This window comes from Chelon labrosus, assembly GCF_963514085.1.
Source record: "Chelon labrosus genome assembly, chromosome: 22".
Classification (NCBI taxonomy): Eukaryota; Metazoa; Chordata; class Actinopteri; order Mugiliformes; family Mugilidae; genus Chelon; species Chelon labrosus.
The window spans coordinates 22,002,757-22,072,743 of record NC_140355.1 but is presented as its reverse complement, the minus strand read 5'-3'; the positions used below and the strand labels follow the sequence as shown (position 1 = coordinate 22,072,743).

At 42.7% G+C, this 69,987-nt stretch overlaps 6 protein-coding genes across 9 annotated transcripts in view; 2 read left to right on the top strand and 4 right to left on the bottom strand.

The window, feature by feature from the left end:
• The window catches only part of LOC311508016 (ubiquitin-conjugating enzyme E2 L3-like), a 4,514-nt gene extending 4,481 nt beyond the window's left edge, over positions 1 to 33 (top strand). The window contains exon 4 of the mRNA XM_084572625.1: positions 1 to 33. This exon is cut by the window's left edge and continues 778 nt beyond it. The gene's annotated coding sequence lies outside the window, so the exon portion shown is untranslated.
• A 799-nt stretch (positions 34 to 832) lies between these two features.
• ckmt2a (creatine kinase, mitochondrial 2a (sarcomeric)) lies at positions 833 to 6,753 on the bottom strand. Its single transcript, XM_084572396.1, has 8 exons — positions 6,533 to 6,753; positions 6,340 to 6,435; positions 6,045 to 6,266; positions 4,585 to 4,670; positions 4,247 to 4,370; positions 3,574 to 3,708; positions 1,700 to 1,825; positions 833 to 1,618 (listed from the first exon to the last, which is right to left on the bottom strand). Exons 1-8 carry the CDS (start codon positions 6,692 to 6,694, stop codon positions 1,502 to 1,504), a joined length of 1,068 nt encoding a protein of 355 aa, XP_084428522.1. The 5' UTR covers positions 6,695 to 6,753; the 3' UTR covers positions 833 to 1,501.
• Positions 6,754 to 11,274: 4,521 nt separating this feature from the next.
• Positions 11,275 to 43,506, bottom strand: rasgrf2a (Ras protein-specific guanine nucleotide-releasing factor 2a). The gene is made up of 28 exons (XM_084571986.1): positions 42,544 to 43,506; positions 33,492 to 33,598; positions 31,252 to 31,399; positions 28,513 to 28,602; positions 28,184 to 28,437; positions 27,435 to 27,514; positions 26,942 to 27,135; positions 26,751 to 26,860; positions 26,102 to 26,220; positions 25,862 to 26,025; positions 24,875 to 24,941; positions 24,667 to 24,803; positions 24,493 to 24,575; positions 24,118 to 24,366; positions 23,887 to 23,979; positions 23,290 to 23,798; positions 20,321 to 20,446; positions 20,145 to 20,234; positions 19,784 to 19,890; positions 17,584 to 17,696; positions 17,322 to 17,382; positions 16,338 to 16,441; positions 15,656 to 15,740; positions 14,758 to 14,955; positions 14,579 to 14,658; positions 14,383 to 14,500; positions 13,341 to 13,409; positions 11,275 to 13,252 (listed from the first exon to the last, which is right to left on the bottom strand). Exons 1-28 carry the CDS (start codon positions 42,820 to 42,822, stop codon positions 13,157 to 13,159), a joined length of 3,930 nt encoding a protein of 1,309 aa, XP_084428112.1. The 5' UTR covers positions 42,823 to 43,506; the 3' UTR covers positions 11,275 to 13,156.
• A 9,157-nt stretch (positions 43,507 to 52,663) lies between these two features.
• ankrd34ba (ankyrin repeat domain 34Ba) lies at positions 52,664 to 54,321 on the top strand (the record flags this gene model as incomplete). The annotated part of the gene is made up of 1 exon (XM_084571808.1): positions 52,664 to 54,321. One exon carries the CDS (start codon positions 52,664 to 52,666, stop codon positions 54,251 to 54,253), a length of 1,590 nt encoding a protein of 529 aa, XP_084427934.1. The 3' UTR covers positions 54,254 to 54,321.
• A 1,141-nt stretch (positions 54,322 to 55,462) lies between these two features.
• Positions 55,463 to 64,374, bottom strand: oclna (occludin a). The gene is made up of 9 exons (XM_084572395.1): positions 64,323 to 64,374; positions 63,790 to 63,876; positions 62,423 to 63,089; positions 62,165 to 62,332; positions 59,022 to 59,149; positions 58,427 to 58,609; positions 57,546 to 57,717; positions 56,477 to 56,518; positions 55,463 to 56,122 (listed from the first exon to the last, which is right to left on the bottom strand). The coding sequence occupies exons 2-9, from the start codon at positions 63,840 to 63,842 to the stop codon at positions 56,024 to 56,026; spliced, it is 1,512 nt and encodes a 503-aa protein (XP_084428521.1). The 5' UTR covers positions 63,843 to 63,876; positions 64,323 to 64,374; the 3' UTR covers positions 55,463 to 56,023.
• A 930-nt stretch (positions 64,375 to 65,304) lies between these two features.
• The window catches only part of marveld2a (MARVEL domain containing 2a), a 9,356-nt gene continuing 4,673 nt past the window's right edge, over positions 65,305 to 69,987 (bottom strand). For all 4 annotated transcript variants that reach the window (XM_084572229.1, XM_084572228.1, XM_084572230.1 and 1 more), the window contains 6 exons: positions 69,791 to 69,987; positions 68,806 to 68,841; positions 68,548 to 68,711; positions 68,107 to 68,278; positions 67,277 to 67,327; positions 65,305 to 66,698 (listed from right to left, as the gene is read on the bottom strand). The exon at positions 69,791 to 69,987 is cut by the window's right edge and continues 24 nt beyond it. In XM_084572229.1, the coding sequence (XP_084428355.1) occupies positions 66,579 to 66,698; positions 67,277 to 67,327; positions 68,107 to 68,278; positions 68,548 to 68,711; positions 68,806 to 68,841; positions 69,791 to 69,987 (740 nt within the window). In that variant the 3' untranslated portion in view covers positions 65,305 to 66,578. The remainder of the gene's footprint in view (positions 66,699 to 67,276; positions 67,328 to 68,106; positions 68,279 to 68,547; positions 68,712 to 68,805; positions 68,842 to 69,790) is intronic.

The window sequence follows — 69,987 nt, the reverse complement described above, 5'->3', positions numbered from 1 at the left end:
ATCCCTTATAATTAAAAAAAATCTTCCACCTCTTTTAGCCTCCAGAACTCCAGTACTGTCACTTTATCTCCTCTAGCCCGCCTCCGGAGGCAAGACGGCTTCAAAACTGAGAATATACGAAGCCCAGAGAGGTTGTGGCGTTGCTGGGATCTGCAGTTAAACCATTATTAAAGATGACGCCATCAAAAGTAACTGGAATTCGTCACCTGGAAGCCTCGTCAGAAGTTTCCCGGTGGAACAACAAGTTCTTTGTGTCGATGGCGTTGGCTTCACAGCAAACTGTCCATCTGACGCACTGATCTGTATCGTGACAAGAAGAGAAACACGACTTGACGATGTGATCAGTCCAGAACATTTCCAGAAAGTTTCTTCTGCCCCAGAAAAGGAAGAGCAAGAGGAGATGGTCATTAGAAACCAGAAAGATTAGAGCCAAGAGTGACTGTGGGAATCAAACCGAAGAAGAAGAACCAAGAAACTCAAGGAATGGACGAATGTGGTACAGACTTGGAGAAACTCAAGCTCTTTGGGTTAGGATTCAGCTGTGCACCTACACCTGAAAGACAAATGACACTCCTTTAGAGGACAGCAATGTCCGCATTGGACAGATGGTTTGAAAGAAGAGTAAAGACACGTCTTGATACTGAACTCTTTGGACATTAATGGACAAAACAGATTCCTCTTGATTCCAGGTGAATATCAGGTCGTTGACAGACTCTAGTCACATGAGCTTCAGGTGGACACCACCCACAGATGTTCCTGATTAAACCCCAACCCCCCCACCCTCACCAGTCTATTAGAACTGAAGACTTGGATGATACGTCTTCAAGAAACCCAACCAGTCCAGTTGTCCTCGTTTCAGCTTCACTCTTAACATCCTGAGAAATGTGTCATCTCTCAGTCGGGACATGATGGACTATTGAAGACGTTTTATCCAAGTCTTCAATAATAATAGACTGGTAGATGATGTAGGAACATGTGTGGGTGGTGTCACCTGAAACTCTGACCAGATACTCACCTGTGGTTGGAGGAAACCGTTGTGATCCTGTTTGTTAACCCAATGAATGGACACACCTTTTTGTTTTAGCCAGAGAAAAAAAAACTGCCAATGACTCCTTCAAAATAAAAGCTTTCCAAGCGACAAACTCATCAAGCTGACTGGAGACGAAGGTGTCCGTCTTCCCAGCGTTGATTCTTGGTTGGACGTTCTTGTCATCTCCAGCCAGATACGTTAAAGTAAAACCAGAGAGTCGTGATGTTTTGATATTGGTTTTATTCATTGAAGTCATGGTTACAGTTAACTTGAGGTAGAAGTTTCCCCTAACTTCAAACGATGTCTAGGATTATTTTGTCCTAAAAGATCTGCACCCCTTTGTGGGAGGAGTCGAGAGTCGACCTCCCCCTGGGTGTAGGATGTGGACGGACGTCGCTCTGAGGTTCTCCAGACTCAGTTTGAGCGGCGAGCCGGCGGCTGACCTCCTGCCAACGCTGACGAGTCAAACTTTCACTTCCTGAACTGAGAGATGGGAGCCGGGACCTTGATGTCCTGGCCCTTCTCGAGCCTCTTCTCGCACTCGATCAGGTAGTTGACGCCATCGACCAGGAGCTGCACCAGCTCCACCTAAAACATCGTAAATGTAATTTATTTAGCACATAAATGGAAACACAAGAATTCTATATTTTTAAACTGCTGGATCCTCACCTCAGATTTGCCCAGACGGTCGTTGTTGGAAATGTCGAAGGTGTCTCCGGTGGCGGCCGTGTCGACGCCCCCGGTGCCGCGCTTCTGCAGCCGCAGGTTGTCGAGGATTTTGGGGAAACGTGCGTCCTGCGTGTTAAACATTCAAAAAAATAAATAAATAAAAGTTTAATGAAACAAAACCACTCTTCTCCAGGAGATAGAATAGAAAACTTAATACACGTTTATTTGCAAAAGAGTTGGACGATGTTAGGTGTGATGTCATCTTCAGTTGTACTCTTGTGCTGCACTAGTTGGGACTATTTTCAGCAGCGGATTAATGCACATCTATAATGAGTGGGTTCACTATTTTGCAGCTCTGATCGATGGAGGCATTAACCCCACCAAGACATGGGCCACATGCAGCCCAACTTGATCTTAAAGGGGTCGGACCAGAAACGTAACAGCAAAATTATAATAAAACATTTTTAGGAACAACTTGAAATGTCTTTAGAAAAATAAGTGCAATTTCAGCACATCGCTGCCATCTAGTGTTTAACTCTGAGGTCTACAGTATAAGTGGCCTTTTTACCGTAACAGTTTACCTTCCCTTGTTTGGTGTCATTCTTTTCAGCACAACCTCACATGTGTGACTTTACAGTTATTTTTCCATTTTGACATACTGTATTAACACATTGGACCTAAAACCACTAAAAACATAAAATCTGAGCAGGAAAAACTGAAAACAACAAAAAATGTTTAACGAACCATTTTTTTTATAACTTAGAATGCAAATCTAAACTGTAAATTTCAAAAGCTTATGTAAAAATTTAGCAAACAACAAAGTTATTTACAACTATGTACATTAAAATGCAGGAAATGCATCAGGCATTTTTTGTGCAACCATTTACAAAACTCTCAGGCGTCACAATAAGTCATGTCTAAAGATCAGAAATCTCTCAAATCTCAAAACTCTCTCTCTATATATATATAGCATCACTCCCACAACTCTTCCTTAGCAACCATTGCCATATAATTCTCTGATTGGTTGATGTGATGCATTTTTCCATCAACAGGAAAGAGGTTGTCTTGATGACAATATTCAGGAAAAAGCATGACGTAAATTATTGATAATAAGTCTAATCTTACTCGGCCTATCAACACAATTTAAAAACTGGTATATAGTTTGAAGTTAGCACTTTCCACACAAGTTGAAACGTAGACTCACCAAGTTGGTCATGTGATTTGAAGGGTTAAGGTTCATTTAAAGTACCGCGGGACATAGACGACATAACCTACGTACGTAGCCTACGCCGGTACCAGTGGTTTCTACTTGTACCTCGTCAGTCTGTCTCGCCCTGTCACAACACTAATCGGCACTGTGTCTTTTTTGCCAGTCGGGTTAATTTTAGTTTCTATTTCTAAGGATTCTAAGGAGGTTTCTACTAAGTCGTACAAACGGTTGTATCTCTGAACCTCCTCAGTTAACCTTTCCTTCTTGTGTTCCATCTTTATTGATCCAAAACAATCAATTAGAAAATTGCGGAGATGGAGAAGCAGAAACACGCTACTACCAAGAGGACTAATCACAGCTCTTGTGGTCTACGTAGTTCTGCGTCAACTTAATGCAAAATTCTCAGTGTCGTCTTACGTCCACAACTCTGACTAAAACAGTGCAATTCCAAGTGGACAGATCAGGAATAGCTGTTACTTATATGGAAATCATGCAGTTAAATGTCATATCTATGTCATATTTGCATTTTGCAAAAACACCACCGGCATTCATGTGCTGCACATTGCGAGGTGGGGCCTCCATGGATGAGACTATCCCGAAAACAACAAGACAATCGGTGCTATTCACTCCCAACGGTCGTAATGTTACGGCTGATCCTTGTCACCTTGCTGAGTTTGGGCAGGCGGACGTGCACCCCGGCCCTCAGACCGGTGCCCAGGTTGGAGGGGCAGGTGAGGATGTAGCCCAGACGCTCGTTCCACATGAACTCCCAGCCTCGCTCCTGGATCAGATGCTCCACCTGCAGACAGGAAAAACCTCAACGGTCAAATATTATGACACGTACGGGACATGAGGAAGATGTAGTAGTAGTAGTAGTAAAGAAATACATGAAATACTGATGATATCTAACATTTAAACTGCACTTCCTGCACTGTGTTTGTGGCCTTTGCAAAACAATTCAAAACATGTTCTCGTTGTTTAAACCTTTCCTGTCACGCTATCCTTTTTTCCACATATTTGCAGAGCTGATTCAAAGTTTTTGAGCCCTTCAGATTTTAAATAAGATAATGCTTTAAATAAATAAATAAAAACGTGGACTTTTTAATGAGAGAGAGAGACTTTCCATCTTGTTCCAAAATCTGGATCATGTCTCCAAGTCAACAAGCAGCTGTTCATGGTTCTGAAACAGCAGTAGGTAGAGATCCATTGATATTCTACTGACCACATGATGGCGCTGCTTATTTACAGACACACAAACTGAGATCAGATCTCAAGTGCTGGCTGGGGACGCATGTGGAGACACCAGGTGTGGACAGCAGGAACCTAAAGGTCCGTACCTGTTTGAGTCCTCTGCAGAATCTCTCAAACACTCTCTTCATGTTGCCGCCCTTCTCCATGGAGATGACCCTGGTGTGGTCCTCCTCGTTCACCCAGATCAGGAAGGTCTTCTCGTTGTTGTGCCTGAGGAGGAGAACCAGCAAACACATCTAAACGAAGAGCTCTCACAAACACAAAGGAGTTTATGAGCTGGACATGCACCCATCTAACAGACTATTCTCTCCAAATGGAGACTAGACATTTCCTGTTGTTTGCAGACGATGGAAAGTCTTTAATTTTTCCATTGAAATGTGAAATAATGGTCACACAGCAGCAGACATGCAGGAGTAGACCATACCAGATGCCCCTGGCGTCTGGCCAGTCTCTGGCCATAAAGGCACAAGTCAACAGTGGAGAGACGGGCTTGTCAAACAGGAAGTGGTCCTACAGGTGGAAGGGTGAAGGGAGGGCGAAGGAGGAAACAGAGGCAGAAGGACGTCACATTAACACAGTGCAGAGGAAAGGAAGCAGGGTGTGGTGGGAACATGTTTGTTCCCTCAGAGGTGGACATTTCCTTTCTCTCTGGGGGTGGAGGGAGGAGTTCACTGAACGAGGCTGGCCTTACCAGATCCCCCTGGAGTCGGGCCAGTCCCGGGCCATGAAGGCCGAGGTGAGCAACGGAGACACGGGTTTGTCAAACAGGAAGTGATCCTTAATGTGACGCAGCGTGAAATTATCAGAGCAGAAAACATCAGCGTCTACGTGTCAGGATCATCTGTCCTGATGTTACACTTCTTTTAGTTTAACACTTGATCCTACATCTCCCATAATGCAACTCATTAGCCTTTCTTGTTAGTCTCCATGTAGCCAAAGCTAATTTATTTATTTTCCCCTTTTTATCTTAGAATTAAAACATTTTCAATGATCTAGTATGGTATTAATTATTTTTAAATTATTCTGAGTATTATTTATCTGCAGAATAAATAAAACTAGCTTTAATAGCTAATTAGCTTAAGCATTTTTGTGTTTAATAACAAACCAATTACCACTAACATAATAGTAACGAAGGGGGAAAAAATACTAAAGAAAGAAAACTATCACAGCTAAAAGCTAAATAGCCTAGCCTAGCTTAGCAGAGAAGAAATAGCTACTGCTTTGCTAACGAAATATTTGATTTAATTGGTTTTATTATTATAACCAATTATTATTGGTTATTGAAATATTTTAAATTAATAGCTAATTAGCTTAAGCTATGTTAAGAACGAGCTAAATTTAAACTGTTTATATTCATTTATTTATATTTTTAAAAATATTTTTAATTAAATAAAGAATTTATTAACCATGAAAAAATAATATAATAATACAATAATAATTGCTAAATTTTGTGTAAATGATTAATGGTAAAGTTGAAGGAGGACAAATTTTTAGTTTTATAATTTATATATCTGTGAGCTACCACTGCTAAAAGCTAAATAGCCTAGCTTAGCAGATAGAACTAGCTACTGAAATTAAAACAGTTGATATTAATTTATTTAGATTTTTAACAATATTTTGAATTAAATAAGAATTTATTAACCATGAAAAATAAAATAATAATACAAGAAAAACTGCTAAATTTTGAGTAAAAGATTAATGGTAAAGTTGAAGGAGGAAGAAATGTTATTTATCTGTGAGACCGTTTTCATAGGAGACCTAAAAAATAAAATTTTATAAATATAAACGACTAATAATTAATGACTAATGCCATCTTAATCAAGAACCCAACGTATAAAGCAGAATAAAATCTAAATTAAAGAGAGGAAGTGTTTCCTGACTCACGTCAATCAGCTGCTGCTGCTCCTTCTCCGTCATGTCTCCCAGGCCGTAGTAGCGTCCGGCCAGGTCTCCCTTCAGGCCGGCCAGGGCCGTCACCACCACCCGCTCCACCTCGCGGCGCTCGGCCCTCGAACAGGCCGGGGGGAGGCTCAGGCCTCGGATGCTGCGACCGGTTCTGACACGGGACGACAGGACGTAATTCCCATCGAAGATGCCGTTGGTTATCTGCAAGTGGAGGGAAACGAGGAGGGATTAACATGTGATGGAACGATGGATGAAACTGTGGTGCTGGTACAACCTTTGAGGAATCCAGGTCGGTGGGGTGTGTCATGGTACTGGGGTCGTAGCCGTTGTGCCTGTCCTTGATGACGGGGTCAAAGAGTTCAGCAAACACCTGGAGGACACGAGCAAAGTCACAGGTTTGATTTCAGAGCAGAGTTCAGGCTGCACTCGACCACAAAATCAAGCTTCTTGGGTTTGACTTGTGTTACCTCGTAGCTTTCCTCATCACCGGCCACACAGCCCACTGTCTTGATGAAGGGGTGTCCCGGGTTGTCCACGCCGGTCTGGATGCACTGATCCAGGGTCCAGTTGTTGGGGGTGAGCTTGTCCCTCAGTTTGGCGTAGATGGCTGGAGTCAGACACGACGCCATGCAGTTGTTGTGTTTCCTCAGGTCAGGGAAGTCGGCGCTTCAGGACGAATCAGACAGATTTAAGGTTTAGAAGAGCACTGGTTATCTATGATTTCCTTAAGCATTAAATGTTCAGCTATTTTCTTTATTTGCCTTTAAGCCCAGCCCAAGACAAGAGTCACGCTCTGATTTTAGAGACTTTAAAGCTGCAGTCATTTAATCTATTGCCACTAGGGGGCAGTACACCAAGCACTGTAAACATTAGTGGTATAACGATGAACAAAATTCGGTTTTAGACAACATTTCTGTCCCTTGTTTTCAGGCATTGTGTTTAGTTAATAATTAGCAGGGCCTGTTATTCCTACACAGAGTGAGCGCCACCTGGTGGCAGGTCTGTTTTTCCATGCGGAGTGTGCAAAACAATACCAAAAAAATAAACATGTAATGTGAGTTGGTTTAATACAATCAGATTTGGGTCATGTCAGTTTCTAGCAAAAGGTAAAAGAGACTAAAATCCTGATCCTTTGACATCAGATTATTCCAAATTCTAATGAACTCTCTCTCTGGTAATAAAACAGGACGTCCATCATGTCAGCACAACTTTCACACTGGCCCCTGTTCAAACGAATATATTTGCACCGCTTGTATATGCTGTATATTTAGAGAGTGAGAGTGAGTCAAAGGTAACATAGATGAAACTTGAGAGCGTCACTGATCCTGCAGGACGCCGCTGACGCCGACCTCTGCCACTCCTTCACCCTCTCTGAAAGCCTCACAAGCTGACTCCTCAAGGTGCTTTAATGTTCATGCTTTAATTTAGACACGTGAAAAAGCCCTTGAATGTCAGTCTGGAGTCATGCTTCTAAAATGTGCAGGTGGTAATGAAGTGAACGTCTCCTCAAGGTCAAACCATGGTCACACCTGCGTATTTCTACACAGTGATCCTTCTTCCTGGTGTTACCTGGGAGGATAGAGCTTCTTCTTCATCTCTGCAGCCAGAGAGCCGTTCTCGCTCAACATGAAGCCGGTCGCCATCGTCCCTGCGCCCAGGCTGGCCAACAACACAGCCGTGTTGCGGCCGGAGATCAGACGTCTGAAAGAGCTCGCCATCGCTCCGCTAGCTGGGTAACTCTGTGGTATCTCAGTAGCAAAAGAACTAGAGATAAAAAATAAAGGGAAAGTTTTGGTCCATGACATGTGACAAACACATAGAATAGACATGTATCAAGTACAGGAGCGTAGCATTAGCTCCAACTGAGCAGGACAGTCACACAAATTAGCTAAATGACCTTTATATATAACATTAATTATTATCTCTGCACAAAACCTTGATCAAAAGCTTCTACAATATATATTTTGAACTAATGAGACAATTTAATAAATATATCTTTAATTATTAATGGTTTAAAGGAAGGTTGATCAAATAAAGTCATGTATTTCTGCTACAGCTAGTGGTGGCTAGGCTAGTTAGCTTTTAGCTCCACTTGTTTACTTGTTGGTACTAGCTTTAGCCAAGGCTAGTTCACTAGCTAGCTGTTATTAGATTTATTTTTTCCACAACATCCAATATTTCTTCATACAGTATGGTAATAAATGTGTTGAAATCTATAGTTTTTTCATAGATCTGTTCACCTTGGGCTAGGCTAGTTAGCTTTTAGCTCCACTCATTTACCTGTTTTTGTTGACATTTAATTGAAATAGTTAGATTCAGCCAGTCTTAATTACAAAAATGTTTGCAATATGACTTTTTTTTAAATACAAGAAGAAGGAAAATGTGGTGGACTTAGCTTTAGCCGAGGCTAGCTGTTTTTAGCTGTTTTTTTTTTTTCTCACAACATCTAATATTTCTCCATACGGTATGGTAATATATGTGAAAGATGATGTGAACTGTTTTAATTTGTCAAAATCTTTTATAGTTTTTTCATAGCTCTGTTCACCTGGGCCAGGCCAGTTAGCTATTAGCTTCACTGGCTATGTTGTTATTTTAATTGAAATAGTTTAATATGCTGCACTATTTGTGTTGTAAAATAAGCTAAATTTAAAAAAATAAAAAATAAAATGTGGTGTCATTAGCTTTAGCTGAGGCTAGCTCACAAGCTAGTTGTAATTTTTACTGGACCTTTTTCCACAAAATTAAATATTTCTATGGGTTATACAGTATGGTAAAATGTCAGTATATTTTTTGTAGCTTGGCTAGGCTAGGCTAGGCTAGTTTGCGTCTAGCTTTTCTAGCATATCTGGTGTTGCTTTTAGGAAATAAGCTTTAGCCAGTGCTAGCTTACTAGTTAGCTTTAACTAGCAACACTATTAAATGTCAAAAAGTATATTTCACATTGCTGCAGTTCCAAGAATTTGGTTCTCGTTGAGTTTTTGGTTCTAAAAGCTTTTAATTTCTGGGTTAGCTGAACCAGAACTGATCTAAAACCTGCTGCTTCACGACCCCCCCTCCTCACCACCCCCCCAATCCTCCCACCCATGACCCATGCAGGTTTAGTTGAATACAGTAACGAGCTTAGAGCAGGAGGGGCTGTAGCAGATGCTCTTAGCCTCTTAGCGTCCTCAGGCTCCAGAAAGGCTGCGTTCAAGTGACAACCACCCAAAGAACTCAGAGTCCAGCAGAATAGTGAGATCTGATCTAATGAAAGGGCGTAGCATGTGTCGAGGGAAGAGGTTAATCAGTCGGCGTCACCACAACTGGTATCTGAGGAAGGCTGGGACACGGGTGGGGGTGGGGGGTGGGGGGTGGGGGGGGTCACATGATTTTTATCCATTGCGTTGATCCCGCTCAGTGTTCAGGTTAAAGACTGTGTGCTCTCTGTGGGTCAGTGCTGAGGTTATTTATAGACCCGGGTGGAGGGTGCCAGCCAGGACTCGGTGCCAAAGACCCGAAACATGTCTGGCTCATATTCAGAGCCCGTCACAAGACCCGGAGTGGGTCAGAGAGGAGGAAGAACAGGTCAGGACGGGACAGGACGGGGACAGGTCAAATGATATTAAGATAAAACTCAGGACCACCGTTAAGGATCAACAGGTAGAAAGAAATCTGGAAGAGCATGTGATGGTTGGGATAAAATGACTAAATATTGTATATTTAATCTTTTATACCCTAATTTAATATTATTTTATATTATCATATCCCATAGTTTATCATCTTTATATATCGCATATATACTTTTTACACATTTCTACCTCACTATACTTTTTCTTTCCACCTTTTCAGTGACTGTAATTCCTCCTTTCTCTGCGTTAAGATGCTGCTGGATACTGATTTTCCCACAGGATCTATCTATCTATCTATCTATCTATCTATCTATCTGTCTATCTATCTATCTATCTGTCTATCTATCTGTCTGTCTGTCTATCTGTCCGTCCTGAGATCAGTCTCTGACCAGTGTGACCTTTTAAATCAGACTCGTCCTCTCCAGAGGACACAGTAGAGTTACCACTGTCTCCTCAGGAATTTAAATTAAAACATCTTTTAGCAGTTTTCGTCCTACAATCACCTTAATATCGTCCCATCCTGACGCTATCCTCCATCCTCTTTGCTTTTTAGACTCTTCTTTAAAACATGCACTCAGATATTCAGATGTAAACCCGGTCATGTTAACTCTAAAAGTCTAAATCCTGCAGAAGTCGACGTCTAAAAGTCTTTTCTATGACCTGATGGAGGAAGAAGAAGAAGAAGAAGAGAGAGGGTACAGTACCTGCAGAAGAGCTGCTGTCTTCTTACTGAAGGTCTCTAGTTAAAGAAGCTTTTCAGTTTCTTCTCTCTGGGGGGGGGGGGGGGGGGGGGCTCCACCCCCTCATGTGGGATTAAAAGGTGGAGGCCAATCAAAAGTTCAGAGACGCAGCGTCGTGAGCCAATGGAGCTACAGAGAGCTCCCGCTGAGCCATGATGACCACCCAGGGTCCGGTATCAGAGTCCGGTTTGACCTTGATATTTTCACATGATCCCCCCCACCACACCCCCACCCACCACCAACACCACCCTGACCCTGACCACTGTGCACTCTGCAGCAAAACTAAAAGACAAATAAAACGAGGGAAAGGTTGAAGTGTTTCCTCAGGTGAAACATTTCTACGGTGCTGAGGATTTAAACCTGACTTCCATTAAACACCGTGCGACTACATTAGACGGATTTAATTCCTCTGGTGTCGATGACTTGAGAGCTGATGAAGCTTTACCAGCACCAGTCGTTTGAAGGACGTCAGTAAGCGGCAAATACAAGTTTAAAGTTCCACCTTTAACCAGGACTAGACGCGTCTACTTCTACAAACGGATCAGTCTTGACATTAAAGCCACTCAGACGGTCTTTAAGGTTCACCTGTAGACCACATCCTCCAGTTTCCGGTGGTCCTTTCAGGTCCTACTCATGTTCCTCTTTAAACCCCCACTAGTCTATTAGAAGTGAAGAAACGTCTCCTAGAAAACCTCAAACAAGTCCAGTCCTCTTGGTTTTTAGCTTGTTTTGGATAAACTATGATCTATGACTGGTTTCTGCGTTAAAAAACACGTCTCGGCGTCCTGTAGAAACAACAAAAAGATCTGCAGCTAAATAAATATCCAGTTAAATTCTTCCTCCTTTTATTTCCAGTCCTGGAGTCATGTACATATCTGCACAGTTCACAGAGAAGTTCATGGAAAAAAAAAAAAGAAGAAGTGGAATTCATTCGTGTACAGCAGTGTAAGAACGTGAGGGCTTTTAAATATTAATGCATAAAAGACAAAAGCGACCTCAGTAACAGTCGCCTACCAGGATCGTCTAGAGGACAGTCATGCTATGAAGCACATGGTGACTAAGATATAAACAGACTGACAGGAGCTATAACGAGTCTGGTTCTGGAGCAGGTAAAGAAACTTTTAGACTAATTCTCATAAAATAAAAAGATCAGAAACGTTTGTACAAAATTATTTTAAAAAACAAACTGCAGAGGTTTGATTGTCAAAGGAGGAAACTACGTCTTTAAGCTACGAGGATTTTAGCTGCAACGTGAAAACGTAATGGAGGAGAAAGATTTCGACAGTCGGTAAGTTTGAAGGTGGTTTAAAGTTTGTGGTGAGGTTTACTGTGTGGCAGCTGGTTCTGGATCTGTTCCTGTGTTTACATGGACTCGTCCAATAATCAGAATATAAATCTCCTGGTGGATGAGGAGCAGGGGTTCTGGTGGTAATCTCTGGTAATCAGGTGAGAGACAGAAACATGGAGGTAGAAAAACAAGATGAACCAAGATGGAATCTTCTTCTTCTACTCCATCTAGCATGGACAGAAACTTCCTCTTCTTCTCCCAGCTAATAGTAGCTAATCTTAACCTCCCAGCTAATAGTAGCTCTTCCTAGCTTGTTAGCCTGACAGCTAATAGCAGGTTTTCCCAGCTTCCTAGCCTCCCAGCTAATAGTAGCTCCGCATAGTTTCCTCTCCTTCCAGCTAATAGTAGCTCGTCTTAGCTTCCTCTCCTTCCAGCTAATAGTAGCTTTTCCTAGCTTCCTCTCCTCCCAGCTGATAGTAGCTCGTCTTAGCTTCCTAGCCTCCCAGCTAATAGTAGCTTTTCCTAGCTTCCTCTCCTCCCAGCTGATAGTAGCTCGCCTTAGCTTCCTAGCTTCCCAGCTAATAGTAGCGCTTCCTAGCCTCCCAGCTAATAGTAGCTACGCATGGTTTCCTCTCCTCCCAACTAACAGTAGCTCATCCTAGCTTCCTACCCTCCCAGATGACAGTAGCTCTTCCTAGCTTCCTCTCTTCCAAGCTAATATCATAGCTCATCCTAGCTTCCTAGCCTTCCAACTAATAGTAGCTCTTCACAGCTTCCTAGCCTCCCAGCTGATAGTAGCTCATCTTAGCTTCCTAGCTTCCCAGCTAATAGTAGCTCTGCGTGGCTTCCTCTCCTCCCAGCTAACAGTAGCTCTTCCTAGCTTCCTCTCTTCCAAGCTAATATCAACATGATGCCAACACATCAGCACGCGGGTATACTAACGGCGGTGTATCTCGCTACGGCGTTGACTCAGGGGGGAATAAACCAAACTTAGGTTTACAGATGTTGTCCTTAGGTAAAGGGCTATAAGTTGGGAAGAACTTTAGCGACAAAAGCTAAAGCTAATGTTTGCTAATCAACAACAATATAATAGTTGTTACTTTACTCTGGAAGAAAACATGGAGGTCCGATTGAGGAGTTTGCTTTTAGATCTTAAATCATCTGCCACACAGCAAACCTGAGGCCAAGAAGAAGGGGTCAACGGGTCAACTAAACAACGCTCATAAAGAAATCAACGTAAAACTCATCTGACCGTGTTCTTGTGTAAAACTACCGAGGCAGATTGTTCATAGCAGCAACTGGTGACTTTCTAGTGCCGTGTTTAGTAGCTAACACTTGGATCGTATGGCAAAGAGTCTCTTCAACACAATATGTACACTGCACATATTCGTACAAGGCACATTTTACTCCTGAGTTCCCCACAAACGTAAAACGACCGTAACAACCACGTCTGAATCAGGCCGGCGGCACTCGGGGTTCGATCTTCAGTGAGAGCTCGTACAGCGTGTCCTCGTCCATCACCAATGTCTTATCCAGCAGGAACTGAGTCACCTGGGAGGAAGACGAACACAGAGGAGGTTACTTCATGTTTGGTGTTTAATTAAATGGTGGTGTTAAAGGATTTACTTGTTGGACACACCTTGGGCTGGTGCTCTATCCTGTAAGGTGTTTGCTGAAACTGACGGATCTCCCTGATGATGTGAGAAATCTGAGAGACGAGAGACAGACGGGATTTAATTTAACTTGATCTTCTGCAATAATTAAAAAACCTCTGATCTGCAGCCAGAAAAATGTCCTTACATAACTTTATGTGGCACAAAGTTGTTCTGGAGTTGGGAACTGATTATACTCCAGCTAAGATCTCCCAGGACAATCACATCGTTTGGGCACTTTATGCATTAATATTTAAAACCCCTCAAACTCAGCTGCCTAGCTTCCTAGCCTCCCTGCTAATAGTAGCTCTTCCTAACTTCCCAGCTAATAGTAGCTCTTCCTAGCTTCCCAGCTAATAGTAGCTCTTCCTAGCTTCCTAGCCTCCCAGCTAATAGTAGCTCATCTTAGCTTCCTAAGCTCCCAGCTAATAGTAGCACTTACTCTCCTCCCAGCTAACAGTAGCTCTTCCTAGCCTTCCAGCTGATAGTAGCCCTTCACAACTCCCCTAGCCTCCTAATAGTAGCTCTTCCTATCTTCCTAGCCTCCCAGCTAATAGTAGCTTTTCCTAGCATCATAGCCTCCCAGATAATTTCATAGGTCATCCTAGCTTCCTAGCCTCCCAGCTGATAGTAGCTCTTCCTAGCTTCCTCTCCTTCAAGCTAACGGTAGCACTTCCCAGCCTCCCAGCTAATAGTAGCTCTCCCTAGCCTCCCAGCTAATAGTAGCTCCTCATAGCTTCCTCTCCTCCCAGCTAATAGTAGCACTTCCTAGCTAATAGTAGCTCTTCCTGTTTCGTGAATCCAGTCTACTGCCACCTGCTGCTTTGAAGAGTTATTTCCTCTCAGGTGTAGAACATATGTACCAGCTGGTTCTTGGCTCTAGTCTTCGTGGTACGTTCAAGTGCAACATTAGAAATCTTTTGTTTCTGACAGAATGTCTACATTTGAGTCCCTCATCTGTTCCAGCGATAATGACTGAACTGAATCATTGAAAACAAACACAGCGACTCCAGAAGTTGAATCTCTTACCATCCTCATCTTGGAGAAGTTGACCAGCCCCTCCTCGGTGAAGTTGGGTCTTCCCTCCTCGATGAAGGCCAGGTCAGTGAGGTACATGCCCAGGTACGGGACACATGGAGGGTTACAGCTGCACACACAGGACACACATTAGACACTGTTTACACATTCATCTACACATTCATCGCTCTTCTTTGCTGGTGTTTACTTTTTCAGCGTCTCTCTGAGATTCTTGAACCTCCCCTCTGACGACACGATCTTCTGCAGCCGGTCCATCAGAGCCTTCGTCTAAGAAAAACAAAAACAGAAAGGCTCCTATCATGTTGTGCAACAACAGAGGAAGTATTAATAATTCAAACTGCTCTTTTAAGGAGAGAGCTCTTTAACCTGTTTGCAGACTTTGGCCCAGGTCTTCTTCAGCCTGAAGACGGCGCTGCGGTTGAGAGCCGAGGTGATCTCCAGCACTCCGTTGTAGTTGTTGAGGCAGCGGCAGATGTCGGCCACGGCCAGCCACTTCTCTATGGAGCTGGCCCTGGAGCCCACGTCGGTGTGGGTCATGATCTGGGACGCCACCAGGTTACTCATCTGTGGAGGGATGGAAGGTGTGAGTTAAAGAATAGCTGGATGGAGGCACTGCTTTCTAGACCTCAGATCTACATCCGTCCTGAGTGATCTGATCACAAGTGTACAGAAGGTTTGTTGTGTCTACGAGGACAGTCTCAAGAGCATGGAGAGCTGGACAGGTACGTAGGACGTCCTCAACCCATCAGCAGGACCAGTATCTGATCCTTGGGAGGAGGAGGGAGGAGGAGGAGCACTGGTAGAGCCCTATATGACCTCCAGCAGGAGCCTGGTGTGAATGTCTCTGACCAAACTATCAGATTTCATGAGGGTAGCCTGAGGGCCCAACGTCTGCTAGTGGGTCTACAGGACATCAGCCATGAGCTCAGCGATGCCCTGGTCCAGATCTGGGAGGAGATCTGTCTCATTAGGATCCCCGATGTTGTCAGGCTACATAGCACTTAAAATGGACTAGCCTAGATTTTCAGGGTGTCTTTGAACGCAACCCTTTGTATTTAATTTTGATTTCCATCAAACGATGTTGCATCCTTTAGTTTCTAACACACTACCCAGTCCTTATGAGTCCGTGAGTGCTACCGTTTTTTTTGGCCATCTACTGTGAACCCAATAAATTTGAAGATATTTTATTTATAATATTTTTAGTTTCCATTATTCCAGGAGCTGCTATACTGGTCTACACCTCTGCTCAGGAATAAAAACTCACATCGTTGAAGTGCTGACTGGTCTTCATGATGTACGGAGTCCTCTCACATTTGTCCACCTTCATCCAGCCCTGACCCAGGAACTCCCTGCAGGACGAGAACTACAGTCAGACATGGGCCTACATGTACACCGATCAGCCATAACATTATGACCTAATATCGTGCTGGTCGCCCATCAGAGAATGGACATGGGCCTTCTGAGGGTGTCCTGTGGTGTCTGATCAACAGAATGTTGTTAGTGGGGGGGTCTTTGAGGGGAGGGTCCTCTGTAGATCATCCCACAGATGCTTGATCAGTTTGGGATCTAGTGAATTTGGAGGCCAGGTCAACACCTTGTGCTGTTCTTCATGTTTTGTTTTTTTTTAGTTGTTCCTAAAGTGTTTTTGTGTGTGTGTCTGTGTCAGGCTGCATCCTGCTGGGGATGGCTGCTGCCATCAAGGAGTGTCATTGCTATGGGGTGGGGGTGTCTGGTCTGGTCTAGGTGGGTGCTACATGTCTAAGTAACATCCACACCAATGAATGCCAGGTCCAGAAGTTTCCCTGCAGAACATTGAACTGTCACAAGATGGTTTAAATGTTATTCACTTCTCCTGTGAGTGGTCATAATGTTGTGGCAGATCAGTTTATGTAAAGGCTGATCAGATTATTTATTCGTGCTGGTCTGAGGTCAGTCTTGATTCTCACTCGTAGGGAATGCTCCTGAACACTATGTGATCCAGGAGTGTGATCTGTTCTGCCAGCTCCATGGCCGAGAGAGACTCGAAGCACTCTGCCTTCGGACTCTCCACCTTAAAAACACACAAACGCACCAAATGATTATGATGCGGATTTTTTTTTTTTTTATTTAAAAGCTGCAGAGAGCTACACACCACACAAACACAGAGAAAATCTACATACAGTAGCTGGGAGTCCGACCGTTTTAAGAAGGGATGTAACGGATGTCACTACAATAAGTCGTTCTGGGGGGGGGGGTCATTGTTCACTCTTACCGCGATGAAGTGTAGGAGGGGACAGCTTTTCTGTTCCACAATCAGAAGATCAGTTATTTCAGTTTTTGAAACGGTTCGATTTATATGTTAATCTTCAGTTACTACAGTAAAAGGTAAATTATAAAGAGTCTGTACATCCCTGTTCAAACAGCATCTATGTTCAAATTTACATCGGATGCAAGAAAAAAAATGACTCAAAGAGAGCCCAATCAATCACACGAAAATGAAATATTATACTTGTTTATTCAGGAAAGTGAACCAATATTACATATCAGAGAGGTGCACCTCTAGGAAGTTCATTTCGTGTTTCCAATCAACGTAATGAGACTCAAAATTAGTTTTAAACAAAGTTTTGAGTCATTATTATGCAGAAATGTCAAAGTGTGTGCACCCCTGAAGTAATACTAATAATTTGATTAATGTTTTTGAAAATTCAGATTGTACTCCAAGTTACAGAAAGAGTCCTCAGCCAGGTTTGCAAAAGACCTCTGTGACACCTTATCCATCCAGATTATATGTATTGTCCTCACATTGGATCGAAAATTGGCTTTTTTATTAAATTTAATTAAGGTTATTTTTGTTCCGATATTCAAATTAGTTTAATTCTTTTTCATAAAAACTAAAATAAATGTGCTGGTTTAACAGGGATGTGTTGACTTGTGTGTGAAGCAGCACTGACCATCTGTAAGATGTCCTCTATCCTCAGCTGGGCGTCGTCTTGTTCGTCTTGAGAAATGGCACTGGACCGAAGAAGAAGAAGAAGAAGAAGAAGGCGAAGAAGAAGAAGAAGAAGAGTTAAAACTATATGAATAAACCAAACATCTTATTATTACATCAAATCTGTGTGAAGAGACGGAATACTCAAAGTTGTCTTCTTCTTCTTCCCCCAACTAAATTATAAATAAATGTCTGATATCATTAAGATGCGGCCATGAATGAACCTTAGTATGTTGGTCGTAGCTTTCCTCTCTTGTGGCAGCAGATCTGGATCTCGTAGAACTTCTTCCAGGAGGCCGACCACGCCCATCTTCAGCTCGCTGTTCATGTCAAAGTCCTGACGGGAAAATAAAACGCGTTTTAACACGTTTGACTGAGTGAACAGCATAGAGGTGTTTGTTTTTATTTACTATGTGATTAAAATGAGACTAATAAGAAACATGTAAATGTCGCCCTCTAGAGGGCAATACACTGTAACTGTTTAAAAATATAAATAATGAAAACAGGTCCATTTAACTGATAATCATTAACTTTTCATTGGTTTTCCCTTCATGGTTTCATTTAGTTACTCACTTCTTACAAAAAGATTCATTATGAGCAAATAAAATGTTAAATAATTAAAAAAAACAACAAGCTGAAACAAGGATTTCTTGAAGACGTTTCAGTCTTCATTTGTAAAAGACTGGCAAGGAGTCGGGGTTTGAATAGAAACATCTTGAAAGTTACTTGAATTCTGTAACTACACATGATATTATAAAAACTCAATTTAGAATATTTTGTCTTCAACAACAACAAAAGTACAGTATTAATAGATCTATAGTTCTTACAAGTGTTTATTTACAGTACAAGACCTTCTCTTTGTTAAAAGACAGAATGCAACAAATTACTTTTTCATTTTAACACAACTTTAAACATCAAGAACATCATTCAGAAGGATCAAAAATAGCTTCTTGATTTTCTTCTTCAGTAAGAATGTGATGATGATCATCATGAGAAGATGGTCTTGATCTTAATCTACGAGAAGGTTCTAAGATCCTCTTGACTTTGTCATTTTAACAACTTTAAATATCAAGATCTTTCAAAAGGATCCAATGTTCTCCAAGATGCTGATCATGCCTTAAAAATCAAGAAGATAAAGACAATATTCTTAATCTTCTTGACAACATCATGAGAAGATGATGTTCGTGAGAAGATATTCCTGATGTTCTTAAATATCATGATCAAGATGATCAAGATGATCTTCTTGAAGGTCACTAGAGAACATTTCAGATCTTCCTGATAACCTTTTCAATTTAACAACTTTAAATATCAAGAAGATCTCTCAGACCTTCTGAAAGATCTTCTTTTTAAATATCAAGAAGGTGCAGAAGATCTTAAAACGTTCTCTGGTGACTCACCATCAAGAAGATCTTATTGAAAACCAAGAACATGTTCCTGATCTTCTTCCTCAACATAAAGAAGATGGTGATGATTGTTATGAGAAGATGACGTTCTCTACTTATCTCAATCTTCAAGAATTTTAAGGTCTTGATCTTCTTGAATGTCAAGTAGATGATCAAGATGATCTTCTTGAAGATCACTGCAGAAGGTTTTAAGATCTCCCAGATCTTCTTCTTGACTTTTACATTTTAACAACATTAAATATCAAGAAGATTATTATCATGAGAAGATGATGTTCTTGTACTTCAATGTACATCAGTGGAGATGGTCTTTAGATCTTCTTGATTGTTTTATTTTATTGTTCTTATTGGTACGTGTATATTTGGTTCTGGAGACTAAACCAGTACATTGTTAAATCTGCAGCTGTTATTTAAACGATGGTGAAGTCGTAGGATGGTTTTGTTTCCTGAATAAACACTCTCAAATTAAATACCATGTGTCGTAGCTGTAGACCTGATACTGTAACAGTAAAATGTTTTACTGGTGCACAAAATATGTCAACAGTAGTTTGCAGCTTTTATCATATCAGACTTTAATGACGGCCAGAGCATGAAACCAAAACCGTCAGATGAACGGTGAGAAATTCCTTTTTGAAGCTCGTTGTTGAAACTCGTCACCCGAACAACAGGAGTTCACTTTTCAGACGACAGCATCCAGCGACTAAAATAGCACCTTATATAATCTTAAATGAAACACGTAGTCCTGTCAGCGTCCCTGGGGAGGGGGCTGACCTTTCTGCAGGATTCCTGGGTGGAAGAAAAGCCACGAGTGACAGCAGCGAAAACTTCCTCATCGTTCTAGTGACGTGTTGCAGGAAAATTTCCACACAGATGTTTAGAAGATCAGATCTGGGACGACAGGGTTTATGGCTGGAGGTTTAATTTCTTAATTTGGGCCACCTCAGGACTAGACGTGAACATCTCCTTGGATCTGTCGGTGAATTTGTTTATTGCCTGAAAGGCGTCATGTTCCTCAGAGACTCACCTGAGAGTGTTTAGAAACCCAGTGTCGTAGCACGTTGAGGACTCTGTTGGTAGCAGCTCTGCGGATGATGAACTCTTTGTCACAGGTTTTCTCAGAATTGCTAAAACCTAGAAGTAGGAAATAAAACAAGATTAGAAAGGGTGACAGCTTTAAGATGAATATATCAAGATGTAGTTTAATGGAAATCTAACAGGAATCACTGCGTTACAGAGTCCAGACTGGTCGTGTTTTCCCAGAACATTATGTCGCTGTGAAGCTGACCTGTCTCTAGCTACTACCTTCATCTATCTTTATTGAACAGCAACTTTATTGCCATTTAACAGACAACAAAGCTTCCTCTCTTGGTTGTGCATCTGCTCACCCTGGGAGCTGCTATGTCCAGCGGCAGCGGTGGCAATCGCGAACGCAGACGCTGGCGACATGGTGCAGCGAGAGTTCTCCCCTGGTGTGACTGTAACGAGGAACCAGAGATATTAAAACATATAAACCAGGCTCTGGCTCTGGCTCTGTCGTGTGTTAATCTGGGTGTGGTTCTACCTCCTGACTGTCGGTAGCGGAGATGCCTCGGCGTGGAAGGCGAGCGGCAGGGAGACATGTCGCCCGGCTCGCTGCTGGACGGCGACTCGGGAATAAACTTGTCCAGAGACACTGACTCCAGGACGGCTGTTAGGGAATAGAAGTCACGACTCAGACATGTGAATGGGTGACATTTTGTGTCCCAGTCCCTTCCACCTGATGAACCCAGTACCAGATTTGGTAGAATAACCAGAGAACATAGAAAACATGCAGCCAAACTTTGAATTTCACCATCAACAATGTCAGAATTTCTCAAACGTAATAACAACTGACAACAAATACAATTTATATTGTTTTTATTTCCTTTTTCTGGTCCTTTTGAACCTACAGAGACGATTCTCAAGCAACTACCCACCACACGGTGACTTACCTGAGAACCCGAGCCCTGTGCCTTAAATTTCATACGTTGTCTTTTTTTTTTGCTAGTGGGCTAATGGTGGTACTCCAGATAATAAATACAATATAGCCATCTTGAACTGAAAGTTAGCTTTACAATAATACATAACATGCCTTGGTGACTAGTTTCCCTGGGGAGTTAAACGCAGGGGGAAATATGGGTATTTTTATGGATTCTATAATGAGCACAATTGTAGAATGTGATGATGCCTGCTATAGAGAGAATCAGTAGTATATTGTAACTCGATTCATATTCAATAGGTAAAACCCAATTTGGTCCATTCCATCCATAAAGATGTTGGCATTTCCTCCACCTGGTGGTTGTGCATGCATGAGTCTCTGAAGCATGTTACATATCAGTGTAAAGGTCTCATTTACCACAAGGTGGCCATATCGTGTTTATTTTATGTTGTGCCACCGTACGCCCACTAAATAGAGGCTGAGGATCACGTATAATTTGAGGCACAAGACTCAGATTCTGTCAAGCAAGTCACCACGTGGTGCATAGTTGATGGAGAATTGCTTGGATAGGCTCAAAAGGACCACAAATGGTAATAAAAACAATATCAGCTGGATTTGCTGACAACTGTTTTGGGATTTGGTGAAATATTGAGATATAATAAGAAATTCTGATAAGCTGATTGTGAAATTTGAAGTCTGGCTGTGTGTTTTTTCTGTTAGCTGAGGCTAGCTGGTTAGCTCCAGCTATGTGATGCTTTGTATCAGTGGAAAAAGTAGCTGCTCTAGTTTCAAATGACACCCAGCATGGCATTTATTCAAACATTTTTTTTTGAATAAAATACTGTTGGACAGTTATTTTCATACATTTAAATCTATCAGAGACATAATAAAAATAAAAATAAAAACACCACAAACTACTGTAAGACCTACTAGAAGAGTGATGCCAGGTTTTAACAGGATAGAATTGTAAGTCAATGTTGTGTCTACACATCTGGTAAAATAACAATGAATCAGTCAATTTTCATGTTAAACCTGGCAATAATCTAAAAGAAATCTAGAGATTTACAAACAGAAAGTTCCACCATGTGAAATAAAGAACAAATATTTCAGATTTTGAAGTCATCAGTGAAGCAGACGTTGATCATATTAACCTCTGAAGCCCCAGGGTGCTGGGAGATGAAGCTCGCCTGAAAAGACACAATAAATCAGGAATAGCTCTAAAACTATGATGATATGCACGAACCCTGGTCTCCACGGATAGGTGAGACTTCAGAGAACGGATTCCCATGCTTCACAGTAATAAATGCTTTTGTACTTTGATATATTTGTTCCAACCAGTGACAGGAGCACCTGCTTTGTGCGGCTCATGCCCATATTTTTAACATAAATCTTATTTTTAATCATAAAACGATCTAAAAAGAGTCTGGATTGAAAACGTCAGAAATTACTGTTTTTTTTTCGTTTGTGTGAATATTTGAACTCCTCGGTCGTAAGCTGCTATTTTGGGAGCTTTTGAAGGGCTCTCCATTTCACCCATTCGCTGCCATTTTCCTCTTAGGAGGCACTCAGGCTGCCACATAAGAGGCTCTATTCATCTCTTCATTTTCTTCCTCTCCAGCTTGTTGTCAAGAGCTTTTCTGACCTCATGATCTACAGCTGTGTTCGTAGAGAACACGCTGGCAGCTGTGGCCAGATGTTGATTGAGGAGCACAGTTATTCCTCTGCTGGGCGACGGTGACCCATTTATGTCTTTTCAGTTTGTTTTGGTTGGCAGGACTCAATCAAAGATGTCTCAGAGTGTAGTATTAGCAATAAATAAAGACATTTCTTTAGTAAAGGGAGCAAATGTGACAGGTACGGTACCAGTGACCTTCTCATTTGTTGGTTTTTCTTTATTTTTTATATGGTAGATTAATTCTGGAGACAGTAGTAGCTCTTCCTAGCTTCCGAGTTATTAATAGCTGGTCCTAGCTTCCTAGCCTTGCAACTAATAGTGGCGATTCCAACACTCTCCAGCTAATATTAGCTCTTTCTACGACGTCATAGATTCCTACCTCCCAGCTAATAGTAGCTGTTCCTAGCCTTGCAACTAATAGTAGCTGGTCCTAGCTTCCTAGCCTCCCAGCTAATAGTAGCATTTCCTAGGTTCCTAGTCTCTCAGGTAATACTAGCTCTTCCTAGCCTCCCAGCTAATTGTAGTACTTCCTAGCTTCCCAGCTAATGGTAGTGCCTCCTAGCTTTCCAGCTAGTAGTAGCTGATCCTTGCTTCTAAGCCTCCCAACTAATAATAGCTGGTTCCAGCCTTGCAACTAATAGCAGCTGGTCCTAGCTTCCTAGCCTCACAGCTAGTAATACCTGGGTCACAGCTTCCTAGACTCCCAACTAATAGCAGCGCTTCCTAACCTTGCAACTGATAGTAGCTGGTTTTGGATTCCTAGCCTCCCAGCTGATAGTAGCTGACTGGTATTTTTAAATCTTTTAGTTTCATAACGGTTCGGTCGGCTCGTGTGCCCACACATGTTCAGACGTTCACGTGGGAGTGAAGCATCTGATTCTGAGTTCCAGATACTCACCCCTGCGGATGCTGCGTCTCAGCTTCCCACAGAAGGCATCGAGACGAGGCAGCTCTCCGCTGACGTCCTCCCCTGCAGCCGGACTCAGCTCAGGGGAGCTGGGGCCGCGGCTGAGGTCCAATGGGGCCTTGGTGCAGATGGGGGGCGGCGAGGACATCCCGGAGGTCTGGGGGAGGCTGGGAGAGCGCGTGGCGGTGGGCGGAGGGGAGGAGAATCCAGAAGGGGGCCTGGTTGCACCGGGAGGTGGAGAGGAGATGGAGGGGCAGTGAGTGGAGGTGGGGGAGTTGGCAGCAGAGGAGGACGGGGTGGTGGACAGGTCCAAGGCGCCAGCTTTAGCACTGACCGGGGAGCTGAGGGAGAGCTTGCGGCAGTGGACGGGGGAGGAGGTGCGAGAGGGGATGGTGAGGGGAGGAGGAGAGGAAAACTTGCGACACAGCCGAGGAGATTTGTTGTTCAAAGGGTCCGTTCCCCACGAGGACTGGTTGGTGGCGAAGAAGAGCTCCAGAGACCTAAGAGAGAGGAGACGAGTTTATCTGAAGCTCTCACTGAAGAATCAGGAATCAGGAATGAATCACCAGTGACGCTTCACTGATTTACTTGGACTGGTCCAGAGCAAGCTGTGTGATCTTCAGAGTGTAGTCAGGACAGAGGGACATGACGGACAGACGGTCACATGAATGCTGCTCGATCCTGGGGCAGTGACAGGAAGGAGGGAGGGGGACGACAACAGAACAGAGAGCACGGGAAATGGAAAGATGGAGTGAATGATCAGATGGCAGTGATGTGGGGAGAGGAGGAAGACTACGAGCATCGTCTGGTGACACGGACCTGACCGGTATGGAGGTGAAGGGCTTCCTGTAGATGTCGGCCAGCTTGTCGATGACGACGGCGGCCGTGGTGAAGATCCTGTAGGTGTGGAGGAAGGTGTTGAGGAAGTCGATGGAGAGGAAGCGCAGGTCCGTCAGACGCTCCAGGAGGCGCTCAACGCTGGCGTATCGGATCTGAGGGACCTTGCAGGAGTTGAGCGTCTTGCTGAAGCAAATGTCGACGTCGTCTTTGTGCAGCCGGGCGTCGGATCTTCAGCAGAAAAACCAATGCAGTAATTATCCAATAGGAGGCTCCTACCTATTTGCTAAGTTAAATCCAGGTGGAGACTTTTTTTTTTAGCCAGGCAGTGTATTTAACATTCATTAGTTGACTTACTTGATCATGTGCGGCACAGAAACTTTGGAGTTCTCCTCAAACACGCTGGTCATCAGGCCGTTACATCGGATATTATCGATGCACTAAAGCAGGAAGCAGAGAGAAAAGAATGAGTCCTGGTCCCAGGTGGATCGTTTAAAAACAAACACCGGTCGTGTACCTTTGACCCCTCACCTGGCTGATGTCGCTGGTCCAGGCAGCCTTTTCCTGGCGGGAAGGAGCCAGGAGGACGACAGAGAAGCTCTGACCGTCGGGAGGCTCCACCACGACCTTAAACTCCAGATGGTTGAAGCCTTGACCTGCAGCGTTATCTGAGAGCAAAGCATTGGTACGTTAACTCAACGTGGATGGAACCGAGGCTTTTACAGTGAAAGATACTCACAGTCCTCATCGTTGGCGTCTAGCTCCTCAATCAGAGTGCACTCGATCAGAGACAACGCTCCTCCTTGCTGTTGATGGAGGAAACAAAAAAATCTGTTGTTTACGTCACAAAGGAAGAAAAAGGATCCTTCTTTGAGAAAATGTTGTTAATTGAAGCAGCAGGTAGAAAACCTGAGCTTTGGTTTTTAAAGCCACTGATACCATCTCACCACTTATTAATTATGACGACCAGCTTCATATTCAGGTTTCATCAGAGTAAACTTACTACCTCATGAGGAATCCTGAGGAGTTCACTGGCCACTTTATTAGGTACACTAGTGAATACATTCTAATATAACAGACCTGCTCCTTTCTTTTCTGACGATGTTTTAAACATCAACTGAACATTAGAGCAGCCAGGAATTAGTGCAAGATTATTCAATTAGAATAAAATGACGTGATCAGATATATACGTTTACATCAAAACATCTGTCACTGTAGGACTATAGGAAGGAAGAAGAAAAAGCAGATGATGAAGAAAGAAAAAGAAGAAGACTGAGGAGGAGGAGGAGGAGGAAAGGGAGAAGAAGAAGACTGAGGTGGAGGAGGAGGAAAGGGAGAAGAAGAAGACTGAGGAGGAGGAGGAGGAGGAGGAGGAGGAGGAGGAGGAAGAAGAGAAGTAGAAGACACAGATGAAGAAGAGGAAGAAGAAGAAGAAAGAGGAAGAAGAATGAAGGAAAGAAGAAGAAAGGAAGGAGAGAAGAAGAAGAAACAGAAGAAGAAGAAACATGAGGAGCAGGAGGACATCTTCTACAAACTCCTCCAATCAGTCGTCTTTGTTTCAGCTTTGTTTTCTGGATAAACTGTGACCTGAACGACTGAGAACCTTCTTCTCTCTTAGTCCAGACTTTTAAGAGTCTGGTGATTTAATGAAACCAGAATAAACTCCTGAAACCTTCACGTCATGGTTGAATGAGTCAGCGAATCGTTGTGGACAGGTGAGTCTGACCTTGAGCAGGTGAAGCTTCCCTCCAGATGTTCGGGTACAGATGAGGAAGTGTTTGGTGAACAGGAAGCACTGCCTCTCTCCTTCCTTCCTCAGGGACAGGGAGCCCAGGCGGACCTTACTGAGCATGCCCCGTTCACTGCTGGACGGCAATTGGATGAGAGAGCCTGGGGGGGAGGGGGAGTAAAGTCAGGAGGTGATGGAGTAGAGTGAAGCTCAGTGATTCGATGGCAGGACGCTCACCTTGTCTGACGAAGGTCTGACTGGTGTCCAGCAGGATGTCACAGCCCTCAACGATGGTCCTCTCGATGGCCAGGTTCTTCCTGATGTTCTCGGTGTCGCTCACTTCATCGTGCATCATCCTAAAGACACCATCAGTCATCAGGATCAAACCAACACCGTCGCCTCAGACTATGATTTACTGTTTCCACTACAAGGAAGAACTCAAACTGTTTAATAGAGGATGTGTTTCTGTTCTCAGGTGAGCGTCTGGCTACGTTTACATGGATCAACATGATCAATGAGTCTGAACAGAGGTGAACCGTTTCCATGGAGACCGATTAAAACGATGAGACATGTGTGAGTTTATATCAAAACATCAATTAACTGTAGGAGCTTATTGATGAAGATATTCTGATGATGAGGAGCATCACATCTACTGGAAATAGAACAGAAGAAGAAGAAGAAGAAGGAGGAGGAGGAGAAGAAGGAAGACGTGGTGAAGGAGAAGAAGAACAAGAAGAAGACACATGAGGAGGAGAAGAAAGAAGAAGGAAGAGTAAAAGGAGAAACGTGAGGAGGAGGAGATGAAGGTTAAGGAGGAAGAAGGGAAGAAAGAGGAGGGAGGAGAAGAAGAATATCCATGAGTAGAAGACAACGGATTCAGACTTACTTCGACAGCTCCTCCAGTTTGGATTTGGCAAACTCCAGACTCTTGCGCTCGATGTGTTCATGAGGAGTGTGCGCCAGCAGCTCGTGGAGAGTGATGATGTATCGAGGAATCTAAAATATAATATCAAACGCAGACGATCAACGCGACGCGACGGGATCATGCCACGCCTTGTAGATGTATGTGTTCAGTACCTGGAACATGGGATAAGTGAGGAACGTCTCCAACATGCGTCCCTCGCAGGCGGCGTTGGACTCGTACTGTTTCAGCAGTTTGTCGAAGTCTCTGTTCTGTTTACAGTTGGCTAAAACCTGTAGGCTGTACTGGTGGTTACGCACAAACTCCTGGTAGATGTTCAGCATGGGCAGCAGGATGTCAAACAGGTCGGCTGGGCGGGACAGAGAATGAAATCAGATAATAACACACAGAGGACCAAAGCACCACATCCCGGTCAGCGGTCATAATGTTATGGCTGATCAGTTTATGTTTTTAAATCATATGCAACTTCTAAAAGTGTAAACAGTTCGTCTGTCCACTGGTTCGAATCTGAAACACTCACTAATTTCTGAGAATCTAAAACCAGCAAATATTTGACATTTCATTTAATTGATTTTTAAGTTGCAGCTCTTTGTAGAAGCCGCCGTCGGCCTGGAAGGTGGTGAATCTAAAATCTTGGGTAACACTCACCCAGAACCAGAGTGGGCCAGTTTGCGATCCGAGCATTCAGACCTTGGTGGAAGATCTCGTGCAGGAACATGATGGTCTCACTGGAGACAGAGAACCAGACTCAGTTCACTCTGAATCAGTTTTATTGGACAGCTTATAGGCAGTCTGTTGGGAGGCTAGGACGCTAGGAAAAGCTTCTATTAGCTGGGAGGCTAGGAAGGGCTACTACTAGCTGGAACCGCAAGGAAGAGCTACTATTAGCTGGGAGGCTAGGAGGCTAAGAAGAGCTACTATTAGCTGGGAGGCTAGGAGGCTAAGAAGAGCTACTATTAGCTGGAACAGCTAGGAAGAGCTACTATTAGCTGGGAGGCTAGGAGGCTAAGAAGAGCTACTATTAGCTGGAACAGCTAGGAAGAGCTACTATTTGCTGGAAGGCTAGGAAGAGCTACTGTTAGCTGGAAGGCTAGGAAGAGCTACTACTAGCTGGAACAGCAAGGAAGAGCTACTATTAGATGTTGATGCTAGGAATAGCTACTATTAGCTGGGAGGCAAGGTAGAGTTTCTATTAGCTGGGAATCTATGAAGATCAAATGAGCTACTATTGGCTGGGAGGTTAGGAAGATAGAAGGAGCTACTATTAGCTGAAAGGCCTAGAAAGTTAGGAAGAGCTACCAGTAAACAGTGTGTCATGGCTTCACCATTTAAACTCTTCCTTGCAACGACAACCTGGAGGTTAAATTCAGCTTTTACACCAAATAAAACCTGTGCACCTGTTGAGGAAGATGCTGCTGACGTCGTCGTGGCTGATGGGAGGCTTCTTGGAGCTGGCGGCCATGCGGAGCGGCCGGAGGAAGCAGTTGACCAGGATGGAGAGCTGGTGGACGTACTCCGTCTCGGCCTCCACCATGTTGAACACGATCTGGTTCCTCTTCCTCATGCTCTCAGCGTGAGGGGAGCAGATGTAGTCCTGGACAATGATCTTCCACTTCCTCCGGCACAGCCAGCCACGCATGAAGCTCTGCACCTGCACAGCCACAACAACACTGGGCGTTCACTTGGTTCTACACATTATAATCATCATGAGATTACAACAGTTTACCTTTTTGATCTTTTTAATGTCTGGGTCTTCCTCTTCTTGGTTGTTCTGGTAAGGCTGCATCCGCTCCTTGGTTTTGTTCAACACCACCATCTGACACAACAACAACAACATGAGTCAGCATATACATTGTTAAAAGTCAGAATTTTCTACATTTCTGCATAAAAACAAACTCAAAACACCAGCAGGTTTTCCCACAAGTCCTGAAAGTAGACAAAGAGAACCCAATCAAACAAGTGAAACTGAAATACTAGACTTGTGTCTGTGTTTATTCAGGAAAATGAGCCAATATTACATATCAGTGAGGTGCTCCTCTAGGATTAAATCAGGGTCCATGTGTTCAGAAGTGTTTCCATCAATGTAATGAGACCTGGTTTAGTTTCAATAAATCAGGGATTTGTCTCAGTCTGATCTTCACAACACATGTTTGTGGACAAAGGGGCTTTCTGAGGAGCTCAGAGAAAGAGTTGTTGTTGCTCATCAGGCTGGAAAAGGTTCCAGAACCATCTCTAAAGAGTTTGGAACCCACAAATAATCCACAGTCAGACAGATTGAAGACGACTGTTCCCCTCCACAGGAGTGGTCCACCAACAAAGATTACTCCATAATAGTCTGAGAGGTCCCAGAGGAACCCAGGGGAACTTCTAAGCAGCTAAAGGCCTCTCTCTCATTGGCTGATGTTAATGTTGATGAATCCACTGAACAACCATGGTGTGATGGACAAAGACACTGCTCTCCAAGAAGAACATTTCTAAACATCATGTGGACAAGACAGAAGACTATTGGGACAATGTTTAGTGGACAGATGAGACCAAAGCAGAATAGTTTGGTTTAAATGAGATGAAACAACACTGCATCATTCCAGCATCAGAACCTCATCCCTCCATCAAACATGGGGGTGCTAATGTCCTGGTTTGGGCCTGTTCTGCTGCATCTGGACCAGGACGGCTTGTCCTCATTGATGGACCAATTAATTCTGAATTCTACCAGTGAACTCTAAAAGAAAATGTCAGGACATCTGTCCATGAGCTGAATGTGAAGAGAAACTGGGTCATGCAGCAAGACAACGGGAACCAAGAACACAAGTGGTTCTACAAAAGAACGGTTAAAGAAGAACAAGATGAATGTTTAGGAACGGCTAGAGATGCACCGATTTATCGGCTGGTGACTGGAATCGGCCGATTTTCACGTGATCGGCCATGACCGGAGACCGGCCGGTCAGTCTGACATATGCCGATTTTTTGCCGGTCAAATGCACTCGGGCGCCGCATGATTTACATCGCGCAACATCAGCATCACACGCAGGCCAGCTGACAGTCTTGCCTGGGCCCGGGACGAGATAATCTTAGATACCCCCCCGCGCTCCACTGTGACCTTCTCTCTCTTCTCTCACCGGTAGCCTGACTCTGTCCCTCCGCTCCGAGACAGCGGGCCCCTCCCGCATCACTCTCTCTGTCACCTGACTGCAGCCGGATCTCTCTCCTCTCTGTCTCATCCTCTCTGACGGAGCTACCAAACTCAACTGTTTCTGTCAAAGATAACGTGTTGTGTCGGGCTTTTATACAAGCTAATGGACGTTAACATTAGAGCTAGCCTGTTAGCTTACGTTACAAGGCTGGTAAACGTTGGCTGCGCTGTTTCTAACCTACGTTCACTTTACTAGTCCCAGCTTCACCGTCACCACCTTTTTTTAAATATTTGTTAAGAAAATCTTTAAGGCCTCTATTTTCTTCTCTTCTTCTCTTTTCTATATATTTATATATTATTTTATTGCCATTACCTGTTTTCCCTGTTTTCATACAGAAGTTTAGTTTGCTAAATATATCACATTTCTTTAGTTGGATATTGGATATGAAAAGAAAGAAATGGTTCTTCGGTTGGTTCGTAATTTATATAGTTCTATTTTTATAGTGATAGCAATTATCTGTTCAAAAAATGTTCTATTAAAGAAAAGATAATATTAATATTCTATTAAAGAAGAGAAAATAAATCTTTGTGTGTGTCGTAAAGTGGTTAGAAAAAATGAAATCGGAATCGGCTAAAATCGGTATTGGCAGGTCAAACTCAATGAAAAATCGGAAATCGGAATCGGCCGGGAAAATTGTAATCGGTGCATCTTTAGGAACGGCCAAGTCAAAGTCCTGACCTTAATCCAATAGAAATGTTGTGGAAGGACCTGAAGCAAGCAGTTGATGTGAGGAAACCCACCAACATCTCAGAACTGAAGTGGTTCTGTTCTGAGGAATGGGCTAAAATTCCTCCAAGCTGCTGTAGACCACTGATCAGCAGTTACTGGGAACCGGATACTGAAAACAAGGGTTTACTTACTTTTACAACTCACAGATATGAGCAGATGATTAAGTTTCCTGAATAAACAAACAGACAAGTATAATGTTTCTGTTTCATGCGTTTCATTGGGTTCTCTTTGTCTACTTTCAGGACTTGGGTGAAAATCTGCTGATGTTCTGAGGCATTTTTATGCAGAAATGTAGAAACTACTGAAGGGAGCACATACTTTTAAGCGCACAGGATAAAATATTCATGACCACTTTAGAGGTTCAGAAAAACAAATACCTCGTTGCATGATAAAAAAGTAATGGGTCCCAGAATCAGTGCCGTGCTGTAATTTAAGTGTTTTCTCGTTGTGCCGGATGAATTTGCATGCTTTCATCTGCATGTGCTGCATCTGAGCGCCTGTGCACGACAGCATGCGCACGCAGATGTGGGTTCACTCATGCATACCTCAGCTTTAAGCCTCTCGATCTCCGTGTCCTGGTCCTCCAGCTGAGTGCGGAGCTGATTGGCCGCGATCTTCTCCGTCTCCATGATCTGGACCAGGTGGATGTACTTCTGCATCAGGATCTCGCGCTCGATGACGATGTCCGAGTAGCTGCAGAGGGAAGACAGAGAGGGACGAGAGGCTTTAGGGCGATGCCACTTTGAAAAACCAAAAACTAAAGATGGTGCGTGTTCTGCAGCAACGTGTCCATTGTGCACAAATGAACCAAAAAGCCGTCGTTTTTCTGCCAACGTTAAAAATAGGCAGGACGGCCCCAGAGAGAAACAGAGGTCGAGATCAAGTCTGTGATGTAACCAGCGTGGCGATACGGCACCAGAGTGACCTAAATGTGAAGCGCTGCGAGCAGAGAGACCAACAAACACACACCGACACACAATAAAATTAAATAAGACGCGTTAGATGTGTTAAAATGTGCTCAAAGAGTCTCTTACTTAACAGCCATCATAAGTCATGATGAGTATAGAAGCTGTATGTTGAGTTTCCTGAAACTAGAAATGAATTCAGTGCATTAGTGAGGATTAGTAAGGTTGTTCTGGAGTCTCTCTGTTGGGAACTGATTCTGCTAGTGCAAAGATCTGACGTGCGGCCAATCAGCTCGTTTGGGGCGGGGCTTAATGTGGTGATGTACAGTAGAGTAACGGTACATATCATCTGAGATACGTGGCATTGAATTAGTTGGCAACAAAAATAAATGGCTCTGATTGATTGGAGGACTATTATCCAGTTGCTTGAGGAGGTTGTATCAGTTGAAATAATTATTAATATTTACGCCTGGAGTCGTTTAACGTGGAGCTAATCAAAGCTAGAGACTAGTAATTAACTGTGACCGCGGCTAATTAGCCTGGAAGCCAGATGAGCTTACCCACCGACAAATTTTTGTCTCTCCGTTGGGAACTGATTCTGCTCCTGCAAAGATCTGATGCGCCAATAGAGAGCCGAAGTCCCGCCCCCTCTACTTCCGGGTTATGGGACCTATCTTTCGAAAAAATATGAACGGCAGTCTATGGCGAAAGATAAATTATTTTCTGGTCCCGATGGACTTGTGCCTTGGATTATACATATGTTGTTTTTCAGAATAAAAAATGATTTTACATGCCAAGAATGTCACAGTTTGTCGCAAGATAGTTCAGTAAAACGCTATGGAAAATACGTAATTAAACGAACTACAAGTCCCGCATGCTGGCGCGTACAGAACCGACCAAAATCCCTTCGTGTAACTACAGCTCTCGACATGACCCGATTTATAATGATTTTCACCTCGTTTGATGCTTCTGCCTTCGTCCTGGAAGAAGACAGTAAAGCTCAACAAGGAGACAGCCATAGTTCTCTAGGGATCTCTAGAGAGATGTAGTTCACTAAGCGATCTCATACAAAACCTAATGTTTTTCAGCTTATTTACGTCAAATAATTTATCTCTTGACGTGAAAAATTATCTTTTAAATCCACACACATCATATGTGAAATTCATGCCACAATTCGATCGGGACCAGAAAATAATTATGATCTCGCCATAGACTGCCGTTCATATTTTTTCGAAAGATAGGTCCCATAACCCGGAAGTAGAGGGGCGGGATTTCGGCTCTCTATTAGATCGCTCGGGGGCGGGGCTTTTTGTTGTGACGGACAGAGTAGCGTGGAACTACGTCTGAGCACCGTGGAGTTGAATTTGTTCACAACAAAAATGTATCTGATTGGTTTAAAACACGATTAAATCCCGATGTCGTATCACAAGACTCGTATTCTGAAAATGACAACTATTAATCTTCTGTCCATCGTCACACTAAGCCCCGCCCTCCAAACGATCTGATTGGCCCGGCAGATCTTTGCAGGAGCAGAATCAGTTCCCAACGAGACTCCAGATCAACTTCCCACCACAAAAGTGCTTCCTGATTTCACAAACTAAGGTGAGGGCCGATGTCATAATAAATAAAATTTATGTAGGTAATAGCATTCATGCATTTAATTTGGAACTTTATCGGAAAAATGGTAAAAATAGTTGCAGACATAATATTTTCCTATGAAATGTAATAAATCTCAAGTATATCCAACATCACATCTGAAGCAAATGGTTAAACCGATGTATGATTATATCGTAGAAGTGAACATCAGTGAAGCAGAGCTGTAGATGTCAACACAAGTAACGTAAGTCTAGTGTGATCTTGTTGTTGGTCTCTTTTCGTACCTGGCCTGCTGGATGACCTCCACCCACTCGTTGCAGTCCGACTCTTCCTCCGTCCTCAGCTCCAGAGGTTTCTGTCCATCGTGGCCAAAGATGATCAGGAAGTAGTGCTGCACAAAAGAAAAGAAAGCAGACAAAAATAAATAATAACACTGTTGACATCAGGTCAGAGCGTTGGGATTTTATTTTTTATTGTATCCTTGCAGTCGCCCGGAGCGATGTTTCTTGCAGGAAGCTTTTCATTTTTAGCTGCAGCCCCACGGACCACCGTCTAGACTCTGCTCATAAAATAGCACAAAGAAATAAAAGAGAAGACGTGATGAGGAGATTTAAAAATGTGTATCAGGTGTAAATGTCTCTTCATAAAGCACATACCACTACAAACACAATTGTGTGTGATTTATTTAGCACTCATGCATTTTAAATACATTTGTTACGTATGTTATGTATAAATACAGAGATCTGAGACGAGCGCCGTCTCAACAGTTTGACTTATTTATCAGAGGAAACACAGGGTGGGAGTTTAAACTTAAAAACTTATTCAGCCGGATAGAAAACAGTTGCTTATTCACACATCTGGAGCTCAGTAGATGAATGCATGTCCAGTATTTATTCTCTCTGAGCTCACGAGTTAGTCACTTCCTCATTGTTTGGTGTAGACAAAGAGAGAGTTTTGAAGCTCAGTGTGGCGTCTCTGGCAGCCGCCATCTTGGTCTGGCTCCACCCAACTCCCAGCTAATTGTGTGGAGCGTGAATGGAGCTGAGGCTAAAGACAGCTAGCAACCTGTAGGGACACCCACCTGTCACTCAAGTTAGCCATGGCTTTAATTATTTATAGCTTTAAAGGGGAACTACCGTTTTTTACAACCTGGACCTTATTTCTGGCATAACATACGATCATTTACTCACCCATATAACTTTGGTGTTATTTTAGTCTTTTGGAGGATATTTAGATCCAGCGGAGCGCCACGTATATCTATATAGTGGGAGTGAATGGGGCACCGAAACACAGCCTCTAAATAACACATTATCTGCCGCGAAACTCGTTCATCTCACCAATATTTAGTTATGATACGACAGTGCTATTCCCTGTTGAGTCCAGAGTTACCTGTTATCATCATCCGGGGCAGATTGACCTACTAACCTCTGACCTGGATGATGTCATCTCTGAGCGTCGCTTGTTTACCTGTAATTTGCTACTGCTAGTTTTTTGCAACATGGCTGAATATTTTCCCGATTCTGTGGTTGTGGACGACGACTTTGTTTATGATGGACGTCCTTACCGCTTTGAGCCAGAGTATACACATGAGGAGTTTGTTGAAAGGAGGATGAGGAGGCAGAGAGAGGAACAGCTGGACAAAGAACAACAAACCGCTGCACGTCTGCGAATAGATAACAGGTAACTCCGGACTCAACGGGGAATAGCACTAGCGTATCATAACAAAATATTGGTGAAATGAACGAGTTTCGCGGCAGATAATGCGTTATTTAGAGGCTGCGTTTCGGTGCCCCAGTCACTCCCACTATATGGATATACGCGACGCTCCGCTGGATCTAAATATCATCCGCATGACTCCAAATGACACCAAAGTTATATGGGTGAGTAAACAATCGTATTTTATGCCAGAAATAAGGTCCAGGTTGTGAAAAACGGTAATTCCCCTTTAAGCATTATAAAACAAGGCAAAACAAATATAAATACAATAAAAATTTTCCCACTACATTTGTCACGCAGAAAAATAATCAAAATATATTTTTGTACCAGACTGTAAACAATATTTCTGCTGTAAAGTTAAATATTTTAACCTAGAGCTCTATGGGGATTGAATCACTTTTTGGATCCAGCATCTAGTAGTCTGAGTCTAATGACTGGTGTCTCTAATTGCTTATTAATAAGAGATGTTTCTTTGCTCTCAGTGAATGAGAAGAGACTTCACAGCTTGTTCTAAAATCTATATCATCTCCCCAAGTCAAGTCAGATTTGGAGCATGACTGTTATATTAGAATGCATTCACTGGTGTACCCAATAAAGTGGCCAGTGAGTGTGTTTTATAGTTTGCGGTGGCGGCTGCAGAGAGGACGCTGGCCTGTATAGTAATGATGTAACGATAAGCGGGTGAGGGATACTAGCTAGCGTGCGGCGGCTACGACCCAGAGAGGCTTAAGGGCTTGTTTGTGTGTGTCGGGGGGGAGGGAGGGGGATTGGGGAGGGAGGGTTTACATAACCACCGAGGCTTGTACAGCTCCTTGCATTGCTAATGCGGCTTCCCCGGCCATGAGTCTGCTTTAAGCTCCGGGATAACAATGAGTGAGACAGACAGAGGGAGGGAGGGGGGAGGACGGGGGAGGGAGGGGGAGGGAGCTCTGAGCTGGCCTCCTCTCAGCATCACTACGACCAGTCACAGGAATCAGTTCATCAGTTCAGACACAAATCTAAAAGCTCATAGTGTCAGCTTGATCTCAGCCTGCAGCCATCAGCTCAGTTTGTTATAAAACGGCTCCACTTGTTTTAATTCTCAACGTATTTAAAATAATAATGAATAATGAAATATTATCGTGAATGGAGGAATTAGTTTTTAGAGACCAAAACTGTTTTTGTACCAGTCTATAAATGTGTTTAGTTCTGATGACATTTTAAAACATGGACGTCTATCTAGTTCGGTCGGTTTACACTTTAGACATAAATGAATAAATAAACACACAAATCAACCTCTGGTCCATTAATAGATTAAAATTAAACAAGAAACCAGTGGTTATTTGATTCAGAGAAGACTAGTTTTTGTAGAAGAAGAGGAAGAAGCAGGAGGGGAAGGAGGAGGAGGATGAAGAATAAAGAAGAAGAAGGAAGATTCGGGATGAAAAAGGAGGAGGATGAAGGAAGAAGAAGAAGAAGAAAGAAGAATGAGGAAGAAAAATGAGAAGGAGTGGAGGAGGAAGGAGGAGAAGGAGGAGGAAGAAGAGGAGAACAAGAACAAGGGGAAGAAGAAGATGAGGAGAAGAAGGAGAAGAAAATGGGGAGAAGAAGAGTAGGAAGAAGAAAGAAGAAGGAAGAATGAGGAAGAAAGGAGAAGTAGTTCTGTAGTTTCCATGCACGTGAATAATAAACTTTAAAAAATGTTACTGAATTATGATTTTATACAGTTTTATACAGCAGAACTCATACTCAACACCATAGACTATAAAGATGAAAGGTGGAACAACTCCTCTAAAGTGGAGCCAAAGCAAGTAGAGCTCCCCCTGGTGTCTGGCTGCAGTATAGGTCATAAGCTCCACCCCCTCCATGTTAGTGGGCGGGGCTTGGGACAAACTAAAACACTAAAATAAACATTACATTTTTTTTTCAAGGATGGTTTTCGGCATTTTAGGTAGTTAATATAATGTTGATGAATGTTCAAGTGTCAAGTTTCATTTCAGTTAGTTATTTGACGCTATAGAAACAGGATGTGACGTAATGGCGACTACCAGTTGCCATGCCAACCGCACCATAAAGTTCCCCGTAGTACCGTGAGATTTGTAAAAAAAAAAAAAAATTAATAAGTCCAGTGTATAATCCAGCATCTCCTTCTAACAAGTGGAGGTAGAGCAGAGTGTAGTATCAATTAATCTAAAACGTGAGTGAGTCTGGAGGAAGTGTGGGCGGGGCATCAATATCACGGCTCCACGTGGCTCCGCCCTCAGACCGTACTGATCAGACTCTGGATCCAAACTCACAAGATGGCGCCGCCCGTATCCCCGGGAAAATAGAGTCAGTTTGACCAATGAGAGGAAGTGGAGACATGGTGTCCATATTTATATACAGTCTATGCTCCACACAAAATCATTTGCTAAATCTTCAAGTTTCGAGTCAATACGTTAATTATAAAAAAATTATAATTTCTTGCATTAATTTCCCTCAACAACTCCCGACCATTTTAAATCACTTTGAATGCATTTTCACAATTGTACAACTCTTACATAACCAGTAAGATGTGCAGGATTTAAAACATCCACACTGCTCTCTACATCTAAACCATCGCTGCCAACGTACAGCTCCGGGGGAATGAGCTGTTTGGTCTCAGAGTACAGTAAAAAGGTACGCCACAAATAGCACAGGTACCAGCAGTGTGTAGTGTAGTGTGCATGCGAGCTGAAGTTGTGTTGACTTCCAGACTGCAGCCGTAAGGACGGGCGAGGATGCTATTCTTAGTGGAGCACGGCAGCGTCCCAGAGCAGAGTGGGGCTGCGTGTCAGATACAAACAAACAGCCGGGGCCACGTTTAACTCTTTATATCCTCCGCTTTGTACGAGTTAAATGAAGCGGCTGGACGTCAAAACAGCCATCAACCCTCGTCACCGTGGAAATGCATCAGTCAAAGCAATGCATGGGTGAGTAGCTTAAAGTGGGAAGCGACATTAGCATAGAGCAGCGGTGGGCGAGGGGAAGAAAATAATCAACGTACTCCGGGAACATTCAAAGGTTTGGGGAAGTTTTTTTATTTATCTATAGAGCATTTTAGCTTCTTTGAGCTCAGTGTTTTGTTTTGTTTGTTTTGGATCCAGCCTAAAGACAGCTAGCCACCTGTGAGGACAACCACCTGTCACTCAAAGCAGTCACGCCCCTTAATTATTCATAACCTTAATTCTATCTATAAATAAACAGGTGTGCTACAGAGAAATCACCTGTGAAAATCTTTATTTCTGCTGTTAAGTTGAACATTTTAACGTGGAGCTCCACGGGGACTGACTCACATTTAGAGGCAGCCTCTAGTGGACATTAGTGGAACGGCAGTTTTTTTCCTTGTTGGGTTTATTTTTCAGACGTTACATCTTAATATATGGACATAGTTTCCAAGCTCGCTTATATAAAGATGGACGTCACCAGTGTGTTTCCTGAAGAGCGGTATTGAAGCTCAGTGTAGCGTCTACGGCCGTCGCCATCTTGGCCTGACTCCACCTAACTCCCAGCTCATACAAAACACAATATTAGGAGGTCATAATGTTATGGCTGATCGGTACAGCGGAGCATTAAGTATATAGCGTCTACATTTCTGCATAGAAACGACTCAAAACATCGGCGGATTTAAAATGTCCCGACAGTAAACAAAGAGAACCCAATCAAACACATGAAACAACAATAAAAAGAGACAATATTACATATCTGCAAGGAGCAACAAGTAAGAAGAGCAGCTTTGCTTAATCGGAAATGTCATAATTATGTCTCAGATAATTAAACATCTTCCACTGCCTCATCAACACACATTACCTAAACTTTAAAACCAATCATTTAACAGATAACAAGCTTCCTGCACGGTTTATTCGTCACCATGTGAGCTACAAAATCCAGATCTGTTGCTCTTTAAAAAAAAATAACACAACAATCCTCCAATTAGTTAGCTTAGCTTTTAGCCTGGCTTACACGTTTCCACTTCACCAGGCTGTAATCAGAGCAGCAGCAGGTTTTATTCCGACTCACTGCTGTCCATATTTATTTGCCCGTTCACTTCCTCTTACGCTAATGCAATTAAAGGAGGATGTCACAAACAAACACCTTCACTTGGTAAAAGCGTTCTTCATGTCGTGTCTCGTGCACAGACGTCCACAGAGAACACAGCAGAACATTTGTCCTCTAACCAACACATACACACAACTGATGTTTTCTCCAAACAAGAACTCAAGGATTCAGTCTGAGGTAGAAACACAGCAAGCAAGCTGCTGTCGTCTGGGCGGAAACACTGACTGTATGTAAAGATGGACAAACGTCTCCCTGTGGAGGATTTGTGAGGGACTGACTCACTAGTGGAGCTAGCATCTAGTGGTCGTTAGAGGAACTGCAGCTTTTATCAGAAAGAGGTTTTGAAGCTCCGACCGTCACCATCTTGACCAACTCCACCTAGCTAAATTTGAAGTGGAGGTGGAGCATGAATGGTTAAAGACAGCTAGCGACCTGTGAGGACACTCGCCTGCCACTCAAACAGGCCACGCCCCTAAATTATACATAACTTTAATCCTTGCTATAAATAAACGGGTAAAACATTCTCTCGTAAACATGTTCATTTCTGCTGTAAAGTTGGACATTTTAACATGCAAGACTACGGGGATTGAGTCACTTTCGGTGCTAGCATCTAGTGGTCGTTAGAGGAACTGCAGCTTTTATCAGAAAAAGGTTTTGAAGCTCCGACCGTGGCCATCTTGACCAACTCCACCTAGCTAAATTTAAAAAAAAATGCTAAAAGAGGTGGAGCGTGAGTGGAGCCAAGGTTAAAGACAGCTAGCGACCTGTGAGGACACCCGCCTGTCACTCAAACAGGCCACGCCCCTTAATTATACATAACTTTAATCCTTGCTATAAAAAAATAGGCAAGTTATATTAAAAACTCTCGTAAACATGTTTATTTCTGCTGTAAAGATGGACATTTTAACATGAAAGACTATGGCGATTGACTTTTGGTGCTAGCGTCTAGTGGACGTTAGAGGAACTGTTGTTTTTTTCTTCTTTCTGAGGTTTCAGTATAATATATGGACATATTATGAAAAATTTTGTATATAAAGAGTTTTGAAGCTCATATGTGGCGTATCTGACCGTTGCCATCTTTGCCTGACTCCAACTCCTAGCTTATTCAAAAACAGTATTGGAGGTGGAGCTGAGGAAGAAGCCACGCCCTTAATTATACATAACTTAAAGACTTGATGTAATTTGAACGGGTGAGTTATATAAAATAGGTCTATGGGGATTGACTCATCTTTGCAGTCAGTATCTAGTGGCCGTTAGAAGAACTGCAGTTTTTGTCTCCTTACACACTGGCTTCATTTCATCTGCCTCAGAGGTTGATTACCGCAGCTCATGATGAAGCCTGCAGACAAAACTCAGAGATGATAAAAGTCCACCAACTCCTCAACATTTAAAAACAAAAAAATATATATATACTGACGTTTTTATTTGCCGATATTGCTCCTAAAAAAAGACGCTGGGAATGAGCAGCAGAAACGATGCCGTGACACAGATGGCTTTGTTGGTTTACAGTTGACTTCTGTGCAAATTAGTTTAGTCCTGAAAAGAAATAAACTGTCCCCGACGAACATCAGTCAAGCTGATGAATACGAACAGGCTGTATAAATAATGACGCTACCGGAGGCTCTGTGAAGAGAGTGGACATGAAAAGAGACGAGTTTTCTATTGTAGCCGAGAGCTTTGATCTTCTCTGAGGCTTTGTCTGACTTTAATGTTGCTCCATGAAAAAAATTAATTAAATAAGAGCAGAGCGACCAGGCGGCGATCAAACAATGACCGCTTGTGTCGTGAATCTTGTTACTTTGAGTCTGGATCTGCTTGGACGGCTGCACCTCCAGACGTAAAGAACACAGAAAATTAATCTAGAAAATACTCTGGTCGTAAACAGGTGAGTAAAAAGTGTCATTCAAGTCATTTTTTAAGTTCAATAAACTGTTTCAGGTACTTAAATAACTGAACACGAGTGGAACTTAACTGAAAAGTCTCAACTTTGAGGTGACGACCAATGTGAGCAAACAAAGAGTTCCACAAGTGTTTTACCTGAAGGAAACGCCGACCATGACTTTGGTTCCTACCTCCAAGTTACTGGATAGTTGTGAAGAGTGAACCCAGACAGCATTTAAGTGATTCCTAACTATAAGACATGCTTCAAAAATGAATTTTGATCACTGGAAAACGTTCAAAACACGTCTCAGACTACTTGTAAATGAGTGGAGACACAAAAAGAGCAACAAAAAGATGGAAGGTGGCAAAAATCTTTGGAGACGTGAATAAGGTGAAGTTGAACTAATCTCAATTTTGACACAACAACCAATGGGACCAACTGATCCAGCTGATTGATGTATCACAGTTCCACGAATGTTCACCTGAAGGAAACAGCGTCCACCACTTTGGTTCCTACCACCAAGTTCACAGTGATGATAGCGGGTTTGGAGTGTCGGGTGAACCCAGATGGAGCTGTAGCGTTATTTATGGTATTTTCTTTTAAAATAATGAGCACTGAAGTCATTTTAATTCATAAAACATGTGTCAAGCACCGAAAAACATTAAAAAGTGTCTCAAACTACCTCTGAAGGGGCACGCAGGGATGTAGCGGCAACAAAGAGATGGAAGGTCATAATAAACTTTTAGAGATGAGAAGTGGGTGAACTAATCTCAACCTCAAACATCTACCTGAAGGAAACATGGTCCACGACTTTGGTTCCTACCACCAAATCCACCATGATGACAAGCAGCAGCACTGACGGTGTTTTCTAGCTCGGTCCGTGCGCTAGCAACGTTTTTATGCTCTGCTCGTTTCACTGGGAAATATACAAGACTGTTACCTAGGCAACCAGAGCCTGGGACGTCCACTAGAGACCAACTCTGTGCTTCAAAAGAGACGAGAAGACGAGAGAGAAACGCTTTGTGTGTGTATTTTCTTTGTGTTCTCGATAAGTTAAATAGAAAAAAAATGTCACTTTTAGTCGACTTTCCAAAACTAAAAAATCAAACATTCAGGACCGCTTCCCGTCAGGACTGACTGGTCACTGTGTTGACGAGACAAAGGAGAAACGATGTGACCCGAAAACTGTGTAAATGTGAGCTCATGTTTTCAGCGTGGTCAGTCTAAACTGTGTCCTCCAGTATCATTTACCGAGTCTTATTAATCGACCAGCTATGAGGCGGGTGAATGAAGCTCGGCTGCTCAGTCCACTCAGGTTTTCCCTGAAGCTGTGGGAGCAGTGAGGAGTAAACAGTAGCTGCAGCCTCCTGTGGCTCTAATGCCAGACTGTCACACTGCAGGGAGTTCAGCTCTTTCACTGCCTCTAACTGAGAGGAGGGAACAGAACGAGGGTTAACACCTGTCCTGAGTGATCTGATCAGAGTGTCCAGGTTAAACAGGTCCAGGTGTGAACACAGTCCACATGTGGAGGTGGTCTGGGACACATGTGACCTCCTTCTCTAGTCTGAACGCACATTGAGTTCTTTACATCCAAGGTGAAAACATGAAACTCCCTGATTTGACAGAAGGGAACGAGCTGAACAGTGAGTGATCTTCCTGCTCCCCGGTGTGTCTGGACTCACCTGCTGTTTCTCCGGGGGCTCCTTGCTGATGGCGGAGACTTTGGGCGCCGGTGCGCGCTCGCACGTGCATCCCTCCAGCAGGTATATCCCGGAGGGCCTCGCGCTCTGGTCGTTCTCGAAGTAGAAGAGCACGTTCTGGTAGAGCGCGAAGTACTTCTCGGTCCAGCGGCTGTTCTCCGCGGTCTTCTTGCTCAGGAAGCCGCGCTTGGTGCCCTCTTTACGCGCGACCACCGACAGATACAGCGCGTGGCCCTCGTTGTACCGCACGCTCTTCTGCATTTTCTGCTCGTTATTTCTCTCAGGTGCCAACTTCAAGCCCGAGGCATCACATCACCCCGCATCCCCCGACTCGACACGCAGTGGTTATTTTTAGCGGACGGATACCAAAGAGAAAGCGGCTAATGTCTCCGTCTGCAGGGGAAGGTAATCCAGGCTTACCATGGTAGGAAAAGTTGGAGCGTCCGCGCATCACTCAGCAGCCCTGCCTTCACGTGTCCATGTCAAACTTTAGCGTGGAGAAGTTACCTGGGGAGCGTTTTGTTGTTTCAAAAATAAATAAAAATAAAAACATAAAAATTGAAAACGTAAGTCGAACCGTGAGAAATAGAAATAGACGCAGGGAACAGACGGTGCAAACGGAATCACGACGGAGATCAGCGGTAATCGGCTTTGACACCAACTTAAAGAGACAGGTCTCTGCTGCTGCTGCTGCCCCGCCGCGCGCTGCTACTGCCTCTGCCCTGCGCGCGCCACGAACCAGGTACGCCCCGAGAGCGCAGGTGCGTGAGAGGGAGTTTAAAAAGAGAAGGGCATCTTTTAAAATAACAATAATGAAATAAAAATAATGATGTTTTGATGATGGCTGCATCCCACTTAGCTCCAGCTGCTGTCAGTCAAAACATAGCACATTGCCACTGCTGTAGTTTAAATAGTCGATAAGTGGGGGGAGGGCTTAGGGAGGTCTCATACTCTCTTTGAAAACACACTGCCACTGTTGTGGTTTAAAGGTTATTGTGTCCAGTGGGGGCCCTTAAAGGAGGTCCCCTACTGTTGCTGAAAACTTGCCACTGCTGTAGTTTATAGTTTATTGTCATGTAGGGGCCTCTTATGGAGGTTTCCTACTGTGACTGGAAATTTGGCATATTGCCGCTGCTGTAGTTTGTTGTCAGCTAGGGGCCCCTTAAGTGAGGTCTCCTAGCCTTGTTGAAAACATATTGCCACTGCTATAGTTCAAAGTTTATAGTCAGGTAAGGGGCTCCTTAAAGGAGGTCTCCTACTGTCGTTTAAAACACATGCTGTAGTTTATAGTTTGTTGTCATGTGGGTGCCCCTTAAATGAAGTCTCCTATTGTAGTTCATAGTTTGTTATTAGGTGGGCCCCCCTTAGGGAGGTCTCCTATCCTCGTTGAAAACATATTGCCACTGCTATAGTTTAGAGTCTGTTGTCAGGTCGGGGCGCCTTATGAGGTCTCCTACTCTGATTGGAAATGTAGCATATTGCCACCGCTGTAGTTTGTTGTGAGCTAGGGGCCCCTTAAGTGAGGTCTCCTACCCTCATTGAAAACATATTACCACTGCTATAGTTCAAAGTTTGTGGTCGGGTAAGGGGCTCCTTAAAGGAGGTCTCTACTGTCGTTGAAAACACATTGCCACTGCTGTAGTTTACAGTTTGTTGTCAGATGGGGCCCCTTACAGAAGTGTCCTACTGAAAACTTAGCACATTGCCACTGCTATATTTTGTTTGTCATCAGGTAAGGGGCTCCTTAAATCAGGTCTCCTATTGCCGTTGGAAGTTTAGCATATTGTCACTACTGTAGTTTGTTGTCAGCTGGGGGGGTGGGGGGTGGGGGGGGCTTAAATGAGCTGTGGAAGTGAGATGTTGAAAATTCATTGCCACTGCTGTAGTTTAAAATTATCTGACAGGTGGGGGCTCCTCAGGGTGGTCTCCTCCTGACAGTGAAAACATATTGCCACTCCTTTAGTTTAACGTTTATCATCAGGTTGAGGCCCTGAACGCACCACGCTCTGTAACTTTCTAAAGATGGCGTCGGGTTGTGTTGGTGCAGGACGTGTGTGTTATTCTAACAAAATCAATAATTAAATATTTGTAAATGACGCATCGATAACATCTGACTGAGACTCAAACGTTAAATTAAATCTTAAGGATGTTTATCAGGCGCTGCTGATGGTGTGAGTCTGTGTTTGAGTCTCAACACATCAGTGAGACGGACAAAAGCAGAAGTTTCTATTTTTTGAGGCGGTGTTATGCATCACAAGATGTTTGTTTTGAAACTCTCATCCAGCCTGAAAGCACAAACAGATGTTGTACCGCTTTACTAGGCCGTGTGTGTGTGTGTGTGTGTGTGTGTGTGGAGACAGATGTTATATGTGTGGGTGTGGGTGTGTATATTTTTGTGCTAAGCTGCCACAGACTTTGCCTTCCACTTGTGTTCAGATAATTTACTGAACATGATTCAAATGATTTAACTTTGTGGTTCGTGGTTACAACAAACAAACATGTTTGATGTTCAAGTGCTAACATCAGTGAGGCATGAGGCAACGGTCGGCGCCTGGAAGCCACCAAGGTTGACAGCTAGCAAGCTAACAACCAATTAACTTCATGATGGAAATGTATAGCTTCCTAGCCTCCCAGCTAACAGTAGAAAACAACTAGCTGTTGAAACAAGTGTTTGAAAAGATGAACCAAGCTGGAATCCATGTGGACAGGAACGTTGGAGACGTGGAGACATCTTGGTCGTCTTCTAAGACTCTACACATTCAGGACTGGAGGAGGACATGGAGGAGGACATACTACTACTAACTAGAAAATAAGAAGGACCGAAAATGAGGAGGACAGGAAGGAAGAAGAATAAGAAGAAGAGAAGGAGGGGGCAGACAGACAGACAGACAGACAGACAGACAGATAGATAGATATTAATTGGGTACTGAATCAACTATATTTCCCCAAACATCCTAGAATACTTTTAATAAAACATGTCCTCTACAGTGAGGCAGGGGTCAGACTGTGAGATGCTGACATCTAGTGGTGGACTCATGGACTGCACCGTAAATTCTACAGTGTTTCTATGGCTACAGCAAAGTGATGAAAACCCTGCAGCACGGTGTGGACAATTACTGCAACAGTTGTGTTAGTAATAGTCTGTGCAGAGGACACAAAGAAAAATATTGTCAAAGATAAAAATCATGCCGCTCGACTTGTCGACGTGTTTAAACCGTTTCAAGTTGTCTCCGGCAGCTTAAAGGATAATTCTGATTCATCTTACATCATGATGTTTCTCTAAAGGGTCAAGTCAGCTGTGCACTCTGCAGCTCTGTTGTAGAGATTCAAGGAAACCAAGAGTCGGCTGTGATCCTCTCCTTATTTATCTTCATCTGAACATTAAAACATTTCCACAACAACATGATGAGCTAGAATAAATAATACTGATCAGCTGATTCAGGAGAGGACAGCTCTGAACAAGGGTTTGTAGCTCTGCCTAGCTTCCTAGCCTCCCAGCTAATAGTAGCTCTTCCTAGTTTCCTAGCTTCCCAGCTAGCTCTTCCTAGCTTCCCAGCTAATATTAGCTCATCCTAGCTTCCCAGCTAATAGTAGCTCATCCTAGTTCCCTAGCTTCCCAGCTAATAGTAACTCTTCTTAGCAGCCTAGCCTCCCAGCTAATAATAGCTCATCCTAGCTTCCCGGCTAATAGTAGCTCTTCTTAGCTTCATAGACTCTCAGCTGATAATAGCTCATCCTAGCCTCCCAGCTAACAGTAGTTTTTCCTGGCTTCCTAGCCTCCCAACTAATAGCAGCTCCTCCTAGCTTCCTAGCCTACCAGCTAATAGTAGCTCTTCCTAGCTTTTTAGCATCCTAGCTAATAGTAGATCTAATAGTTACTAGCTTCCTAGAGTCCCAAATAAAGCAGCTCTACCTAGCCTCCTAGCTAATGGTAGCAGTTTCTATTAAATAAAATCATTTTCAAGACTGTGTGACTCTTGAACACAACAAAGCTTGGCCACAGTCGGTCTTGGCTGCCGTTCTTTGGCGTTGGTTCGGTCTCCGTCTTAACGGGTCTTAAAAGAACTTGAGCTCCACTGTTTCCTGAAAGGACGATTTTTCGAGTCAGATTAAAAGCAGAAACATAAAATTAACCATCTGGAGCGGATATTTTGATTACTGGACAAGGGACATGTCGACCTAAGGGATAGATAAACATAAATATACAAGAGGTGGTTAGCATGGATAACGCCTCATAACCAGAAGGTTCTGGGTTCTAATCCAGGCCGACTGGTTCCTTTCTGTGTGGAGTTTGCATGTTCTCCCTGTGTCTGCGTGGGTTCTCTCCAGGTTCTCCAGCTTCCTCCCACCGTCCAAAGACATGCTGGTTAGGTTCATTGGTGATTCTAAATTGGCCGTAGGTGTGAGTGTCTCTCTGTGTTAGCCCTGTCATAGACTGGAGACCTGTCCAGAGTGGACCCCACCTCTAGACCAATGACAGCTGGGATAGGCTCCAGAAAATGAATGAATAAATAAAATACATCAACCTGAAATAAACCAGAACCATCCTCTATGTGAAAGTCTTATTTCATGTTTCCTCTGTGTCTTCGTTTCCTGTATTCTAGATTTTTAGCCGGTTAAAACACAAACATTCACACATTCTGGATATTTCACCATAATTAAAGTAAAAAGCTCAGGATCTGGTGCTCGCACAGGTGTGTACACACTCCCACACACACACACACACACACACACACAAAGAACACAGTTCCTCCAACACAATTACAACATGTGCCGTCATTCGGCCTCCTTGATGGTTGTCATGGAGATGTCATTGATAAGGTGGACAAAGTAATTTTTTTTTTCTCCTTTTTTCCTGCACGCAACTAAAAAAGAAAGTCCTGCGCGGCCAGTTCCACGATTAATCAGCCTTTTGCTGAATCAGACCTCCTTTAATGAAAAGACAAATCAGACACGCCGCCGCGGCGCTGGGTTGCTATAGTGCTTCACCTTGTACGTTCATCTCTTGTCAACCTTTCCTGCCTCACTCGCTAACTCTCCTGAGCTGCTGATGCTGTGGTGATGGATTAACCATTTCTTAGACCTGCCTGACAACAAGCCCCTCTCCCTCTACCTCTCTCTCTCTGTCTCATCACATACTTTGTTCTGAGAAGCAAACTGGACAACCTTGACTGCTGCAGCTCCTGTCTCCTCTCACTTACTGAGACACACATAGACTACATCATCAGTCGCAGCTCTGCAACAGGAAGAGTCAATGTCTGCAGGAGAGGACTGATCCTGACTTGACTGAAGGCTGGTGAGTGGCTCAGACGCAGCAATCCCCTCGTAAAGTTTACAACTTCATTTTGCCTCTCTGGAGAATCTAGTGAATCATTACGAATCTTATTTTTAACCTGTGAGGCGGTGAAGACGTACGGTGAACGGTTAAATCGCTGTGGACCTGAACACGAGCACTGAGAGTGGCTGGAAACATGTGCAGTGGTGAACATACTGTCAGTGGGCTCTTGTGCATGGATGGAGTGTTGAGCTCATCCTGCTCAAGTGAAGTGGAGTTGTCCATCCTCGATTTGCAAAAACAAAAAAAAACAAAAGAGCTGCACTTCACTGGTGTGTATGTGAGATATGAGAGAGAAACCAAGGACAGGGCGAAGATAAAGTGCAGCTTTAATGTAGGCTGGTCGGCATTTTTAATTCAAAGAGGAAGCCCAGTTTTAGGGATGATCCTAACGCTAATTTTTTATCAGCGTGCTAAAAGTCTAGAGCTGTTTCTAGGTGTGACGTTTGCTTTTGATTCTGTTGTTTTGGTATTACCAGTTAAAACCATCAGCTGTCGAAATAAAAACAGTGGAAGAGTTAAATTAGTTATTTTATTTCACTTTTTATTTTAATTTTATTGTGGTTGAATCACATGTTCAAGAAAATTAAATGACAGAAAAGAAAAACAGCCAGTCCTTCTGAAAGCTAACCAACTAAAAGCTAACTAGCCTAGCTTAGCTTAGCAGAGCAGCCACTAAACTGAGTGGATTTCAGGTTGACTGTATGTGCTTAATGTGCTTTTGTAGATTTTATGTTGTTTAGCTTCCTTTATTTCATTCATGGTTCAAATATTCAAGAGAACTGTTTAAGAGAAAAGTAAAAAAAAATTATTTGCCCAAACATAAAGTAGCATAGTTAGCGTAGCTTTCTTAAAGTAGCATCTCACTCGAGTGATGTGAGGTAGTTTGTGGTTAAACTGACTTTCAACCATAGATTTTATCATTAAGCCATGCAACTGGTCATGAGTGAATAAAAAAAAACAGAACTAGCTCATGTTAACGCTAACTAGCTACTAAGTAGCAGCTAGCATAGCGTAGCAGAGTACCACTGCTCTGTGAAGCTAGATAAAATCAGCTCCAGCTTTAGATGTTTAGCCACTAATCAGCTAATTTAAGCAAAATAAGCCATGCTATACTTCTTTCACAAGTGTGTGAAGTTAAATCAACTGCTTGGTTAGCTAGTGCAAGAATAAGCAGAACCTCAGACAAAAATATAATTAAGAAAACATGGAATTACTTTTCATCTAATCTTATCTCGTCTTAGCTGCGTCAACAAGCCACAGCCTGTACATTGGCACAGTAAAGCTAAATGCTATGCTCACATCCAGATGTTTGTCGTGGTTTTCTTTCTTAGTTCAGCATGTTAGCATGCTAACATTTGCAGTAGACAAATCAAATATCAGGCTAATGTTAATAGTATTACTAAGTTTTGGACCAGATAAAGAAAATGGTCTTGTATATCGCCAACCCAAACATCACGATCCATCTTCTGGGGGCCATGAATGCTAATTTTATGCTACCCCAATGACTGAACCAAATTTCATTCAGCTGCTGTCATAATATTTCAGCCTGGACTGAAAGAGTGGACCATCAGGCTAACAAATGAATGTATTTGTAAATTTATGTCATGTATCTGACAATTTGCCATCACTAATTGTAAAAACTCTTACAGTAAAAGTATGTGTGGCGCTCCATAGTCATGATATTGAGTGTGCAATAATTCTAGAGACCATTATTTAACATTGCTGCCTTGTAGCCATCTATAATCTACCATCAAGACACAAGTACCTGATGATTCTCAGAGACCAGGAACAATAAGAACTTGTATGGTTCCGTTTAATTAGACACGGACGTGTTCAAGGAATAATAAAAAGTTCTGACCAAATAAAGAGAAGCATGATTGACAGCAAACCACCTCCATCTCATCTGTCAAACACGACGCAGGTGGTGTTTTGTCTCTGCTCGTACGTCGCTGCCAGCAGGATGAAAACACGTCGTCTGGTTATAGCCAAGCTAGAACATCAAATCTTTGGGGTTTTCTATTCACCGTCTTTCCACTCAGCCAATCAACTGTTGGTTTTATGTGGCTAAGCTGTTTTTAAACAACATATTTCATTTTATTTCAGTTTGTTGTTTGACAGCCTGAAACCAGTTGACCCAAGTGATAGAAATTATAAAAATAAGCTGTAAAGTCTCACCGCACCACAAATCTTTTGCAGCAGAAAGTTGTCGGGGACTGATTGCGCTTCGGTAATGACCTACCGGGCCAATCAAATCGTTTGGGCGGGGCTTTATATAACAGCGATGTCATCTGAGCGCCGTGGAGTTTAATTTGTTGACAACAAAATGGCTCTGATTGGTTGCAGGACTATCCCAACTGTGTGCAGAGGTATTTTCTCTGTGTCGGTTGAAATATGACGTATAATGAAAACCAGATGATGACTTACCAGACTGACCGTACCCATCCATGGTCTGGAATACCAACAGTAGACTGATCTTAAGTATCTAGAATAGAGCAAAACATATTTTAGCCACAGTATAGTTTTTAGGGTGTGCCTTGTTATTGTCGTCTCCATTATGGTTGGTAAAGCAGGCATCTGTAGGCGCCACTCAAAAACACTGTCGGCTATTTCGATTACCAAACAGAACAATTTTTATCCGACACGCAAATAAATAATAAATTCTTTCCTTTACAGATCTTTTTTTATTTTATTTTTTTATCCTTGCTGTGTTTCGGTGTGTGTGACTCATGCAGGAAAATGTTATGTTACTGTCTGAGACATTGGTAACTGCCACCTTATCTGGCCTAATAGAGAGAAGCAAGGACAAACAGCACAAAGGCTGATAGAAAGTGGCTGCCTCTGCTGGTGCTGCAGTAAAGGAACTGTTGAATGGATTCTGCCTGCGGATGTGAAAATAAGAATTTTCCACACCCAAAGCCACTTGTTTCACATACTGACGGAAGGAAAATGCAGTCAAATGTTTTCCTTTAGCATTTTCGTACCATGATAACAGTAGCTGTGCCAGAAGATTTAATGGTTTAATCTTTACATCTATATTTTTGAAACTGAAAGCTTCAATAGCTCAGAAAATATTTGTTGCTCTTGATACTTTTTGTGTTTTTGTTTGGAAAGCTTGTTGCTAACATCACCAAGCATGCACAAACAACTGATTAATGTAGCCAAGCTAGCCAGCATGGCTAAGCAGGACAGCTAAGCTACAAGTATGTGGCCTACTCCTGAAGCCTCCTCAGCTACTTGTAAAAGCACAGGCACACCAACATCAAAGAACTACCAGCAATGAAAGCTGACACAAGTGAAAGGCAATGTCACCTGTATCTGGACAAGAAAGTTGCATTTGAACTCACCACAAAGACAACAGCCAACACCCTGCTGGTACAAACATTCTGCACCTGAGACGAAATAACTCTTTATACCGGCAGGTGGCAGTAGACTGGATTGATCATTTAACAGGCAACAGGAATAGATACTATTAATTTGGAGGCTAGGAAGCGCTCCTGTTAGCTGGGAGGCTAGGAGGCTTGAGAGAGCTATTCTCAGCGAGGAAGAGCTACTCTGACCTGGGAGGCTATGAAGAAGTACTGTTAGCTGGGAAAATAGGGAGCTAGGATGAGCTACTATTAGTTGGGAGGCTAGGAAGCTAAGATGAGCTGCTATTAGCTGGGAGGCTAGGACGTTAGGAAGAGTTACTTTTAGCTAGGAAGAGCTACTCTGACCTGGGAGGCTATGAAGAAGTACTGTTAGCTGAGAGACTAGGGGCAAGGATGAGCTGCTATTAGCTGGTAGGCTAGGAAGCCAAGAAGACCTACTATTAGGTAGAAGGCTAGGAAGCTAGGAAGAGTTACTGATAGTTGGGAGGCTAGGAAGCTAAGAGAAGCTACTATTAACTAAGAGGCTAGGAAGCTAGTAAGCGCTACAATTAGCTGGGCGGCTAGGAGGCTTGAAAGAGCTACTCTTAGCTAGGAAGAGCTACTCTGACCTGGGAGGCTATGAAGAAGTACAGTTAGCTGGGAGGCTAGGAAGCTAGGAAGAGTTACTAATAGTTGGGAGGCTAGGAAGCTAAGAGGACCTACTATTAGGTGGGAGGCTAGTAATACAGAGCTGTCCCCTCCTGAATCATGCTGACCAGTTGGTCAGCAGTCTATTCTTTCTAGACCATGCTGTTGTGGAAATATTGAACGTTCATGCTGTTGTGGAAATGAACGTTGACCCTGAGATTAATTTAGTCTGAATGGAGGAGAAAGGGAGACAAAGACAAATAAAACAATGACAATTAAGTTAAGTGAACGGCAGGTAAATCTCTATATGTCGCAGTACATCATTCCCATGCAGAGTGCAGCTACAGGAGTTAAGGAGTACAGCAGAACAACAAAACAATGATCTATTAACAAAGTAGAGAATATTTAACTGTGTCGGCCCTCTGTCGCTTCTGTCTTCTTTCAGCACTCTCCAACACTGAGCCACACCAAAGGTAATCCATGTTAGCGAGCTAGCTAGAGCATAGTTTTCCCTCAGATTTCTCAAATGCCCCAATGTCAACACTCCTCGACAATTCCTCACACTGCCAGAAGGGGGAAGCAAAAGACTTTAAACGGGACTTTAATTAACAGTTGGTGATGGCTCTTGTGTAATGTTTGACCTGAGAATACTTTTGATGGGTTTTGTCTGTGAAAGTAGTTGCTTCTGCATTAATGCCTAAAAGTTTTCTTTCTATCCACAGAAATCCGTCCTACTGCCTCTCCAAACTACCAACAGGGACCAAGAGGGATGGAGGGGGAAAGCTGTAATCCTGGAATAGCCATAGATTCAGGTAATCCGTTGCTGAGGGCAGTTTTCCTCCGTCGACTCAGACTTACTCGTCTGCTCCTGGACGGCGGCGCTTACGTCAACGAGAGCGACGGCCAAGGCCAGACACCCCTGATGGTGGCCTGCAGGACCCAGCATATCGACACCCAAAGCGCCAGCAAGGTCAAGCTGGTCCAGTTTCTCCTGGAGAAAGGAGCCGATCCCAACATCCAGGATAAGGAAGGTCGCTCTGCGCTGATGCACGCCTGCCGGGAGCAGGCCGGCCCCGAGGTGGTGTCTCTGCTCCTGGCCAACGGGGCAGACATCAGCCTCGAAGACCAGTCCGGGACCTCGGCTTTGGTCCACGCAGTCATGGCTGGAGACTGGAAGGTGTTGAAGCTGTTGCTCGACACGTGCAAGGCCAAAGGGAAAGAGGTGATTATCATAACAACTGACAAATTCCCATGTGGGAAACTACCGGCCAAGCAGTACCTCAGTATCCCTCCCCTTGGTCCTCTTGATCCGGCCGACAAAATGACAGCTCCCGCATCTCCCTCTGAAATTCAGCTCATCACCTCCCCTCAGTCCACCTCCTCTTCTTCCCTATGTCCTCCCAAACCTGTCTTTTCCTTTAAAGAAGAACAGATCTGCAGTGTAAGTTCCCACCCATGCTCCCCATCAAGGTTTCGAGGCTTCGGTCAAACAGGTCCGAATGGACTGCAGCAGCCTCTACTGAGACTGAACTCTGAGCCGTGGTTAAAGATCCCGGAGTCTCTGCTCGCCCAGCATCGCCACGCCGCCTCGTCCCCGGAAAAGAGCCGAGACTTCAACCAGACGGAGAACCTCTCCTATGGAGCTCGCAAACTGGACGGGGACAACTGCACAAACTCGGAAAGATTCCAGTGGTACGAGGGAAGATTAGCAATGAATAGGGAGGTAGAAGAAGATGGAAAGAACGACTGTGCCAAACACGACGAAGACAAGATATCCGTACCAGGCCTCATGTCATCCCACTCTGCCTCGCACCCTAACCTGCATTCTGGAAACCTCGCCTCCTCTTCCTCCGGCTCTGGTGACAAAACTCTCGGGGCGCCCCTTCACTCCATGGCCTCATCAAGCCTTCAAAGTGTCATCCAGAGGCGCAAGCTGGGCGCCGACATCTACAGCTCCGACCCCCAGCTAGCTGTAGACATCCAAAATCTCCCTGAAGAACAAAGACCCAGAGACCCGACAGACGGCAAGAAGCTGGCGCCGTTACGCTGCTCCAGCACCTTAGGCTCCAGAGAGTCGATGTCAGGCCCGAGTAAGAGGGTCCTGTTTGGGTACGAGCGCAGAGGGTCTGGTGCCTTCTTGTTGGACCACAGCTTCCAGGCCAAGCCTAGATCTTTGCCACCTCTAACCAACACCCCCATCTTTAACGTTTGTAACTCCAGCAGTGGAGGTAGTTTCTCAGAGTCTGGCCAAAAGGGTTTCCTCCCCTCTGCTCCTCCTGGGCAACCCAAGGAGCTGACCAGGAGGATGCTGCTGAGGAGACACTCGATGCAGACCGAACAGTTCAAATCCACAGCCTGAAATTCAACCCGGGGAAGGAAGAAAACGCCATCCGTGTGTTTAAATGTTGTCACGTTGATGTTTTATTATCCGTGTAGTGAAATCCATTGACGGAAAACCAAAGAGGATAAACTAAATTCCGAATGGATTCAACAAAAATACAAACTATAGTGACCTCCCTGTGCTTCGGCTGGTCCTGTCGTCACGTAGGTTTAGTGTGCACTTTCTAAAATACAAGTCGTTTGCAAGCCGTTACCACATCCACGACACTTTGAGCAATGTTAGCTTTGATTTGCAGGCAACTTGACAAATGTAAGTTTAATATTCATTTGCCTTTTGGCTCCATTTTGATCTCCTCCACTGTCTGAGAGAAAGAAAAAATGTATTAATTGTTTACTGTCAGTTGATATCAGCTTTGCGTATCGTCGGTTTATCGTAACGTCTTTTCAGAAAACAGGGTGGACGAGAGCTGCAGTTCAAAATCAAAACAATGAGCTTAAACACGATAAAAAAATTTAAAAAAAAAATCTAAGTAGAGCTCTTTTCATTTCTCAGTACAAGCAATGTCTGGTGGTTTGACTTTTTAATAAAAAAAAATAATTAAATCAAATTAGCGCTGCTTTAAAGTCAATATATGTACAGAATTGACCAATCAGAGAGCTCCTCCCCTTTGTCAAGTCCCAACTTCTTGTGTTACGGTTGCTAGCTTAGACAAAAAAAAATAGCTGTGGGTGTTCAGTACCCGTAGAAAAACATTGAAAACCTGTAGAGGTAACGTGGAGGCGAGACAGCTAACGTTAGCATCGGTTTTAATATTAGCAAACATCGGAAAGCTAAACTTCCTCTTGTTTTAATGTATAGCTGTTTGCTATACCCAGATTTGTTTCTGGAGTTTTAATGATTCAGATTTTATTGGTTTTCAAGGTTTTTCCTGTGGGAATAGGCGCCTGCATTGCTAATTGTTTGTCGAAGCTGGTAAAAGTAACACAGGAAGTAGGGACTTGACAAAGGGGAGGAGCCATCTGGTTGGTGTTCAGCCGACCAACCAGACGCCGTACGCTTTTACGCTTCAATTATAAAATATATTCCATCCGAAGGACTTGAACGATGCCGTAACTGTTGACACTGCGGCTTTAAAGTGTTGGACTTTGCTTTTTTGTTGAAGGAGTCTCAAATAAATAAAAAAAATAATAAGTCGCCGTCAGCTGCAAGAAGAAAATGTCGCTGTAACATGTTTAATAAATGATTTTATTATGATAAAAATGCATCACAAATCATTGTGAAAAGTACATCACCATGCATTAAACATGCATAATCAATTCAAAGTGTCCGTCTGTTCTACCGTTCATTAGGAAATACATCCTGTCACTCATTACTTCCATGAACTCCTAAAAACAGCCCACGTATTTACAAGTTTTTATGACTGTATAAAAAAAAACAGAGAATAAAAAGGGCAGTAAAAACTTAACTACTCCAAGAACAAACTATTAAAACCAGGGATTATGTTTGAATTTGTGTCCACGCCACTAAATTCAGATCACATTAGGTAAAATAAATACATAAAATCATGACGCTCATAATACAAACAGTGGCACAATACAAGATTTGTTTTCTCTGCTACCAAAAAAATACAAGCAACCAGACTGTCGTAACGTCACGGGAATCCTTGAAGCTCCGTCTTTTACCGTCTGTCGGTTCATCCCCCCCGCCTGGCCCGAAGGGTTCCCAAACAGACTTAGTCCCGTCCCGTCCCGTCCTGGACAGACGTACGTATACTCCTCACCAATTCGCTCAGGCCCTGCGGTCGTAGTCACTGACCCTCTTCTTGATGTGGTTCAGCCTGGACTTCAGATATTTACACCTGCGCTTCTTCATCTGGTAAGCTGCAGACTGTGGAGACAAACACAACGTCATGATGGTTTGCTTGCATCATTCTAGAGAAAGATCCCCTTTCTTCCAGATGACATAGTCCAAACAGCTCTTTTGACTTGTCATAATGAGTTTTCTGGAAATTCATGAATCTGTACTCGAACATCTAATCAGATCATGACGTTTCTTCTGTACCTCATTCCTGATTTATCACAAGAATGAGCCCAAACAACAACAACAAGGTGGCGGGACATAATATCAAAGATCTACGGGAGTCATGTGGTTGAAATGTCGAGTCAAATCTGGATTATTAGATTGTTTTTTTTTTGTTTTGTTTTTTAAATCATTGTTGACCCTTCAAATAATCCCACATACCTTTTTAATGTCCTTTATTCTGTTGTACTCATCCATAGCATCCTGTTAAAATAAAAGAAAAAAATATAAATACACCAAAATATCACATTTAACAAAGCTTCCATGGATACACATGCTTTATTTTTGGTTGGATGGTTGTGTGGTGACTTGGAGGTAGCAGAATAAGATGTAAATATCCTCTTTTAACTCCACCAGCTCCAGAAGAAAAATATTTCACAATGATTTAACCCTCTGGAGGCGCCAGCGCGTCCAAATCACATGACCAGTTTAAGACGCAGTCTCACTGAATCTCCGTTTCAACTTGTGTAGAAAGTGCTAACTTCAAACTATATACCAGTTTTTAAATTGTGTTGATAGGCCAAGTAAAACTAGACTTATTATAAATAATCTACGTCATGATTTTTCCTGAATATTGTCGTCATGTTTGGTGCAGGAAGAAACGGTGAAAAGGAAAACACTAGCAAGCGGAGAGAGCTAGCATGCTTCAAGTTCCTATTGGTCGAAAAATGCATCACGTCAACCGATCAGAAAATGATATGGCAATGGTTGCTAAGAAAGAAGGAAAAGTTGTGGGAGTGACGACGGAGAAAGAGAGAACCGAGACTTGAGATCTGAGAGATTTGCGACCTTTAGACACTACTGATTGTGATGCCTGATAGTTTTGTAAATAGTTGTAAATAACTTTGTTGTTGGGTAAATTTTTACATAAGCTTTTGAAATTTACAGTTTAGATTTGCATTCTAAGTTATAAAAATGATTCGTTAAACATGTTTGTGGTTTTCACAGTGAAAAATCACAGTGAAAGTTTTTCCTACTCTGATTTTATGTTTTTAGTCTGGTTTTAGGTCTAGTGTGTTAATACAATACGTCAAAATGAAAAAATAACTGTAAAGTCACACATGTGAGGTTGTGCTGAAAAGAATGACACCAAACAAGAAGAGGTAAACTGTTTTTAAGATGAAATATGAAGGTAACACCAAACGTAATCAAAAACGGACAATTATACTGTAACCCTAACCCTAACCCTAACCCTAGGGTTACATCCTAAAAAGCTTCACTATCCTCTCACCAGGTACTGTGGGCTTCCCTCCACCAGCTGATCCAGCTCTCTGTCCACGTCCGACAAGTTCTTGTTGATCCTGTCCAGCTCTGCCTGCAGGTCTTTGTACTCAGCGTGGTCGCGGTCAAACTCGCGCTTGTAGTCGTTGCGCTGCTGCTCATTCATGATTGGTGGAAATTCACTACGACAGGAAAGAGAAGGAAGGCAGGGGGGTAAACCTCAGAATAAAAATAATCTGAGCAAATAAACTGGTTGCTCTGTAGCTACTTAACTATCATGTTATGTTTAAGCTGTTCCACTAGGCTATGCTAGGCTAGGCTAGGCCAGTTAGCTAGTTTGCTTATAGAACAACTAGTTTTGTTGTATTTCCTGTATTTAGCTGCTCTCATCTAATCCAGTTTAGATTTGTTCCAAGGTACAGTTTAGAACATTAAGCATGAATCAAATATAATGAAAAGGGTGACTTAAAAGGTAAACTACATAAAATCGCAGTGAGACGCTACATCCAAGCTAGTTTGTGTTTAACTAGTTCACTTTTTAAAGACTAGTTTTATTACTTATTCGCTGACAACATACCACTAATCTTTAGATTTCCTCATTTAAATAATAAAAGACATATTTCAGAATCAGAACTCGTTTTAAAACAGAAAAAAAAGGTTTAACTAAAGAGGTTTTAGCTCAATTTAGCCCTCGTAACTAGCATGAATGTAGTTGTGTAGCTTTCCACCAATTTTTCTGTTCTCTAACTTATTAACTGTATCTTTTTATTTTTATTATTATGTTAGAGTATTATTACTCATATTATTAGCTGAGTATTTTATGGTAAAGTAATAATAATAGTGGTTGTACTGTTTTGACTAGTCCATGTAGAGGACAGATTTGTTTTGTACCTGTCGAAGTCGTTGTCGTCCAGCTCGTCTCCAGAGGAGTTGTAGTCGGTCTCGTAGTCCTGTCCGTCGGCGCGACGTGGCCGACCCGCACGCCTCTTTTTGGGACGTCCAGCTGAACTTGCCATCTCTGAGCTGCTGCTGTAGGGAACCCCATTTCGTGAAGGCACGGCTTCAACGGCGGGCCTGAATGACATAAGGTACAGATGTTAGGACGGTGCACGGCTGGTGCAGATTTGACCACTCTTCAGTTCATTCAGTGGATGGAGTCAGAGGTAAAACACCAGCCATTTTGATTTATGACCTGCCATTTCATTTTGAATAAGAAAACAGGTCAGGTGTAGCTTGTTCCTGTTTCCTTCATGGTATGAACACCTTGTCATGTCCGCTCATCAGCACAAACATATTCCACATAGTTTCAGTTCTGCAAGAGAATGCGATTACCGAAACTGCTTTCACTTAATGCAGCATGATATAGTACATAACTGACAGATTAGATGCAAGTTACAGAGACTGCAACAGAATTCAGTAAGAATTATTAATTTATTTAAATCAAATATAGAATACGTAGAGTTGAGTAAATAGTGGGTGTACTCACTCTGGGGTGTAGCTGTACGGGGGTTTGTCGTAGTTGCTTTCGTCGTCCAGGTGACTCCTGGAGCTTCTCAGCTTCTCTGGATAGTCTGAGACCGGAAACACTTCAGGGGTAGCGGACACGTTGTTCACCTGTTCACCAAAGATCCAACAAATTAGAAACTTTAGATTCAAACTTTGCTTTAACTGTTTTAGGTGAATACTTCATCTGCAAGTTTTAATTTGTTCATCGTTTATCCATTAGCTACCTTTAGCTGCTGATACTTAGAAGTTATTTTAAATCTTATCGTGTACAATTTTCTCAGTTTATTTCTATTATTTAGTTTATTTATCAAATGAATGATCTTGAGCTTTGAGAAGGGAGCAGATGTACTGTTGTCGAAGAATAGCTGATGTTCTTGTTTGAACTTAAACCATTTCTCAATAGTTATAGTTGGAAAACATCGATTTTTGGACTTTTATTTAGACAAAACGGGACCGTCAACACGCCACTTTTAGCTTTTTCTCACAATTTAAAGACAAAATCATTTATAGTAAGAATATTAATAGTCAGTTTTAGGGAGTCTTCTTCAGACAAACACTCTGGATTTCTTCCAGCTCTGGTATGATGTACCTGCATGGGCTTGTTCTCTCATAGTATGCAACATAATTGAGCTACACCCTGCTGCACGCAACATGTATGTTGCTGCAGGCTGTTGCTGCTGCTGCTGCACTGCCTCAGCACTTTCCAGGTGGGTTCCCAGTAAAGTGAAGGCCTCTGGTTCCCAGTATCAAGTTGCTGTTGTGGTGTTATGTGTCTGCTAACCAGTAGGTTTCATGGTTCAGAGCTTCAGTCCGACCTGTTCTTCCTGTTCCTTGTGCTAAAGTGAACTAAATGTCATCATGACTTCCAGCAACGTGACTCACCGACTCCTCACTACTCGCTGCGTAATGTAGCAAAAACATATCTGAAAATAGCTGCAGAGAGAATGATTCATCAAAAAGAAAATTAAAAATAATGGATTTACTGATTTTTAAATGCCTCAGTGCGCCGACAGTGACAGACCAGGTTTTTATTCCTGGATTCTTTCTCACTATCTTAGACTGAAACCGTGAGCTCGCGCCACACCTTGAAACCAAGCGTTCCAGGTAGAGCAGCAGGCCGTCCCTCCCCCACTGATAAACAGGTGACTGTCATGAAACTGGTTCCGCCACTTCAATGGATGCGCTTGTTTTACTGCTTAGCTTCACTAAACAAACAACAGGCTGACGGCACCACAATGTGCTTGAGTCATCGCACAAGATCCTCCATCAGACATAAACAGATGAGCCAGCTGATTTGTCCGACGAAATAAAAAAAAAAACCTTTCAGATACGTGTCTGAGACGTTAATACATTTACCAAATATTACAGCTGTGAACTAGTTTCGGTGAAGGTAAAAACAATAATGTGCCCTCTACTCAAAGCTTAAGACCTTTAATGTCTCTTGGTTGAATTTAGGAAATTATTAAAGTATATCAAGGTTTAGTCAATGAAAATGTTTTCAAATGCGATCTCAAACATTAGTAAAGTACAGTCCTGGTTCAATAACATTAACCAGATATTTACATTTAATTTTAGCTGCATTATGCACGGACTTTTGCTAATTTTGATCTAAAGTATAAAACATCTAATGCCTTTTTAGTTGTTTACTCGTGCAACTTGTAGCAATGAGTTAAAATATTACATTATAATAATTTAAAGGCAGCTTAATCTCACCAAGAAAAACATGTGAGCTTTTGCGCTAAGCTAACGTTATGCTGCTTTTCTTCTATTCGGCTTACATTTGTACGACATAGCCAGCTAACTACATTAAAATATATGATTGTGTGTTATAATACGTAATTTAAAGGCCTCTTAATCTCATTAAATTAGATGAAAGCGACTGTACTTTATCGCTAAGCTAGGCTAGTTAGCGTTTGCTAGCTTGCACTAAAGAAGTTTGTTGCTACTTTTTTTAGCTCACATTTTTACCAAGGAGGTAGCTTAATACATTAAAATTTATGACTGTGTGTTATATTATGTAATTTAAAAGCATCTTAATCCCATTAAATCAGGTGAAAGCCACTGAACTTCCCTGCTAAGCTAGGCTACTAGCTTAAAGAAGAACTAGCTTTTCTACTTTTCTTTTATTCGTCATAAAGGATGTCATGGTTGTTTGTGAAATATCAAATCAGAGCTTTCATCAAATTAAATTATATGAAAGCGACCATACTTTACCACTAAGCTAGGCTAGTTAGCATTAAGCTAGCCTGCACTAAATAAGTTTTTTGCAACATTTTTGCCAAAGAGGTAGTTTAATACATTAAAATATATGTTTGTGTGTTATATTATGTAATTTAAAGGCATCTCTAATCCCTTAATTTTCCCGCTAAGCTAGGCTACTAGCTTAAAGAAGAACTAGTTTTTCTACTTTTCGTTCATTCCTTACAAGGAATCTCATGGTTTAGTTTGTGAAATATCCTAAATCAGAGCTTTCATCAAATTAAATACGATGAAAGCGACCGTACTTTCCCACTAAGCTAGGCTGTTGGCTAGCTTGCATTAAAGAAGTTTTTTGCTACTTTTATTTAGCTCACATTTTTACAGACGAGGTAGCTTAATACACTAAAAAATATGACTGTGTGTTATGTAATTTAAAAGCATCTTAATCCCTGAATTTTCCTGCTAAACTAGGCTACTAGTTTAAAGAAGAACTAGTTTTTCTACTTTTCTTTTATACGTCATTTAGGATGTCATAGTTTGTGAAATATCATAAATCAGTTTTCACACAGCATTTTGACCGACTACTCAAAGATATTCAGGTTAAAACATTGAAAATATCCAAGAGTAAGATCTTTTAGCTACTTTTCCAACAAAATATTGTTTTTTCTTGAAATTTATATGAAGTTATGTAAAATTTGGGAGCAGGGGCACACCTCAACCGCTCCTCTTAATAAAACTTTCTTATACCCAGGTAACTCAGGTGTTTCTAAACCCCGCCCATCTCATCCATTCATCCTCCTACACACTTCATCTCCTCTTCTATCCACTCTATGGGAGGCACCACCAAGCCTCCATAGTCTGATTTATATTATTCGAGACAGAAACTCTGCCGAAACTCTCCAACCCTGCCGTTATCGTACTCACCCACGCCTCCACATCCTCAGGCGGCGCCAAATCATCGATCACCTTCACTTTCCTCCACAAAATGTTGCTCTTGCCGTAGTTTCTGATTTTCTGGCGGGTCTTCAGAGCGAAGACGAGCATGATGATGAGAGCGGCGGTGACCAGGAAGCCGAACACCACGGCGATGGCCTGAAGTCAGAGAGACGAGGAACCACAGGGTTACATGCAGAGCAACAGGAAGCGAGATTACAAATCTGTTCAAAAATTTAATGTGTTCACCTCTTGGGGCTCCACCACGCAGTAGTGGTAAAGGTACTGGTTGACAAAGGAGCCCGAGAGTTGCGGCTGTTGAAACTGAGCGCACAGGCCGATAATCTGGTTGCTGTAGACGGACCCGGAGGACTGAGCCGTGGGGTTCACCGCCATCAAGTACACAATGGAGGCGATTAGCATTAGCAGTGCTAGGATGGCGCAGAGGATCACCACCGCTAGGTAGAACTTCCTGCTCTCCGATAGGCTCTGGTGGGACACGATGATGATGAAGACGGCCAGGGAGAAGATGAAGACAATGGCTGCCATGGCAATCATAAACCCTTTGCCTGTTCGTGGGTCGTTGTAGTTCCCTCCAAGCGAGTTGTAGCCGTAGTTGTTTCCAGCTCCAAATCCGCCTCCGCCAAAGCCGCCTCCCCCAAAGCCTCCGCCAAAGCCTCCGCCGACTCCCCCAACTCCCCCAACTCCCCCAACTCCCCCGATTCCCCCAAAGCCAGAGAGGGCTCCCTGAGAGTCCCAAGCCAACGTGGAGGCAACGCAGGCAAAGATGGCCACGCACATGACAAGGACGATGATGCCCATGATTTTGAGGATGCCCGGTGGGGACGTCCAGCGGTAGAAATGCTGGAACTCATCATCGGGGTAGTAAGAATAGGCCGGCTGTGGAGGGCCGTTACTGGAAAGAGACAAGAAGACAAAATATACTTTACTACAGAAATAAATTACACAAATTATTATGCACATTTACACATCTAATGGCACATGGTGGATTAAAAGAGGAAATTGTAAATAAATAAAAAGTGCAAAAATATATAATAATTAATATAATAAATACACAAATGAAATACAAATAAAAGGAATTGAAATAAATTGAGCGCAAAAGAATTATAATTGTTCAAAATTTACTTGTGATAATTTAAAGTTTTGGTATTTCATGAATAATAATTTGTGAGCGAATTTAAAGAAAGTTTATTTATTATATCACAAAACCGGAACAACAAAATGTAAAGCACGTCTCTCGTGTCTTATTGTCTCAATTGTGTAATAGTTGTCATGTTTCATGCCCGTGTAGCTTTAGTTATGGTTAACTAAAACAACTATTTTTTTACCTCTTTTTATTAAAAAAATCAAAAATAAACTCATTAACATCTCAACCAGAACTCCCTACCAAACTAATTAGTAAGAAAACAAAGTGAATTATCCCTTATTTAACATTTCAGAGTAATATTCTGTATGTCACTGGTATAAATTAAACAGCATGCAGCTTATTTACAACATAGTTATTTTGGCATTGCTAGTCTTCCATACATAATGATGATATACAGCATAACTGGCTTTGGTGAGTTTCATATATATTTGTTAAGAAGAAGACTTACTATCCATTATCTGCCTCATATGGAGGTGGACTCCCGTTGGGCCTGGAGGACATTTCCGCTGAATGTTCACGAAATAAATAAAGAAATCTGTAAAAAAAAAAATAATAATAATAATAAGAACAAGAAGATTTCTGGATTTAGTTTGAAACACAACAGCAAATATTATTTATTTTTCTAAAAAAAAAATTTTTATTTTTTTTATCATTTTATACAAAATGTGATGAATACGTTGATTGTTTTGGGTTAAAATATGAACTATATATTTTAAAATGTACCAGACATATAGATTAAATGTACCGAGTGGTTTCAAACGAGCAGCTTCATATAACAGCAATAAAACCTCCAGATAAAGTCACAGTCAGAATATTTAAGCACAGTCGCTGTTTTCATTCGTTATTCTGCGCTTTAACACAAAGTCACTGTGTTCACACCTGAGCGAGGAGGCTGTTCACGAGTTAACTGATTTAAAGGTACAGAAAATTAAACGTTTCTCTGCTGTAGTTTTATAAAAAGCGAACAAAAGCAGCTCTCACCTGTCTCTGGTCTGACCGACTCCTCACCTGGAACGTCTCGACTGAAACTGCATCAGCTCATAAAAACAACGCAGACCACACCCAGACCAGCCAGGCTCTGGGTGAGTTTAGCCACGCCCCCCCGCCACCGCCGCCGCACAGGTGTCACGTTACCTGGCGATACCGGAAGTTCCTTGTATCTTTGTTTTTTTCGTGTTCGTGGAAAAGGGCCAGGAAATGCTTGAGTGGATGCGTCAGGGCAGGCCGAGAGTTTCAGGTGTGGTAAATAAGAGAATCTGGTTTTCTTCATCTCAGGTGGATTATTATCGGTATGGAGTCCCGAGAATGACAAAATACAAAGAATAAAATATGTGACGAAGAAATAAGCCTCCTATTTTTCTAGTTAGGAAATGAATTATCTAGATTTATTAAAACAAATAAACAAATACTTAAAAAGAGAAGCTGAGGGGCCAGAATAAAATAAAAATAAAATAATAATAATAAAAAATATTTATTTGAAAGAGTCTGTTACAAAGAGTACAGAGAAGGAAAATAATAAAATAAAATCCCCCCAAATACATAAAACATTGTGAAATAAACAGAAAAATGCTTAAATATAATAATAATATGCAAAATATATTTTAGAAAATGACAACAAACTGAGCCTTTATATGTCCTACATACTTTCACTTAGTTAAATCAGATTTTTAAGGCGACTCAAATAATAAAAAATGATCAAAATTACTATTTTATTTCTATTTATTTACTGTTACTGTTGTTTTATGTCACTTATATTTTTTAGCCGGTAGATAAATAAAGACAACGCCCAGACTGTCAATACATGAGCAGAACTGTATTATGAGAATAGAAAGCACCTGTTGGTCAGTTATATTATAAAAGAACATGTACAATCACACACAGGAACTCAAACCTCGAGAGATTTACAGCATCATGAAGCAAATACATGGATTTATTTAGGCACTCTGGTTATTTTAAGTGACTATAACGTACAAAAGGTTTATTCTATGAAATGGTCGAACACAGCGATACAAAATATACACAGCATACAACATTTAAAACAAGTTCTCAGATTAGAAAACAAAACAGAAATGTGTGCAATCAAAACAAATGTCCCAGCAGTTCAAGGAACCAGCCGGGGTGAGGATTTGTCAGGATGAGCAGTGGTTTTCAGGAACGCTGGAGGGTTGTGAAATTTGTGTAGACGACTGAAGAACATGGAGGCAGACAGGGTTTCTCCTGCTGATCACCTGATAACATTCAGATACCAGTGAAATAAAGTGGAAAGACTCGGCTACAATTTAAAGTCACAGTATCACACATACATTTTGTACAGTTATTTGCATATTTAGACCATTTTAAGGAATTATTTTAGATTATTTTTTGGTTAGTTTTCTCTCAGATAGGAGATGGTTAGCTTAGCATAAAGACTGGACACAAGCAAAACGTTTAAACTGGCTAAATCCTCCTAGCAGCTCCTCTGAAGCTCTCAACATCCCAAATAAATCAAAACACAATGTTATGATTTTAACCTTTAGAGTAGAGTCGTCTTTCTTTCTGGATCCATTAAACATCAGCCAGCGAGCTAGCTCCTCCCAGCTTATTAGCCTAGCAACTAATAGCAGCTCCTCCAAGCTTCCCAGCTAATAGTATCTCCTCTTAACGTCCCAGTAGCTCCTCCTAGCCTCCGTGCTAATAGTAGCTCATCCTAGCTTCCCAGCTAATAGTAGCTCCTCCTAGCATCTAAAGCTAGTAGTAGCTCTTCTTTTTTCCCTTTTAAATGATGAATCCAGACTACAGCCTCCTGCTGGTGGAGAGAGTTTATATCCTCCAGAACCAGCTGGTCGTTAGAGGTGTGTAAGTGGTTTCAACGTTTTGGTCCAGACACAGGAGACGTGAGGCGACCTCACAGTCATCCATCGTTGCCGGTAGTTCTTTGGTGTCGGTTCTGTGTTTTTAAAAGCATTGAATTGTTGCTTTTAACGACCTTTAGAGCTGCTGACATTCAGACTGTATTTAGGTTAGGCAGAGTCGTCGGCCAGCCATTTCCGGTCTTTATGCTAAGCTAAGCTAACCAGCTACAGGTACGAGAGCGGCGTCGACCGTTTCATCACCTACTAAGCAGATTTCCAGTGAGGATAAAACAAACACAGACACACAAATACAAAACTTCTGATATAAAAGTGTTTCTGACAGATTTCTCAAAGCATCCTGATCATTTCCGCCACCGGCGCTGGCAAAAGCATTTGTGGCTGAGGTTCAGCTGTATCCGTCGTTCCACTCCATGACTTTATCGTATTCCTGGATCTTCTGCTTGATGTGTGACAGTTTGCTCTTCAGATACTCGCAGCGTTCCTTCTTCTCGAGGAACGTCGGATCCTGGGACGGAGAAGCAGACGGAGATGTCACGTACGAAATAAATAAACCTGAACATTTTGTATCATGTGAGCATAAAAGGCCTGACACAGTATATCCTCTGTTTATAAGAGCTCCAAAAAACTCCAAAATTTGACAGGTGGAATTAACAGTAGCTTCAGAATCCTAAATGATTTTGAAATTAGGCAGCGTAACAAACTTAAAGAGAATCTTCACAGATATTTTTCTCTCTGATCTCAAACCTGCACACACTACAGGATATTAGGATTTCGATTATGGTGCCAGATCAGGGACCACTGAACGCACCACCTCACAAGAACACAGAGACCGTTCAGTTTGTCTGTACGAGCTTCCGGTCCGGAGACACGCCGAGCTTGGTGGTGTACCAATCCCAGTCAAATCAAGGTATAAAATGATTTTTAAACCCAGCCCTAATTAATACTCCTCTCTTTTTCCTGCTATGACGTCTCTAATCGTCTGCTAAATCTGAAATCTCCTGAGAGACTAATGCATTTAATCTGTTCTTGTGCTGATGCTCTGTGGGGAAGATATTCTGGAAGTTAGACAAACATGAAGCTCACGTTTTTCTTCTTCTGGTAGTCCTGCAGGATTCTGTTGATGCGATCCACCTCCTGCATAAAAAACAAACAAAAAAACTGTTGAACTTATGTAGCACGGTATGAAAATGAGGCGCAATGGAAACTGGAGCAGATAAGGAGTCGGAGGGTGGAGGGGAAACCCAGCAGGGACAGGAAGCGCAAAACAGAGGAAGTCACAGGACGAGGAAATGAGGCACAATTTGACAACAAAAACGCCAGAGCGGTATCCCAGACAAAACGCTTCCTCGGCTCAAGATGACGCACAAGAAACCGCTCGGCTGTGAACGCTGAGGGAAGCATGCTCTCCCAAATACCAAACAATCAGGAACCACAGTTTAAGATAAGATAATTATATAATTTATCCCACAGTTTAACATCGTTTCACGGCTACTTCCTGCTCAAGATAAAGGCTCCGTGCCACAAAGCTAAACGTCAAAACACCTCTGCATGAGGGTGTAGACGACGGATCATCGGTCAGCTGATCCTAAATAAGTGGATTTACTTAACACGGGGGTGTCAAACACACAGCGGGTCGGACCATTAAGATAACAGAATAATAACCTATAAGTATCGACAACTCCAGATGTTTTCCATTTGTTTTAGTGCAAAGGAGAATGTTTATATTTAAAAAAAATATAGTTAAAAAAAATGTAATTTCTTAAGAAAAATTAGTCTTTTAGCACTTTTGCGCAATTTTTGCTGCAGGGCCACATGAGACCCTCTTGCGGGCCGCTTTTGGACCTCGAGCCGTATGTTTGACACCCGCGATTTAACACATAATTCTAGTATTTAAAGCTGGTGTGATCAGTCACCGTCTGGCTGCTCGGGTGCTGAGGCAGGCCGCGCATCATGGCGTCCATCTCGTCAAACTTCTTGAGGGTAGCCTGCACCTCGGCGTGGAGCTCCTTGTACTCGGCGTACTGGTCGTTGAACACGGCTCGGTACTGGTCCCGCTCCTCGTCCGTGCGGATCGTCGGGTACTTCCTGTAGGACGGAGGAGGAGGAGGATCACGTGTTATTAACATGATAAAAAGGTTTGAGTGGACACTCAAGTGTTTTATTATAAGGAGATTATTAGAAATGTTTACTTCAGGGACCTCTTTTTTCAGTGGGAGAAACAAACGTTTAAAGAAATAATTATAAACCCCGATATTTTAGGGACGCAGGAGCCAAAAACTCTAAGGTTCTGCATCTTCACACAACAATCCATCCAACTAATCTACATTTATTATAATATTCTGAGTTGCACTCACGCGATGTAGTCAGGAACGATGACCGGCTTGGGGATGTGACCCGAAGGTATCGCTCCCTGCAGAACCTTTGCAGGAGCGGCTCTGGGTGCAGCGTGGATGGGAACCACCGAGGAACCCTGAACCTGTTCTGGAGTCCTGGGAGCCGGAGCAGAATCTGGGACGGCCTGAAGAGAAACACGTGAGGCGACAACGATGTGGTTTTAATCGTCTAGAATGATGAATGTGTTTGTGTTTGTTTACGGAGGGCGGAGGACTTACCAACGACTGCAGGGCTCGCATCTCAGACGTCTGCATCTGAAGAACAAAAACATTTTAATTCGTTAACGTTTTAATTTCCTGACGTCCTGTAGGAAGAAAAACAAACTAGAAGACATGAAGTGGGCGGAGTCAAACTAATCTCAGGTCTGAGGACCAATGGGAGCGACTGACACGGATGATTGACACAAACCTAAAGGTAAACAGAACAGGAGAATGAGAAGGAGGAAGAGGAGGAGAGGAGGATGAAAGATGAGGACCAAAAATTAAGAACTAGTAGTAGTAGAAGGAGGAGGAGTAGAAGAGAAAGACTTAAGAGGTAGGAGAAGAAGAAGCAGGAGAAGGTGAAGAAGAATATGATGATGAAGAAGAATTATAAGGGAATGACAAAAGAAGGAGGAAGGGTGAAGGGAAGAACAAGAGGGTGGAGGAAAAGGAGAAAGATAAGGACCGACAATGAAGAACTAGTAGTAGAATGAGGAGGAGGTGGAGGAGGAGGAGAAGGAGGAAGAGGGGGGAGAAAGGAAGGGAGAGGAGAAGAAGAAAGGATGAAAAACAGAAAGAAGAAAGAGGAATGAAGAAGGGGATGAGGAAGATGATAAGAACAAAGGACAGGGGAGATGAAGAAAGAGAAGGACAAAAAAAGAAGGAGGAAGGGAAGAACAAGAGGGAGAAGGTAGAAGATAGAAGATAGAGGAGGAGGAAGAGGAGGAGAAAGATGGGGAGAAAAAAGGAAGAGGAGAGGAACAACAGGTGGGAGGAGAAGAAGAAAGGAGGAGAAATCAGTGATGTCATGAAACTATAAGAAACACAAATTTCCCAACGAGACACAGCAGCTGGTTTGTACAGAGCAGACTAAGCTCCGCCTCCTCACGGCCTGTGTGTAAATCCTGTGGTTTGTTTTTGTTTTTCACACGGTTCAGACTGAACTGATCCTTTGAGCTCAGCAGTACTTTGAGGATCGTCCCGTCCAGACAGAAGCTCTCACCTCCTGCCCGTACTTTTCCCGGTATCTCCGAGCAGCTTCGTGTCTCCACAGCTTGAGGCAGACGATGGCTCCGATCAGATACACCACCATGGTGACGAAGAGGAAGATGATGGCGGCCGTCTGTCCGGCCTCCGTCCTGCAGAACGCTCCGTTGATGCCGTTGTTGAAGACCGGGTACGAGCAGAGGCCTCCGCGAG

Coding starts and splice junctions, on each gene's coding strand:
- ckmt2a (XM_084572396.1), bottom strand. CDS start 6,694: ATGGCGTCGTGTCTGACTCCAGCCATCTACGCCAAACTGAGGGACAAG. Junction 4,371..4,584: donor CCAGACGCCAGGGGCATCTG/GTATGGTCTACT, acceptor TCTCCTCCTCAG/GCACAACAACGAGAAGACCT. Junction 3,709..4,246: donor TCTGCAGAGGACTCAAACAG/GTACGGACCTTT, acceptor TCCTGTCTGCAG/GTGGAGCATCTGATCCAGGA.
- rasgrf2a (XM_084571986.1), bottom strand. CDS start 42,822: ATGCAGAAGAGCGTGCGGTACAACGAGGGCCACGCGCTGTATCTGTCG. Junction 31,400..33,491: donor GAGGTCATCCAGCAGGCCAG/GTACGAAAAGAG, acceptor TTCCCTCTGCAG/CTACTCGGACATCGTCATCG. Junction 19,891..20,144: donor TGGACATAGCAGCTCCCAGG/GTGAGCAGATGC, acceptor TCCTACTTCTAG/GTTTTAGCAATTCTGAGAAA.
- oclna (XM_084572395.1), bottom strand. CDS start 63,842: ATGTCCTCCAGGCCCAACGGGAGTCCACCTCCATATGAGGCAGATAAT. Junction 62,333..62,422: donor GCGTGGTGGAGCCCCAAGAG/GTGAACACATTA, acceptor CTCTGACTTCAG/GCCATCGCCGTGGTGTTCGG. Junction 59,150..62,164: donor CTGAGGATGTGGAGGCGTGG/GTGAGTACGATA, acceptor TTTGGTGAACAG/GTGAACAACGTGTCCGCTAC.